Below are 72,089 nucleotides of genomic sequence, written 5' to 3' on the forward strand. Positions count from 1 at the left end.
AGTAACTGTGCATTGCTGTCCTACTATATTTTCTATATATAAGTGATTTTTAATTTTTTCTTGTCATGAGGATATATAATTTGCCACCCTGTTTGCTGTAATGTTTATACTATTTTATGTTTCTGCAAGCAATGTATGAGGGCTCTACTTTCTACACAACTTCTGTAATATTTGATTTTTGTCATTAGTTTTAATAACCATTGTAGTAAGTGTGTAGATGTGTCTAATTACATGTGTGTGTGTTTGTGTATATGTATGTTTGCATGTACCTTAATTACCAATGATGGTGAGCATCTTTTAATGGGTTTATGTCACATTTATTTCTAGTCTGTTCCCTTGCTTTATGTGTCTATCCTAATGCCAGTATCACAGCATCTTGATTATTTAGCTTTATTGGAATTTTTGAAACCTGAAAGTGTAAGTTCTTGTTTTTCTATAATTTTTCTTTTCAGGCTGGTCTACATCATTTGCATTTTTATATATAGTTTTTAATCAGTTTGTCAGTTTCCATAAAAAGTGCTGTTGGGATTTTTATAGGAATTTCATTAAATCTCTATGTTCATTTAGGGAGAACTGCCATCTTAAAATTATTAAGACTTCCAACCCATGAACATGTAGTTTTCTCCATGTATTTGCCTCTTGTTTAATATATCTAGGCAATGTGTTGTAATTTTCAATGCTGCAGGTCCCCATTTAAAAAAAAAACTGTGTAAAAATGTTTTATAATTATTGATGTTTTAAATCGAATTACTTTATTAAGTTATGGGTTGTTTCTTCTGAGGACATAGAAATTCAATTGATTATGCACATTAGTAGTGTATTCTGTAGCTCTACCAACCTTGTGTTATGAGAAAAACTTGGGACTGTAACATCCACCATCCCAAACTGGAAGGCTGCCAGGCAACCAAAAGATGACTCAGACAAGTCCAGTTTGGTGAGTTGATTAATACTTACATATGGGAGACTTCTGGGCAGCAGCCGGGCAGCTTTAAAGAGTCCTGCCGCTTTTCATCTTTAAGCTGCTTTCAAGCTACTTTTCTGGCTTTTTGCCTACTGTGCGTGTGTGAGATGGGACTGTTTTCCTTGGTAGGCTCTCAGCTACTCACTGGGATGTTTCGGTTCTCAAGGACACCTGCTTCTCGCCTGGCGTCCCTAAGAATCCAATGGCTGGTGTCCCTGAGAGCCCATGGCCTTGACTCACTGACTAGCCTTTAAGGTTCAAGCAGCAGGCCTACATCCTTAAGTAACCTAGTGGGGGACCTGTCACACTAGACCTTACTTATGAGCTCTCGGCTTTTGTTTTGCTGTGTTTTGGGAAGAAAGAGATTTGGTATATTTCTAAAGATTTCATATAACATAAGCATGTCATCTTAAATGAAATCTATTTTACTTTTTGATTTTTTCATCTTTATACATTTAGTTTATTTTTCTTGTCTCATTTACTGGCTAAAATCTGTTTTTTTTTTTTTTTTATTCTTGTAATGAGACTATTGCAGTAATTTCACTGAGAATTAATGGTGGCCTAGGTCAGGGTAAACAACGGATGTGTTGAAAAGATATGAGATAATTTTTAACGTATTTTGAATGAAGTTCCAACAAGATGTGTTAATATATTGGATATGGTAAATAGAGAAGAATGAGAAGGGTCAAAGATCAGTCTGAGCTTTAATATATAAATTAAAGCCATATAAATTTAGCCATATTAACATAATTACACTTAATATATATATTTTGTTAGTAATGCAGTAAAATATATTTGGATGTTATTGCAAAACATAAAAATTACATGTAATATGCATTTGTACAATTAATTGTACAAAAATAGTGTACTTTAATGAAAAAATTTCTAAGAACCCTAACATTTGAACAAAAGAATGGTATCATAAACAAAAAAATGGCATTTGAATTTTTCCCTCTTAACTTATTATCAAGATTAACCGAGCATTGATTGTGTGCATACACTTATAAAAGTGCTGAATGTAGAAGATGATAGAAGATGAGGATATTAGAAACGCTTCACCTAGAAACTTCTCAAGAGAATTTGCATAGGATGAGTTAATTAAATGTTTCTGTGAAGTGGAGGGGAATAAATTAATCATCTTATTAGTTTAAAATACAGTGATATATAAGTTACAGTAAAACAGAGAAGGCAAGTTTGTGACTCTGTTGGAGAAATGGATACAAATGATTTTCTTAGGCAATTGACATTGATTTGCATATGATAAAGAGATAATCCACTGGAAATGGAAATTGGCTTTGAAATATTACAAATACATTTTTTGAGACTTTCTATTTTGGGTTTCCTTAACAGAAAACAAAATATTTAACTCTGGGCACTTTATTGTGATAGTGTCTAGTTGTGCACAGACATGATTAACATTACCTTCCAGACATAAGTATTTAAAATGATTTTGTCATTATGCAAGCAGAGATAATTCATGCTGATATGTTTTCAAAGTACAAAATGTAACATTACCACTAACACCAGAATCTAAATGGAATGCTGTTTCTAGCCACAGAATTATTAGAAGTTTAAGAATACAAATTGGAAATAATTGTGCATAAGGCTCTTTAGGCCAGTTCTTAAGACTCAAAAAGACAGAACCAATTTGTAACATAAACCTTTCTCTTTTATGGTTCTACAAATATTATAATTGTGCAGTTTTATAATGTAATTTTTAATGCTTTCCCTTGATGTGCCTACATAAGAAAATATTAGGATAACATTTAATAGATTCAGTAATTCCAGCAACATCATTGTTTCTGGTGGAAGACACCCTTATAAATATCATAAAAGCTCCAGGCTTCAATTTGACAGGGATGTAAGGGAGGTTAGGACTCACTTGTTTCTCAAAGGACAGCTGAGTTAAAAAATCTTTTAAAATTCAACTGTGGCAAATGTGTAGTCTTTTCATATTGCCAGCATTGCACTGAATGTAAAGTTTTCTCTCCCCAGGTCAACAGTGTTTATGTAAATAAAGTCAAGATACTTAAGGATGAGTTATGTAACAACAATCTCACACTTCAGTTATAAATTAAACGGGCTGAAATTGCTCTAATCTATGGCTCCTTTCTGCTACTGAATTTTAACAATCTTTTCATACTCTGGGTCCTCAAAATAATGGCTTACATTATTCCCACTTTTTCAAAGCCTGCTACCTCATTGTTTCCTTACCTTAGCCCAAATGAGCATGACAAAAGCCAACTATAGCAGTAATTTTCTTTTCTTATCGTCTCCAAAGTATTAGAAATAGGGACACTTTTATTCCACCCTGAACGTCAGTTTCTCCATTGCTTCTTATTCTAAACTTTTCAGCCATCACCCACTTTTTTGCCATAGTATTCATATATGCCTTCCTTCCACTCTCAGTGTTGTTCTCAACTAAGATGCTGAGAGTGGTTCTCTACTTTTTTTTTTTATTTTCCTTTTTTGGAAAAGCTATTTTACTTCCATGTGTTCAGTTACAGGTAGAAAAATTTCAAAACACTTTTGCCATCCTGACCACACACCTAAGCTCTGTATGTCCATTACCTAATCAATATTTCTGATTTTTATCATAGCCTTTAATAGTCATCCTGCCATGACTGAACAAACCCTCACATGCACACATACTCAAATGAACACTTTTTCATGAATTCTATAGTAGACTTGAAGTCATGTTTCAAAAAGTATACCTTTTTGAAGTCATGTTTCAAAAAGTATGCCTGAAACCTAAGCCACTCCTCAAGTTACTGAAAAAGTTCTTTCTATAAACAGAGAGCCACTGATTCAGGCCAGGCAGTCTTTTAGTTGTAATATTTTTATCGAAGGAGTTTTCTAAAGAAATTTTTCATAGTAGTCTGATGCTAACACATCTTGCATGACTTGCTACTTGATAGGTACATAATGTTTAAGTTTCCAGGGGCTCCCTTTGATTTTCTGTAAAATGAAGGTATCATTCGCCTATTTTGTATTTGTTGCCTATGCTTTTGAAGTCCTAGCCACAAAATCTTTGCATAGACCAATATCCTGTAGTATGTCCTCTATGTTTTCTTCTAGTAGTTTTATAGTTTTGTATATTATATTTAGGTCTTTAATTCACTTTGAGTTGATTTTTGTATTATATATAATGCAAGATATACATCTGCATATGGATATCCAGTTTTCCCAGTAACATTTATTAAAAAGGGTGTCTGTTTGCCAGTGGATGTTCTCAGCATCTTTTAAAAAAATCAAGTAGATATAAAAAAGTGGATTTACTTTTGGGTTCTTTATTCTGTTCTATTAGTCTGTATTAAAGTAAAGAGCTTCTGTACAGCAAAGGAAACAACAGAGTGAAGTGATAATCTGTTGAATGGAAAAAAATTGCAAACTATTCCTCTGACAAGGGACTAATATTCAAAATATATACGGAACTCAATAGCAAATAACTAACAATGTCATTAAAAAGTAGGCAAAAGACATGAGTAGATACTTCTCAAAAGAAGAAATATAAATGGCCAACAAGTACATTTGAAAATTCTCAACATCACTAATCATCAGATAAATGCCTATCCAAACCAAAATGAGATGTAATCCTACCCCAGTTAAAATGATTATTATTAAAAAGACATTAAAAAAAATGCTAGTGAGGAAGCAGAGAAAAGGAAACTCTCATACACTGTTGTTGGGAATGTAAATTAATATAGCCATTATGAAAAACAGTATGGAGATATCTTAAGAAAACTAAAAATAGAACTACCCTATGATTCAGCAATCCCACTACTGGGTATTTATTAAAAGGAAAGAAAAACAGTGTATCAAAGGTATTCCTGCACCCCTCTGTTGCTGCACTATTCACAACAGCAAAGCTATGGAATTATCCTAAGTGTCCATCAATAGATGAATGGATAAATAAAATATGGTATACATACACAATTAAATACTTGTTGGCCAAAATAATGAATAAAATCCTGTCAATTGCGGCAACATGGTTGAAACTGAAGTTTATTATGTTAAGTGAAATAAGCCAGGCACAAAAAGACAAATATTGCATATTCTCACTCATATGTGGGAGCTAAAAAAGTTGATCTCATCAAGGTAGAAAGTAGAATAATAGTTATCAGAAACTGAGAAGGGGGTGTGTGTGTGTGTGCGCGCGTGCGTGTGCGTGCGCTGGGGGAAGTGTGATGAAGAGAGCTGGATTAATGGGTACAAATATAGTTAATAGGAGGAATAAGTTCCAATATTCAATAGCAGAGTAGAGTGACTATAATAACAACGTAATATATATTTCAAAATAGCTAGAAGAGAGGACTTGAAACATTCCCAACACATAGAAATGATAAATATTCTGGGTGAGGAATACCCTAAGTACCCTGACTTGATCATTACATATTCTGTGCATGCACCAAAATAACACATGTACCCCATAAAAATGTACAAATTTTATATATTTAAAAAATTGTTTAATGAAGGTATCAATACTGTAAATCATATAGCTGTTCTAGTGAATCAGTGATAATATTATAGTATAAATTATTTAGAATGATAAAGCATACAGTAAACTCGAAATAGTTGCAATAATAATACTTATTATTATCATAATAACACATTAAGATAGAAATTTTATCATTTTAGTAATTTAGTTACTATTGGCTGACATTTGCCTCCCACTGCAGATAGCTTGGAGAATCCTAGGTGTTTGTATGAATATTAAGTACACTGATGGGAAATCAATGGGGAAAAGAATCCTTTACAGCAGCTTAAGGCATAATTTAATTCATATTTATTTATAATATGTGGGTTATTTAAATAACCTTTTATATTTTATATTTAAAGAAAATTTGCAAAGATAGGAAAGAACATTCTCATATGCCACATACCTAGTTTCCCCATTAACCTCTTCAGCCAGTATAGTTACATTTATCACAACTAATCAACAAATACTGATACATTATTATTTACTAAGATCCACATCTTATTAAAATTTTCCTAGTTTTTGCTTATGTTCTTTGTCTGTTCCAGGATTCCATCCAGGATACAGCATTAAATATAATCATTATGTCACCTTTTCTAGAATGTCTCATAATTTGTTGGATGCATATAGCGGTCTTTCAGACTTGCTTCTTTCACCTTACCAATATATATTTAATGTCTATCCATGTCTTTGAATGATTTGATAGCTTATTATTTTTATTAGTGGATAACTTTCTATTGTATGAATTCACCATAATTGTCTATCCACTAATCTATTAAAGAACATATTTGATTCTTCTAGTTTTGACAATTTTGAATAAAGATTCTACAAACATTCACATGCAGGTTTTTGTGTGAATATATGTTTTAAAATTAGTTACATAAATATCTAGGAATTCAGTTGTCTGATCATATGGTGAGATTGTGTAGTTTCATAAGAAACTCCACAATCTCTTCTCCAAAGGAGCTGTACAATATTGTATTCCTAGCAAGACTGAATGGGAATTCCTATTGTTCAGCATCCTTGCCAACATTCGGTGTTGTCAGTTTTTCAAATTTTAGCCATCCTAATAGGTATGTATACTAGTATTAAATTGTTGTTTTAATTTGCAATTCTAAGATGGCAAATGATATTGTAATCTATTTACATGTCTAGACATCATCTGTATATCTTTTTTGTGGTTGTGCTTATTCAGATCCTTTGCCCATTTTTAAATTGTTTTGTTTGTTTTCTTATTTTTCAATGTAAAAGTTCTTTGTGTATTTCAGATGCAAATTCTTTATCAAATATGTATCTTGCAAATATTTTCCACTATTTCGTGGTGTTTCACTTTTTTGACATTGTCCTTTGTAAAGCAAAACTTTTTAAATTGAATGAAGTCCAACTTAATTTTTTCCCTCATTGATAGTGCTTTTAGTGTTGTATCTAAAAACTTATCAAAAAACTGAAATACAGATCTTCTACAATATTTTCTCCCAGAAGTGGTTTATATTTTTATTTCTATATTTAGGTCTTTAAATCATTTTTAGTTAATATTTGTAAAATGTGTAAATTCTGTGTCTCTGTGTGAGACAGATTTTACGTACTTGTCAACAACTTTTCCAGCACAATTTGTTGAAAAGACTATTCTTTCACCATGGTATTGCCTTTGAACTTTTGTTAACAATCAATTGATTACACATTTTGGAGATTCTCCCTTGTTGCTCTTTATCCTGTTCAATTAATTTATGTGATTACTGTAGCTTTACAGTAAGTCTTCAAGTGGAGTATAGCGAGTCCTCCAACTTTTTTCTTTAGTATTGTTTTGGTTATTCTAGGAGTTTTGCTTTTCCACATAATCTTTAAAATAAGTTTGTCAATGTTAACACATTAGCTTGCTGGGATTTTGGTTGGGATTGCATTGAATCTATAGATTAAGATAATAAAAATCAATATCTTAAATATATTGAGTCTTTTAGTTCTTGAATACTGTACTGGAAATCCTACATAAAATGATAAGGAAAAAAACAAATAAAAAGCATTCTGATTGGAAAAGAAAAAAAAAAACTAAAGCTGCCTGTACTTGCAGATGATATGATTTTCTATGTAGAAAATTCCAAAGAATTAACAAAAATGTGAAAATTTATTTTTTTTTTAAAAACTTGGAAATAAAACAGGAGTACTGTACATTGTTGAATGAGAGTGCTGTGAGAGGACATTCTTGCTTTGTTCTCAATTTTAGAGAAAACATATCAGGTTCTCACTATAATGTATAACATTAGTTCCGGAATTTTTATAGATGCTTTATCAAGTTGATAAAGTCCTCTTTATTCTTAGTTTGCTATGGCTTTTATCATAAATGGGTGTTGGATTTTATCAAATGCTTTTCTGCTTCTATTCATAGGATTATATGATTTATCTTCTTTAGCTTAATGATGAAGTAGATATTACATTCATTCATTTGTGATTGTTGAGCTACCAGCTTTGTATGTCTGAAAAAATCCCAGTTGATCAGGGTAAATAAATTATCTTATAAATTTGGTATTCAAATTGATAGTATTTTGTTAAAAACTTTTGTGCCTGTGTGCATAAGATATTGGTCTATGTGTTTCATTCTTGTAATGTCTTTATCTGATTTAGGTATTAGGGTACTGCTGACCTAATTAAGTGAATTAGAAAATGTTCCCTCTGCTTCCGTTTTCTGGAAGAGATTGTAAAAAAAATAGGTATAATTTATCCCTTAAATGTTTGGTATACTTCAGCAATAAATCCACCTAGAATTTTATGATTTCTTTTTTGTTAGGTTATAAATTATTTATTCAATTAAAAAATAGATCTAGGGCTATTCTTACTTCTTTCATGATTTTGTTAGCTTGTGAATTTCAAGGAATTGATCTATTTAAGTTATAAAATTTGGAGTAGTAAAGTTGTTTATAATATTGCATTATTTTCCTTTCAATGTCTGTAGATGTCTGTAGAATAAGACATTTGTTTTCCTGCTGTTTATGTATTGATTTCTACTCTAATTTTTACTATTTTCTGTTTCTTAAATTGCTTTTATTTATCTAGTTCCCTAAGGTGAAATCTTAGAGTATTGGTCTTGCTTCTCTTCAAATATACGCATTCAATTGATACATTTTCATCTAAGCATGTCTTATGCTACATTCAACAAATTTTGATAATTTTTAATTATATTTTATTAGTTCAAAATATTTTGGAATTATCTGGAAATGTCTTTTTTTTTTTTTTTGATAAATGTGTTATTTAGAAAAATGTTGTTTACAGCTACTTGGGAGGCCGAGGCAGGAGAATGGCGTGAATCTGGGCGGCAGAGCTTGCAGTGAGCCAAGGTCGTGCCACTGCACTCCAGCCTGGGTGACAGAGCGAGACTCCATCTCAAAAAAAAAGAAAAAAGAGAGAAAGAAATATGTTGTTTAATCTTCCAATATTTTTGTAATTTTCTAGCTATCTAGCTGCTAATAATTTCTACCTTATTTCCTTTGAGGTCTAAAAGCATACATTGAATTATTTATATTATTTTAATGTATTACAATGCATTTGATGGCCCTGAGTGTAGTCTATCTGGTGAATGTTCCATATGAACTTGTAAGAAAGACATTATTCTGCTGATATTGAATAAAGTAGCCTACAAATATCAATAAGATCAAGTTGATTAATGATGCTGTTTAGATTATTAATATCCTTACTAATCTATCAATTATTGAGAGAGATGTCAAAATCTTCAGTTATCATATTGGACTTGACTATTTTGTTCCACTGTTCTAGCAGGTTCTGTGTCATGTATATTAATATTCTCTTGGAGATGCATAAACATTTACGGACATTATGCCTACTTGGAGAATTGACACCTTTATCCCCTTTTATCCTTGGTAATTTTCCTAATCCTAAAATCTGCTTTTCTATAATCAGTACAGTTACTCCAGCATTCTTTTGAGTAGAATTAGTATGGTATATGTGCATTCACTTATTTCTTCTTTTTAAAATTGAGGTAAAATTCACATTAACATAAAATTTGCCATATTAAAGCATTCAATTTAGTATTTTCACAATGTTGTGCAACTACACATTTCTTTGGATGCTATTGTAAATGAACTTAACTTTTTTGGATTATTTATGCTAGTTTATAAAAACACAACTTATCTGTGTGAGTTGATTTTGTATCACATAACTCTGATGAATTTGTTTTTTAGCTCCAATTTTTGTGAATTCTTTGGAATGTTTGGAATTTTTTTGAATAGATATATTCATGTCATCTGTGAATAAGTTAGCTATACGTCTTTTCTTCTATTTCCCAAAATGTATTTTTACTTTTTTTCTTGTCTAATTTCTCTAGTTATAACTACCAACACAATGTTGAATAAAAGTAGTAAAATCAGGCATCATTGTGTTGTTCCTGATTTAAAAGAAAGACTTTTAGTTTTTAGACCATTGAATATAATGTTAGCCATGGATTTTTCCTAAATCCCTTTATTAGGTTTAGAAAGTTAACTCCTATTCTTAGTTTGTCAAGTGTTTTGTTGTTGTTGTTGTTGTTTTCTAATAATGATAGAATGCTGGTTTTCTCAAATGATTTTTCTGCATCAACTGAAACGATCAAGTGGTTTATATTATTCCATTAATGTGGTATGTTACATTTATTAATCTTGTATGTTGAGTTCTCCAACTTTATTGCTTGTGCTTTTGTGATTTTGCAATGAATTCTTAGATATAACATCAAAAGAACAAGCGCCAAAGTTGGAGGCCTCAACATTAAAAAAAAAAAAAGTCTTGCATATTTGGAATAAATCCCACTTGGTCATGGTGTTTAATGATTTGAATATGTTACTGCATTTGGTTTGCTAATATTTTGTTGAGGATTTATGAGTCCGTACTCATAAGCAATATTGTTCTGCAGTTTTCTTTTTTGAAATGCCTTTATCTTTTGTATCAAAGTAATGCTAGCCTTATAAAATTAGATAGTAACATTCCCTTATCGTCTACTTTTTGGAAAGCTGGAGAAGAATTTGTATTAATTATCCATTAAATCATTGGTAAAATTTATGAGTAAAATTTATGTTCCTTGGCTTTTATCTGTTGAAAGGCTTTTAATGATTAGTTCAATCTGTTTGCTTAAGGAAACTACCATCAGAGTGAACAGGCAACCTACACAATGGGAGAAAATTTTCGCAACCTACTCATCTGACAAAGGGCTAATATCCAGAATCTACAATGAACTCCAACAAATTTACATGAAAAAATCAAACAACCCCATCAAAAAGTGGGCGAAGGACATGAACAGACACTTCTCAAAAGAAGACATTTATGCAGCCAAAAAACGCATGAAAAAATGCTCACCATCACTGGCCATCAGAGAAATGCAAATCAAAACCACAATGAGATACCATCTCACACCAGTTAGAATGGCAATCATTAAAAAGTCAGGAAACAACAGGTGCTGGAGAGGATGTGGAGAAATAGGAACACTTTTACACTGTTGCTGGGACTGTAAACTAGTTCAACCCTTGTGGAAGTCAGTGTGGCGATTCCTCAGGGATCTAGAATTAGAAATTCCATTTGACCCAGCCATCCCATTACTGGGTATATACCCAAAGGACTATAAGTCATGCTGCTATAAAGACACATGCACACGTATGTTTATTGCGGCATTATTCACAATAGCAAAGACTTGGAACCAACCCAAATGTCCAACAATGATAGACTGGATTAAGAAAATGTGGCACATATATACCATGGAATACTATGCAACCATAAAAAATGATGAGTTCATGTCCTTTGTAGGGACATGGATGAAATTGGAAATCATCATTCTCAGTAAACTATCGTAAGAACAAAAAACCAAACACCGCATATTCTCACTCATAGGTGGGAATTGAACAATGAGAACACATGGACACAGGAAGGGGAACATCACACTTCGGGGACTGTTGTGGGGTTGGGGGAGGGGGGAGGGATAGCATTGGGAGATATACCTAATGCCAGATGACGAGTTAGTGGGTGCAGCGCACCAGCATGTCACATGTATACATATGTAACTTACCTGCACATTGCGCACATGTACCATAAAACCTAAAGTATAATAATAATAATAATTTTTAAAAAAAGAAAAAAAAAATCTGTTTGCTTGTTATAGGTATGTTCAGGTTTTTAATTTTCTCGAGTTCATTTAGAACTTTTGTATATTTTAAAGATTAATCCATTTCGTGTTATCTAACTTATTCCTGTAGAATTGTTTATAGCATTATCTTTCTGTCATTTTTTTATTTTTAAAAAGTCAGTTACCTCATTTTCATACATAATTTTAATAATTTTCTTCTCTCCTTCATTAGTCAGCCTACCTCGTTTTGTCATTTTAATGATCTTTTCAAATAATTAATTTTAGATTTTGTTGATTCTCTCTATTGTTTTTCTTTTCTTTATCTCATTTAATTCTAAACTAATCTTTATTACTTTAGTTCTTCAAATAATTTTATAGTTTGTTCTTTTTCTAATTATTTAAATTGTAAAGGTAAGTATCAATTTAAAATTCTTTTTTATTTTTTAATATAAGCCTTTATAGCTATGCATGTCCTTCTTATCACTGCTTTAACTGCAGTTAAATATAAATTTTGGTAGGTTGTATTCTCATTTTTATTCATCTCAAAGTATTTTTTTCATTTCCCAGTGATTTATTTTTTGAATTATTGGTTGTTTAAATGTGTGTGTTTTAAAATCTACCTATTTGTGAATTTTCTAGTTTTCTTTATTTTATTAATATCTATTTTTATCCCATTTGAGCTAAAGAAGATATTTTGTAAGATTTCAAACTTTTTAATTTATGGAGTAATGTTTTGTGGACTAATACATAATCTGTCTTGGAAAATATTCCATGTGCAATTGAAAATATGTATTCTGTTTTTGCATGGTACCGTGCCATATGTCTTTTAGGTCTACTTGTTTTTTACTGTTGCTGAAATCCTCTATTCCTTATTAATTTTTCTCTTTAGTCCTATTCATTATTAAAAGTGGAGTATTAAAGTTTCCAATTATTACCATAGAACAATTTATCCCATCAACTCTCTCAATGCATGTTTCATATGTATCGAGAGTCTGTTTTTTGGAGCATATATGTTCATAATTTTTATATCTTCAAGATGGAGTTGAATTTTATTATTATATAATGTTGTTTTGTCACCTGTAAAAAAATTAACTTAAGGTCTATTTTGTTCTGATTTTAGTTTAGCCATCCTAGCTCTTAATTGGTTACCATTTGCATTGAATATGTTTTCTCATTCTTTTTCTCTCAACTTATCTGTTTAATTGGATCTAAAGTGAGTCTTTTGTAGATAATATGTAGTGGTTTCATATATTTTTTAAAATTTATCTGCCGACCTCTGCCTTTAAATTAAAAAGTTTAGTTCATTTACCTTTAAGGTATATAAACCCTAATGATATATATTTTATTTAATTAGTCTTTAGTTATGCCCACAATGTTTTATAGATTTGAACATACAGGCCTTGCACTTGTTTTTTTCAGATTTATTTTCATGTATTATTTTTGGTCCTATTATAAGTAGTGTTGTTTTAAAATATGACCCCCAGTAAATGTTGCTAATATTTTGAAGCAAAATCAATTTTATGGTTCTTTACACTTAAAAGTTTTTAAAATTAGGTGTTTAGCTCTAGTAGCACTTTAACAGTCATCTAATTTTCAAAATAGACAATCATGTTGTCTGCATATAAAAACAGCTTTATTTCTTTTTAAAACAAATCTGAATCCTCTTTGATTTCTTAACTCCCTTATTGCGCTGGCTAGAACATCCAGTTCAATGCTAAGGACATGCGAGACCATATGTTGATATGTTAAATATTTTTTATGAATCAGGACTTAAAATTCTGACTAGAGCACCTGGAATTCATTGGAATACACTCTAGGAATAATTACTTAAAATGTAATATATGGCAATGTCCTGCAGTAAATGCCAGAATTTTCTTGCCTAAGTGATGAAAAAGCAATCGAAAGACTCACAGAGGTGAAAATAATAGAATGAATTTATAATAACACACGGAACCATTTTCTTAAAAAGCTCATGAGTAGCTCTCCTCTTTAGGCCAATGTTGATAATAGAGCATGGTACCATGGAACTTAGCTTCTTAGTAATCAGGAATCTAAGAATTATAGAATTCCATATTAGTAGATTCTAAGTAGCAGAATTCACTCCTTGAGACAAATGATAAAAGTTATTCTAATGGACAGCAAGATTGAAATAGAAGCCCAGGTGCCTTCAACTACAGAAATCTGTGATACTCACTATTATAGTGGTTCTGAAACTTTAAAAATCATATAAATTATATGAGAGTATTTTTGAAAATATAGATTATAATTCAAGATATCTGGTTTGAGACCTGAGATTCTGAAGTTCTAACAAGTTCTCATATGATGCTACTGCTGCTGATATATCACACTTTCATTAGCAGAGGAATAATTAATAGAACATAGTGTTTCTAGGGGATGGATGAATGTGCAGTTAACTAGAGGTTAACCTGACATGTTTAAACACCACATCTCTCTATCTCTCTTTCTCTATAGATAGATATAGATAGATATTATATATAATATCTATATGTATTATATACATATTATATGTATATATATCACATATATATGTAAAACCATAAACCATAATGAGATAATGAGGGGTATGAAGAATAAAGCTGTGTCAGATCTCAAATAAGGAATTGAAATTCCTCACTTATTTCTAGGACAATTATCAGATCCAGAGGATACTGCTTAAAGTAGAAGCAAGATTTCCTTGAGAATTAATACAAAACATAAATGCTAAAAAATAAGCATTTATCTAAAACTATGCCAAAAAATGATTTGCAGACATTTATAACATTTATGCTATGAAAGAGAGATACCTAAACTCTAGAAGGCTGTGGAATACAAGATACGATCAAGCACAAATAAATCAGAGGGGCTGAAATACCATTATGACTAAAATTATTAAAACAATCTTGATCGAAGTCCATTTCACAGCAGGTCCAATATGTTTCAATCTTTGATGCTGTAGTTACATTCAAATCACCAAATTCAAAATTGGATATTTAAACTTGGCACCTGTCAGACTCCTCACATTATGCCTGATCTGTAAAGTAAGAATAATTTTAATAGAAGCATTCAAGTGAAAATTAATCCACCCACCTTCCAGCCATTGTATTAAAATAGAAGAAATATTTTATCCCTTGTAGAATGTATGAAAGTAGTGACATATTCAAAGAATAAAATATAAAAAAAGATGGTTCTCTATTATGTAATTATTCAATTCAGTTATATATCTTTCTCAAAAAAAGATAGATCATGATGGATTATTTTAGACTACCATAGTCTTCACTAAATTCTATCCAACCTTTAACTATATGTTCCTATTATGGCATTTTTACTGGTACAGATGAGTTTTGTCTCTGGGACTTGATAAAAAATAGTATTTATCAAGTCAATGTGTTCTCAATCCTTATCCATAAAGAAAATCTAAACCAGTTTGTGTTTCTTAGAAGAGAATATTAACTGTTTTGCTCTTAGACCATATTAATTCTCCTTCATATTATCCAAAGAGAAATTGATCATTTCAAAATTCTGCAGAACATGATTCTGGTACACTGTTTGTTGACATTAAGCAAGTACACCTGGTGAGCAGAAAAAATTGATCATTTCAAAATTCTGCAGAATATGATTCTGGTACACTGTTTGTTGACATTAAGCAAGTACACCTGGTGAGCAGAAAGTTGCATCTTCTCTGGATGCTTAAGATCCTCATAGACAGATAATAACACTTTGATGAAATTTTGTGGGTTCACTGAGTTGAGAGTACTAGGATGTATTGTCTGTAGTAAGAACAAGACTTCGAACCTCTTAACTTATAACTACTAAAAAATAGATATGTTGCATGGTTGGCTTCTTTGCATACTGGAAGCAGTATGTTGCACACTTAAAAATGCTTCACTGCCACATTTCTAAAGCTGCCAGTTTTGAATAGGGTCTAGAAAAATAGAAGACTTTATAGTAAGCTCAAGCTGTGGTACAAGCAACCCTTCCACTTGGACCATCTCATAAAGTAGGTATAATAATGCTATGAGTATCTCTGGGGGTGGGGGGTTATGAAGGAAAATCTGTGAAATGTATGAAAATTCCTACAGAAAATAATTTTAGCTACTTAGTACATGTCTGAGGCAAGAGTCCTTTATAGTAGAGAACAACTCACTATTAAGAATGAACTTAGCTTGTTACGAGGCCCAGAGAGGTACCAATTACATTTATTCGATGTTAAGTAATTATGTGCTCAAAGTTGTCAATCAGGATCTAAGTATTATCAGAAGCACACACTCATAAGGTCAGGTAAACTTAGCAGAAATTATATAATGGAGTCAGTACATCTAGTGCTGGTCCTGAGAATGTTCAGAGGCTAATGAGTAAGTTGTATTAACAGATACTCCAGACTCCGTCACCAATCTCTGTTGCTCCAACATCTTGCTCACATCTACTTACTCTTGGCAAGTTTCATATGAACAACCAACAGAGGAAGAAGAATCTTGGACCTGGTGCATACATTTGTTGACTCCATAGGCTTGTGCTGCTAAAAATGGACTACCCCACACAGCAAGCACACTCAGCTTTAACCTGAAGGAGAGAAAGGAAGGGAACATCTCCCATAGGTCTGCAAGTACTGCTCTTAGCAAATTAATTTATATGGAGAGAGAATTTCCCTGAAATTCAGAGGTAGATGGACTCAAGGGAAGTAGTGAATGGATTGACTGGCTTGTTGGGAGCTGAAAGGGTAAAAATTTGATATCAGGGCAAGAATGTATGGGAAAGAGATATGCAGAGGACCCTATTTAATTGACGGAAAACAAGCACATCTCATAAGGTATACAGAAGAACCACTCAATAACCGGGTAGACAGAGAGATCTGTGAAATCTATGGAAATCCCTACAAAAAATAATTAGATATTTAATGCATGTAACTAGGCCAGTGGTTATGAACTAGTCCTTTTTTTAATTACACAACCCAATAGTTGTGTAATAGTCCTATAAACAGAGTTGACACAGTGATAGAAGTTATACACAGACTTTACTGGATGCTGACCTTCTCACAAATGCTGGTTGTGCTACTGCCACTGCTGATTGTCCAAACTGTCAGCAGTTAAACAACTCAGTCCACTCAATATGGTGCTACTCCTTAATGAAACAAGCCAACATTCAGTCTCAGGTTAATTATAGTAGAACCTATCCATCCTGTAAAAGACAGAGATTCATACTTCTGGGAGTTATTATAAATTCCAGAAATTGCTTGTCTTATTTGTACAAAGTACCACTGCCATCATCCCTATTGCAATTATAAGGAATGTCTAATTACTGGTATAAGATTTTATGTAATAGCCCTCAGAAATAAGGAACAAATTTATAGCAAAGAGGTACTACAATGGACAAAAGGTGAGGAGATGAGAACAGCACTGTTTTCTATATGTGCATATATATACACACAAATGAAATTTTATGGGTTCAGTGAGCTGGGGGTACTAGCATGTATTGTCTGTAGTAAAGGACAAGCCTTTGAACCTCTTACCTTGTGACTACTAAAAATGGATGATACATTGCATAGTTGGCTTCTTTGCATACTGGAAGCAGTATATTCCACACTTAAAAATGCTTCTCTGTTGCATTTCTAAAGCTGCACATATGTATGTGTATATATATGCATGCATGTGTGTATACATATATGTGAATGTATATGTGTGTATATTTATGCATGTATATATTACAGATGTAGATATATACATATATTAATAAATTGGATTTTATATAGGAAATGGGTATATCTAAAGGACAACAGAAGTAAACTAAGATGTAGGAAATTAACAAATATCTCATATTTTCTTAGCCTTCATTTTGTTCCAGCCATTGCTTTGGCAATAGATTTCAATTTGGTGTAGTCTGGAAGCAGCATCTTTTCTCAACTGCAACAGATATCTGTAGTTTTCTGTCTTAAAAGTATTTTCCCAGTGCGTAAATAAACTTTTTGCATTAGTCTCCACAGGAACTTTTGTCAAACCTAAAAATGCAAGGGTATGAAAACCCTGGGAATAACTATTGATCAATGGGAAAAGGAGTCAGTGACAAATACTCTCTTCTATATGTCAGGTAGACAATTCTGAGATCCATTTTTGGTTCCTCAGATAGTCCTAAAGGATGTTGAATTCCAATTGTCCCTAGATTAACAAAACAATTAAGATTTGCTTTCATTTAATCTATTTTCCCTTTTCCAAGTCTCCTAATCATGTTCTTTGGAATAATTTTCTTAAAAAAGTATTTTAATGTAAGCTGTCACCTTAAATTCTGTGATTAGAGAAACATAAACTCATAAACTCTTGAAACCAATAATTGATATATTAAAAACTCAACTTAGAACTAGTGGAAAAAGTATGTTTTAGCCATGGGTCAAAGAGAGATGCTGTTAATCAAGTCATAAAATAGAAATACAACTGTAAGATGGAATACTTAGAAAATAACTTTTTCACAAGTACAACACAATAAACTGTCAAGATGATCAATCATATTTTGCTGCATGAATAAAGACAAATTTGAAAGAAATCTAAATTTAAAAAATTAGCTAAATATAGAAGAGCCATAAAATACAGGCTTTTCTCACAGGGAGTTTGGATAGGTGGTAAACTCTACCAAGTAATAATTTAAAGCCAAGATCAACAAAAAGTGGATTAAGAACCCTATGGTGGAAGATAAAACAATTAAGCAATGTGAAATCAAGAGCTTTTTGTACAAAACTGCATGTACTATAGAATAGAAATGATCACATTCTCTGCTATTAGCTATGTGCTAAATGATCTGTATTTATACTTTCATTCACGCTCAAAAAATGGAAGAAATAGTGGATAATTATCTAATCAAAATATTTAGTATAATTGTCCTAGCATGATAATTTTATTTTCAAAATATTCTTTTGGCAGGGAGTATGTTTTTATATTCTTTTTAGTCTCCTATGAAAGCTCTTTTAGTCTTTCAGGAGATACACAAACATACATATCCATACACACATATACATACGTATATATAATGTATACATGCTTATAATACATATAGGCACATATAATATAAACATGTACATACATTTTGATATACTCTATATGAATATGTTTGTGTATGTGTACATATTGCATTCACAGATATATCATTATTAATTCTTACCTCATTTTCTAGAAATTCCTTGTTTTTTTTTGAGACAGAGCCTCGCTCTGTCACCCAGGCTGGAGTGCAGTGGCAGGATCTTACTGACTGCAAGCTCCGCTTCCCGGGTTCATGCCATTCTCCTGCCTCAGCCTCCCGACTAGCTGGGACTACAGGCACCCGCCACCATGCCTGGCTAATTTTTTTTTTTTTTTTTTTTGTATTTTTAGTAGAGGCGGGGTTTCACCGTGTTAGCCAGGATGGTCTCCATCCCCTGACCTTGTGATCCGCCTGCCTCAGCCTCCCAAAGTGCTGAGATTACAGGCGTGAACCACCGCACCTGGCCTGAAATTTCTTAAAACACTTTTTATGTCCTTCAAACAAACCATACCAAGATATACATGTGCATTTTAAATGTAACATAGTAAATCCAAATTTGTAGCCTGTGTGGTCCTATGCATGTGTGGTCCTATGAGACAAATCAAAGACAGAATAATATGCATCAAATATAAGACCACCCTAGCTAATTAGGCTACAATGACTATGAAGAGTGAAGAGGTTAGACATGTTCATTAATAATAGCCATATTCATCTAAGATTTCTTCTTCTCAAAATAATATTTGAAATAATACGTATGTTTTCCTTGAATCTCTAATTTTGCTATATTTTGTCTCAATAAAAATTAGTTGACTTTTTTTTCTTTCTCAAACCCATTTTTGATTTTTAGCCTGAGTCTGTTTGTCACATGTAACCTCTTTTACATTGACCTCTGGTAAGATCAAGATCCTTCTTGGGGCCCAGCAGGAAACCAGTTCTGTGCCACTAACATCAAGACAGTAGGTGGCATATATTATTTTGCCTCTAGATACTCCTGTAGACATATAAAGGCTGGGACAAAAATATCTACGCAACACACAAAGTTATATATAATGGTACAATTTGACAATAAATATTTCAAAAAGTTATATACAGTTAAAATATATATTAAATTTAACATTTTGTTGATGTACTTCTCATTTGGATGACATTAACACCTTGATACAGAATATCACTATGCTAATATCTTTCTCAGAGTAAATTGAAAACATACCACAGGAATACTCTCATTTTCCTACAAACGAATAATCAAATTCACCTAATCCCTACCCTTCCATCTACCCTAAGGATAGCCTCTTTAAGGTCACACATGTACCTCAAGCAATCCACGTAAGTCCCCTTCTCTCACACTCCTACTTCCATCCTGCTTATTGCATACATCTCATCAATTTGAATCCCAAATCAATACTCCATCAAAACTGCTGTTTCTCAACTTGCTAACAAATTTCTTACTGCTAAGTCCAAAGGTTAATTTGACACCTACCCTGTCTGTCTTCTTAGCAGTTTCTGAAAACTCTGTTATACAAAAATACATTTAAAAAATAATAGATATAAAAGTAACACAATACTTGAGATTTATCCTAAGTCTGTGATAGATGTCTTTGCATTTCCAAAAACTGCTTTTGTATGTATTAATGTAGTATTTTTTATTTTTATTTTCTCAAAAACTCTCATTATATTTAGATTTATATTTCCATAAAAGATGATGTATAGGAATTCTTTAAAGCCTACAACATTTTGTTCTTTAGTTTGAATATTTAGTTCATTCTCATTAACTGCAAAACCTGATATATTGTGTTTAAATATTACATCTTATTATTCCCTTCCTTTGAGTATAAATTGTCTCACATTTTTATATTAAAAAAATTAATCTGGCTAATTTTTAACTTATAATTGATTTTTTAAATGGCTCTTCATTCATTCTATAACATTTTTGGTATATTCATTTATTACTTTTTTGAGTGATTGCCATTGGCTTTTAAAGTCTAATATGTATTGTTACTTTTACAACTTTCTAAAGGATGCAAGGACTTTTGGACACTTTCAATCCATGCAACTTTCCACATTTCATATGCTACCTGTGTTTTTACTCTCTGTAGTATTTAAAACCAGTAAGGTGTTATTTTTAATCCAGTCAGTACTTTCATGACAACATATTTACCCTTTATGAATTTCTGAGTATCCATTTGGTTCAGTCTGCATGTAATGTATTTCCTCTGATTTTGATTGGCAAAAAAAAAAATACGTGTTGCATTTAATTAATCCAGTGTCCTTTTATTGGATATATCATGCTTATTTTCTTCTAACACATTCAAATTGCCATTTCTTTTTTTTGGCATCTACTTTTTCTATCGAGAATGTTGTCAGTATATTTTCTAGTCATGTGAACATAATACGTATTTTTGTCCTGTGGCTTCTTTTAAAATTTTGTATTTGATTTGATATTCACTTATTTTACTATATTTTGAGGAGTTACTTTCTTTGATTTGCTGCTGCTTGTAGTGGCTACTTGATATCTTTTTTTTTATCAGTTTGGGTAAAATGTTGGCCTTTATTCCTTCAAACATTTTATTTTCCGGTATTTTGTCTCTTTTCTTTTCCTAGAATTCCAATTATATGTATGCTTGACCTTTTCATATGTTTTGGACTGAGTTTTGTTTTCCTCTCTCTAATTGGTATGTTAAGCCTTAAACCCAATGTGACTGTATTTGGAGACAGTGCCTTTAAAGGGGTAATTAAGGCTTAATGAGATCATAAGGGTGAAAGTAGCAACTCAGCAAGAGAGGTCTCAGGAGAAACCAAACCTGCCAGCCCCTATTTATATGCATTTTACATCATTTAGTCCCTCTATGCTTTATTCCCTTTTTTTGCTTCACAAGATTTTCCTTATTTGTATTAAATCTACTGTTAGATTAAATCATTAATAATTAAATCAAGTCATTGAATTCTGAATTTTTTGTCTGTTTTGTTTTATTTGGCTTGTTCTTTTTTTGTTTCCAGTTTTCTGAGAAATGATTTTTCTTGGCTATAATCTATTGAAACATATTAAGCATAGTTGTATTAATATTATTTTTGTCATATTTCCATTATCAAGAACCTCTAGGTAACTATTTTCATTTTAGTTCTTTTCTTTGTTTACTCATATCTTAGAAAGCCTCGCTATCTTAAACTGAGTTTTGGATATTGTATGAGAAAGGAGTAGAGATTATTGCAGATGTTGGATAATAGCTTCATACAGAGATAATTTATGTTTGCTGGAGTCTAAATGCAATAACAACACCAGATGATTCTAGTTTATCGTGGAGGTTAAAATAATTGAAGCTTGAGTTTAGTTTCCTTAAAACCAGGCAATCTCTACTTCATTCCATGGTTGTATCCTTTGGGTTCCATTTAAAAATATGTAAAGGGAAGCATTAGTTTCAACACATTTGGTGGACTATGAAATTAAAAAATGTATCTCCCTCAACCAAAAGGAGAGTTAAAAGCACTGCCAAGATTCTTGGCCACCACTTTACTATTGCAGATTTTAATTTTCTTCTTTTTCTACTATTTTAAATTTTTATTAAGTGTTGGCAAATATATATAGGTGTGTAGTTCATTAGATTATTTTGTATTGGTGGGTTTTTTTTTAACTATACTTTAAGTTCTGGGGAATGTGTGCATAGTGTGCAAGTTTGTTACATAGGTATACACCTGCCATGGTGGTTTGTTGCACCCATCAACTATTGCAGATTTTTCTAAGAGAAAAGTTTCCCCAGATTATGGCCTCAATTTATTTTAAGCAAAATATATATATTTGAATCTAGTATTTCATCCTTGTTTTTCAAAAAGTTGTTAGATTTCTGATGATTTCAGTAAGATGTTTTAAAGATTTAATTAAATGTCCTCATTGTTTTTTGCCAGCTAGTTAGTCTAAGTGAACTAGGCTTCCATTTTTGGAAAGAAATCCATTCTGTAATAGACTTAAGGTGAAGAAAAGTGTCTTTTCAATTATATTTATTTTTATTAGAGACAGGTAAAAATAAATACTCAACATACTTATGGAAACTCAATATAGTAAGGCTATTTTAGATTCCTATTGTTAGAGTATATATTATTTTCTTTCACACTGTTGACCATGATAGAGTATATATTCTTTCTTTAAAATCTCATTGCACTATGTAGACTCTTTGAAAAAGAAATACATTGGCAGAATATGGTAACATATAATATGGATATATCAATATGTTTTAACTCACATCACAGGCTCCACGTGTACCCTCATTAATGGACTTTTAAGACCGGATGGCACATATAGATATTGACATTATGAAAAATTAAACATTCAGGAAATGACTAATGAGAAATATTTCCTTTTGAAAAAAATTGTTGAGAACGTCTTTCTTTAATTTTTTATTTCACATTTATGCTCCAGCAAATTATCTTTGTGATTTTCAATAACAGTAAGACATTGGACTACATAGTTTATTGCTATTCTTTTGATAAGACTGTCCTTTCTACCTTACCTGGCTTTTTCCTTTATCTTCATTTCATTCAGCTAATGCCAACTCACTTTTAATGCTTATGTCATGTATAGTCCTCCTCAGGAAAACTGTACTTACCCCTATAACCATTACTCTAATCACCAGCTGTATTGTGTCTGACTCACTGTTCTATTAGTACGGGATACTTATCTCTATCATGGGAGTAATGATGCCAATTTAGAATACATTTATTCCTCTACATTCCAATTGAGAGAAGGAAATGTTTACTAATCCTAAAATTAATTTTTGTTGACTAAACAATAGGTGAATTAATGAAAAAATGCTGATAATATTATGGAATCTGAGAGAAAATATTTCAAAAGGTAATTTTTTTTTTAGAAAAAGATAGTGTAAAGGATGATAAGAAATATGTAGAGTCGATAAATCAGATTTTTCTTTGGATTTGGGAATATCAATGACATGCAACATGAGTAACTGAGGGGTGCACAAATAGACAACTTTTTTGAGAAGCCCATTTGTGAACCAAAGTCCTCTCAACCATCTCAACCATGACAAAGGCAGAGGTCAGTTGACAGTTAAGAGGCTCCATCAAAAGACAAAAGGAGAATATTATGGGTGAAAATACTGCAGGAAAATATTGCTTACTGTAGCATCATTTATAGATATAACAAAAATAGAATAATATTAAATAATTTTGAAAAGTTCTTTAATTAATTTCAATAAAGAGCATGACCATTTTGGTCCACTTAATGTAGAAGACAATGTATATAGAGAGGAGATGATAAAATCAGGTGGATTTATAATAAAAGAATAAAAAACTTAGATCACTAAAACAAAATGTACTCTACTAAATGTGTAGATATACTACAAAAAGTTAGCCCTGAGCACCTCTGAGTTCATTTTGGACATTTACATCACAGTGGTTGTACATTACTAGACAAAATAATGTCTTTTCCATGTGTTTATTTATACAGGTAGCTACCATTGGTTTAGAAAAATTTATCTGAGAGAAATAATAGAGCATATTTAGAAAATGATTCTTTTGTATATATATATATTCAGTGTACTTTTATAGGTTCTCTTCTGCTTGGCTTTTTAAACTTTCTATTGGTTTACCATTTGATTTTATTTTCATTTTTACTTTTTTTTGCTTCATTTGGTCATAAAGGTAAATACCATTGCATTTTAGAGCAGCATATTTTCAGGCCACCAATTGTGTGCTGCTCTCTTTCCAGAAAGTCCTATGAAGTAGTAAAGAAGAGTGATAATTTGTGCTTCAAAAACACTTTGAAAATATTCAATCTATTTTATTTTAAATGTATTGTAAGAAAATTTTGTTTCACATTATGTAAGTGGTGAATATGGTTATTTGATAAAAGTATATGCTTTTCTATTGGCTGTAATTTTGTTGTTTAGAATGTAAATTGCTCTTTCATATAAGAACAATATAAGTTTTCCTTCTGTACAATAGCACATTTTTCTTTTACTTAGTGCTAAATTCAATCTGCCTTGCAAAATACTCAATTGTTTAAATATCTTATTCACCTTTATAAACCCTTCAGCAACTGGCAGTCTTGCACATATTTAGAAATTTGAAAAATGCTTATTTGAATAAAGTGAAAGGCTAAAAAACAGTGAAAACTCTGTCAATTATAATCATTGTCTATGAAATACAGAACTTTTTTCATAGAGAGTTGACATTTTTAGCATTAGATTTTAAGTGCATTTAAATTGAGAAAAATCCTTGTTCTATTCGAATTTGTAATTTACTGTAAGTATATTTTGCTTGCATCTGATTCTCCACTAAGCCCCTGGCTCATATACACACACTCTTTAAAAAATGTTTAATGCAGCCCTCTATTGAAAAAAGGGAATGGCCTATTTCTTGACTCCCTCCACACCTTGGCATTTCATACGCAATATTACCCTTCTTACTGAGCTTCTGATCTGGTCAGACTCCACTTTAAACTTGTTCATGCATAGATTCAACTGTTGATTTTACTTGGCACTAGTAAGAAGGATACACTATTAAAAGTAAATATTCATAGTCCAATTCATATTTAGTTCAAATATTTTTTCACTTTCATTATTTCAAGTATATGTTTAGGTGATATTTTATTTAAAGCTTGACAATGAAATAATTATTTTTAATTAGGTCTAACATCAAAGTAAGGATATGTGATAATTTTTAATATATGTTATATATTTTTTCTTTTTAATTTCTTTTTTATTTTAAGCTCCAGGGTACATGTGCAGGATGTGTAGGTTTGGTACTTAGGTAAACGTGTGCCATAGTGGTTTGCTTCACCTACCAACCCAATTCCTAGGTATTAAGCCTGGCATGCATTAGTTATTTTTCCTTATGCTCTCCGCCGACTTGCCCTCCCACAACAGTCACCAGTGTGTGTCTTTCCCCGCCCTGTGTCCATGTGCTCTCATTGTTCGGCTCCCACTTATAAGTGAGAACATGCAGTGTTTGGTTTTCTGTTTCTGTGTTGATTTACTGAGGATAATGGCTTCCAGCTCCATCCATGTCCCAAACTATTACCATGGTTACATAGTATTCCAGTAACACTACTACATTAAAAATATCATGACTGCATAGTATTCCATAATATTTCTAATATAGTAGTGTTATTGGAGTTGAAAACTATGAAAAACAAAAGCCACTAGCCTAAGAAACCTTAAAATGTAGGACAAAACTCACAGCTTTATGTGTGATCTTATTAAATTTCAAGATCTAACTTATTTTACTTTGAATTAAATTGCATTTTGTAATGTTAGTTGTAATTAGTATTTGTAATATTAGTTCAATATTTTATAGCATTGAATACCTACTTGGTTCGATGTATTGTTTTTCATAACACAGTTTTCATATACAATTTGCTTAATAAAAAACTTTAAATTTGAGCTATTACTACAGATATGTAACACATTAACAAATTAATATAAAATGTGCTATATATTATTTAATATAAAGTAACTTCAAGTCTTTGATATATTAACTTATATGACTGATGCCCACATATAACTATTTTAAGATTTATAAAAAATAATTGATTTTAAAATGTTTTACAAAAACCACTAAGCTAAATAAAACCATGTTCTAAAATCTATTTTCCAAAACACACTCAATACTCATAAATACAATGTGTATAACTTTTATACAAAACAAATATCTTGTTTTAAATGAAGCTGTATACCTATTAAATGTATTGCATTTCAAAAATTAAAATAGTTTTTACATGTTTTACTTTTATGTATTAGACTTTGTAGATGAGCTTAAACTTATACATTCTTACAAACAAGCAGACATTACATTAAAATAGCAGACATTACATTTTCTTTAATAGTGAAAATCTAGTTCAGAAAATTTGATGTTTACTTTTTCTTTAAATAAAAACATCACTTTTTGAAAACATGATACATTGAATACAGTTTAAAATATACAAATTTTATAATATATTGTTAACTAATGCCAAGTGTTGAAAGGAGGGATCAACCAAGATGTTGGGAGGCAATTCCCCATGGGATTCATTGTGTACCTGCATATTCTAGGCTTTTGGAATTTGAATATTCAAATAATAAAAGTGGCTTAGAAGCTGGACATAGTGTATATTTCGGGAAAAATTTGGAGATACCCCAAAATAATAAAGACAATTCTCTCTGTAACACATCAAAAAGAAGTCTGATCTTTATTCAAGCTCCTTGAAAGTAATTCAGGAGGTAAACCCTCTGAATTTCCTGAGTGACAGGAGTATCTTTGTTGTTTACAGTAGACCCCTGGGACCACACCTGATAGTTTGTGCTAACCTGATGGTCTGGTGGGACCAGGCAGGCACATCCAGTAGTCTTGGGGTGGAATATGGCCACAGTAGAAAGACCAACCATGTGACTAGGAAGTTGAAGCTTTGGGTCACATGATATTGCCTCACCTCTGGAGAGAGGGACCTGGAGATTTTATTCAATCACACTGACAATGAATCAATCAATCGTGTTTGTATAGGGAAGCCTCAATAAAACTCTAGACACTAAAGCTTTGGTGAGAGTTGCAGGTTGGCAATACCTCTAGTGCATTGTCATATGTAATGTCAGAAGGGTAACATGTTCTGAGGATGTGGAAAATTCCCATTCAGAACCCTCCCAGACTCTTCCCTATATGTTTTTTTTTCCTTGAGTGCTTTTAATGCATAATTTCTGTATAATAAACATAAATCTGAGTATAATAAGCTTCTGTGACTTCTGTATGTCTGTTTTAGCAAATTATCAAACCTGAGGGGGTTGTTGGAAACCTTATGAACTTAAACAGTTGATAACAGAATTCTTGGGTAGACAAGAATTGGGTTGTGCAATTAAAAAATTTAAAGAGTGTTGATTTTATGTTAAATGTTCTTATCACAAAAAAGTAAAACAAACCACAAAAGGGCATGTGGACACATTCAAAGATGATGGATATATTTACTCCCTTAATTGTGGTGATGGTTTAACGGGTGAATGCATATATGTTCGAACTCATCAAATCGTGTACATTAAGCCTATACAGCATTCTGTATATCAATTATATCTCAATAAAGCTGTTAATCAAAAAAGTACTCTTTAGTTTGAGTAAGAATAATACCAAAATACATGAAGATAAATGGTCTGTTTATTGACCTGGGTGCTGATTCCAAAGATGTGCTGGTTTGTGAGGATCCATAGAGGAAGGAGCTTGTAGAGGGGGTATTTTTTATACATGTATATTTTAATAGATTATATGAATATTTGTGGGTATGCAAAAAACTGCTAATTTTTTATGATGATACAAGTAAAGATAGGCAGATTTAGAGAATTTTATTTTGTCATAATTGAGTAGGAACAATTAACTATGAAGAACAATACTTTGTTTGCTATTGTTTCCTGGATCCTGAAACCTCTCCTGGAGTCTGATCTAGGTCTTACTTGGGGAATCTATACCTATGGTTCATCCTGGACTTCACTGACAGTCTTGGTTTCACTATGTTCTTTTATGATATTGCAGTGTCCCAATTGCATAAGGTAATTTGTTCTGCAATACAAACACATAAAAATAAATGAAAACCTTACAATAAATTATTCATGTGAATGTCTTCTTATCACAAACAAGTTGTTCTACAAATACTGATAACATCTATCCATATTCATTTGCCCCAATAATACAAAAATTATGAGTAAAACAGGAGGAAAGCTGACCTCATAAAATATCTTCTTTCTAGTTTCAAATTATTATTTGCGGAAAAATGTAAATCATGTTGTTTAAAATGGCTAGAAGCTTTCAAAATTGCCTTTAGTAGACACTCTCACCATACATTTATTTAGAATTTTGAACTTGGTACTTTACTGAAAATCATAATCTCTTTCTGTATTTTGATAAGAAATTAATGGAATGTAATGGGAAAGTGAATTTTAATGTGAGGGGGATTAATTTGGGACTACTATTAATTGTTTACGATAGAATTTTAAAATTTATTTTCTTAAAATGATAGAAATGTGTTTAGAACCCACTAGTTAACAACAAAATGTGTTTCAAATTTTGCTTGCTCAAGAAATATTTAGATTTAACAATATGATTTACTCATGATTTCATTCTTGTAGTTCATGTTTTTATTATGCTATAAGAAGAATAAATACATGAATATGAAGTATACATTTCCTAGATGGCTTTGGCTCAATTTATTCATTTAAAAAGGCAAATTTTATAGGTATATGAGCTAAAGATTAAACTTAAATTGGACACAAAAGCAGCCTCTTTCTTGAGGTTTAATATTAATAAAATTCTATAACAGATATTTACAGGAATTTTAAAATATAGTTCATCTTATTTGTGAGCTGGTACTTGGTTGCCATTTCCTTGAATCACTTCCTGATGTGGCAGAAAAAAATAAATAAGTAAACGAGTTGATTTTCAATCATGCATGGAAAATTTATACTATGAAAATCTAGATCAAAATATTGTCCTTTTTACATGAGCTTTTCAAAGGTACCTTACATCTTATATATGCTTGGTTTAATATCTATAGTTATAGATTAACTTGTCATAAAATTTCTAAAGATTGATGATAGTACAAAAATTTAAATAATTTTACTGTTCTCTTTTTGTGTTTCATTGGATTTTAACAACATTTTTTAAAGATGGGAATAAAAAATATATCTTAAGCAAGTTAGGGTTGAAATAGAATGAAAATGTTGAAGAAAAAAGCACATAGGGCCAGATTTTCTTTATAAATAATACATAGGCAGGGGATTATTTAGCACTTTGTGGAACTTGTGTGAACTTATTCTATCCACTGAGAAAACTGTTCTCTGAGTACAACAAAATAGTAAGGTAAGACTAAAGGATAAAAAGAAACTTCTAAAAATAATTTTCTCACTTTCAGAAAGCAGTTTATCCAATGAGAATTTCCTAACATGTGTAATAATCTTTTTACCTTTTAGAATGTTTTCTTGGTAAAGTTAAAGCATTGAAGACACAAAGTGGTCAAAGAATTCAACTTTTTTTGAACAAACAAACCAAAAAACTCCAACAGTAATTGAATGAATTATTTTTTCTAACCTTTAGATAAAATTATGGCTTACAGAGGCTAAGGCTACACTAAAAACTGAAAAGACCCTAAAACATGCCACAACAAATTCTGGATTATCTTTATGAAACTACATGCAAGGTACTAGCTCTGATTCTAACAGAGCAATAATTTATTACATGGGTTGGTAGTAAAAAGTATGTAACTCAAGGACAGTATTATAAACATGGCTTCCATTTTCAGGCAGCGAGCAACTTCATCTTTTTTCATACTTTCAGTGAATAATTATGTAAAATTACATGGATAGACATGAAGGTGTGCTGCCCATTTTCACTTCCAATGAATGACTGACTTTTCAGCTCCAAGAAGTTAAGTGATGTCCTTCCTGGGTAGCCCACACCCTGTGACTGAGTAAGGTGAATGTATGAAGGCCTGATCATTCAGCCTGACAACACAGAATATTTGAATGGGAATATTCACTTCAGAGCCTTCTATTGGAATGGTCAGCATTTCTCTGTCATGCAGTGCTGTTCACCTTATTTCATCCCAGTCCTGTTCCTCCCTCCTTTTCACTGGTATAAATTCTAAAAAAAAAAAAAAAAAAAAAAAAAAAATACTTTATCCCAACTATATCTCAGTGTCTCATTCCAGAGAAGCCAGTCCGTAACAAACTGCCTAGGCTATCAGTCAAATTCAAACAAACTCATATTCCATTGTTCACTACTGTCAAAAACAGGGGATTTATCTAGAAAGTATGAAGTATTCACAAATACTGTTTAACTATTAAAACATTATAAAATATAAAAAGTATAAAAATGATATTTCTATATATTAACAATAACAATCCAAAAATTAAAATTAAGAAACTAATTTCATTTACAATAATATTGAAAAGAATAACACCCTTTGGATTTTTTTTCAGAGACAGAGTCTTGCTCTGTTGGCTAGGCTACAGTGCAGTAACATGATCATAGCTCACTGCAGCCTCAGACTCCTGGGCTCAAGGGATCCTCTGACCTTAGTCTCCTGAGTAGCTGGGACTTCAGGTGTGTGCCACCACACCCAGATAATTTATTTTTATTTTTCTAGAGATGGGGAGGTCTCACTAGTTGCCCAGGCTATTCTCCAACTCCTTGTTTCAAGCTGTCCTCCCACCTCAGCCTCACAAGTAGGTAGGATCATATATGCAAGCCACCGTGGCCTGGCCTGAAATAAATTTAATGAAAGAAGTATAAACTTTGTACACTGACTATTACACAACAATGCTGGAAAAAAATAAGATCTAATTAAATGAAATGACATTCCCTCTTCATTCAAAACGCTGTCGTATAAAAAATAGCAATTCTATGCAAATGGCAATCTAGAGTCAAGGTAATCCGTATCAAAATACCAGCATATGTTTTTAGGTAAATTGGCAAGTCCTTGCTAACAATTTATAGTAAATGCAAAGAACACAGAGTAGACAAAATCTTCAAAAAAGAATACAGTGTTTATAGACTCTCTTCCTGATCTCAAAATTTACTATGGTGCTAAGTAATGAAGTGTGGTACTGGCATAAGGATACACGTATAAATTAATGGAACTGAAGTAATAACTTAGAAATAAACTCTTACATTTATAGACAATTGATTTTCGACAAAGGTGGCATAGCAATTTAATGGAGAAAGTATAGCTTTTACAACAAATAATAATTATAAAATTGCTCTTCATATATGAAGGGTGAATTAAGACCTGTACCGCATACCATGCAAAGCAATCATCTTCAAATAAATCATAAACATAAATGTAAAAACAAAAACTATTAAACTTTTAAAGATAATGTAATAGAAAATCTTCATGGACTTGCTTAGGCAAATATTTCCTATATAGAAAATCAACAGCACAATCCACGAAAAAAAAAGGTAAATTAGACTTCATCAAATTTAAAAATATCTACACTACAACAGGCACCATTAAAATAAATGATAAGATAATCCACAAAATGGAGAAATATATTCACGAATCCTATATCTGTGGAAACTCTTGTCTTCAGAATTTGCAAAGAACGTGTACAATTTATTAATAAAAGGACAATTAAATTTAAAAATGGACAAAATATTTGAATAGACATTTTATCCAAGAATATAATTGTCAAGCACATCAAAACATGTGCAACATCATTGGTCCTTAGGGAAAAATCAATTAAAACCATAGTTTAATCTCATTCATTAGAATGGCTATAATCAAATTAGCAAGTATATTTAGTGTTGACAAGGACGTAAAGAAACTGGTACACTTATACATTGTTTATGAGACTGTACTGCAGCTCCTGTGGAAAACATATTGAAGTTTTGTGAAAACTTAAATATTAATCTAATTCCTCTTCTAGATATCTGACCAAGAGCAATGAAAACATTTTCACGTAGATTTGTACACAAATTTTTACAATGTTGTTATTCATAATGGCCAAAATAACCCAGATAACCATCATTAGTTATAAAACTGTAATATGCCTAGACAATGGAGTACTATACAGCAATAAAAAGTAATAAAATATTCCTACATGCACCAACATAAATGAAACTCAAAAAATTATGGTAAGTGCAAAAAATCTAAATTAGTATCCAATTGATTTTTTTTAAATGTCAAGAGATTAAGCTAGATGTTGGATTATGAAAAGCTTGGGAATGCAGGAACAAATTATGAGCCTCATTTTCTAATGGGGATCCTGGGACCAGATGTATTTTAGGTTAATTCAACTTATCTTTGCTAAAGAGGTGTCTTAGTATTTTGGGAGGAGGTTAGGAAGGAGGGAAGGGATTCAATCTGTACCTGGAAATCTTGGCTATAACATATAATTACGAAAATAAGCAATTTATATAGTTTCTTAGAAACTTAGTTTTATCAGGAGAAAAAATGTGAATAAGACCATCTGATTTATTTTATCATTTGCGAGTAGGATAAAATATAAAAACATGTAAGGATACCTTTAGGAAAGTTTAGAAATTGTATAATGATAGCTACTCATTTTTATGTCATGTCTTTTTCAATTACACAAAATTCGAATGTTCTATCTCAAATTTATGATGAGTAGTGTTTAAATATAAACATAAATAAAGTCATAATGGATTAGGTATATTTTTTAACTTTAGATTTATATCTGATGAATTGTACTTATATATAGTGTTACACTTTTTATATTTAGTTGTGACTTAATTTAACGTGTTATTTCAGTAAACATTTAATAAGCACCTGCTATGCATTCTGATGGGTACTTGTAATAAATTAGTCAATATAAAATAGAAATAAATCCTATATCCATTAACTTTCTGGACATGAAGTTTGAAAATAAAGTGATTACAATATAATGTGAGTACTACTAGAATGAAATTTTGATGAGAACACATGAAAACAATTGATAAATGCTCTTTACCCAGCTTTGGTAAACAATGTGAAGACAAGCATGAGTTCTGTCACATATGAAGCATGAGGGAGATTCTAAAACAAATGAGCCAAAATTATGAAATGAGTACAAATACAGTCTATAGAAAATTGAAAATATTATGTTTGCAGTGTAAAATAAAATAGTAATAGTCAATCGGGAAGAAAACTGTCATAATATCATGAATAATCTTTTAATGCCATGATAAATATTTAGGTATATGTGCATGTTAGAAATATCACTAAATTTAGCAATCATCCAGTAGACTAATACTGCCCATAAATTATTAAACTAATATTCAGATATGTTAATTGAGACATTCATTTTACTAAAACTGTAACTTATATTTCTTTTCTGTATTTCCTGATCCTGCACCAACATTCAAGTATTTATGATACAATTTTTTGTTCTATAAAAGTACATGTGTGTGGTCTTCATTATTTGGTATGGTTTCCCTCTGTCTTCCTGCCCAAATCTCACCTCGAATTATAATCCTCATAATCCCTATGTGTCAAGAGTGGGACCAGGTGGAGGTAATTGGATCATGGGGGCAATTTCCTTCGTGCTGTTCCCAAGATAGTGAGTGAGTTCTCAAGAGATCTGATGGTTTTATAAGTGTGTGGTATTTCCCCTGCTTGCACTAGCTCTGTTCTGCTGCCCTGGAAAGAAGGCGCCTGCTTTTCCTTTGCCTTCTGCTATGATTGTAAGTTTCCTGAGGCCTCCCCAGCAATGTGGCACCGTAAGTCAATTAAACCTCGGTTCTTTATAAATTACACAGTCTCAGGTATTTCTTCGTAGCGGTGTGAGAACGGACTAACACATTATTATTATTTATTTAATTTATGTTGAGATTTCAGTTAGTCATTGATGTATGTCTATATGAAAGCCTAATATAAACTCTTAGGTTTTCTGTGAAGTATCCAAACATTTAAAATATAATTTTTTTCACTAAAACATCATTTTATATCTATGTAATTTTAAAAAAAAATTGCAAACCTAGTAGAAAATTAAAATATTTGTGTGGTCTAACGTTTAAGTCTTTAATCCATCTTGAATTAATTTTTGTATAAGGTGTAAGGAAGGGGTCCAGTTTCAGCTTTCTACATATGGCTAGCCAGTTTTCCCAGCACCATTTATTAAATAGGGAATCCTTTCCCCATTGCTTGTTTTTCTCAGATTTGTCAAAGATCAGATAGTTGTGGATATGCGGCCTTATTTCTGAGGGCTCTGTTCTGTTCCGTTGATCTATATCTCTGTTTTGGTACCAGTACCATGCTGTTTTGGTTACTATAGCCTTGTAATATACCATAAAAACCCTAGAAGAAAACCTAGGCATTACCGTTCAGGACATAGGCATGGGCAAGGACTTCATGTCTAAAACACCAAAAGCAATGGCAACAAAAGCCAAAATTGACAGATGGGATCTAATTAAACTAAAGAGCTTCCACACAACAAAAGAAACTACCATCAGAGTGAACAGGCAACCTACACAATGGGAGAAAATTTTCACAACCTACTCATCTGACAAAGGGCTAATATCCAGAATCTATAAGGAACTCAAATTTACAAGAAAAAAACAAACAACCCCATCAAAAAGTGGGCGAAGGACATGAACAGACACTTCTCAAAAGAAGACATTTATGCGGCCAAAAAACACATAAAAAAATGCTCACCATCACTGGCCATCAGAGAAATGCAAATCAAAACCACAATGAGATACCATCTCACACCAGTTAGAATGGCAATCATTAAAAAGTCAGGAAACAACAGGCGCTGGAGAGGATGTGGAGAAATAGGAACACTTTTACACTGTTGGTGGGACTGTAAACTAGTTCAACCATTGTGGAAATCAGTGTGGCGATTCCTCAGGGATCTAGAACTAGAAATATCATTTGACCCAGCCATCCCATTACTGGGTATATACCCAAAGGATTATAAATCATGCTGCTATAAAGACACATGCACATGTATGTTTACTGTGGCACTATTCACAATAGCAAAGACTTGGAACCAACCCAAATGTCCAACAATGACAGACTGGATTAAGAAAATGTGGCACATATACACCATGGATTACTATGCAGCCATAAAAAATGATGAGTTCATGTCCTTTGTAGGGACATGGATGAAATTGGAAATCATCATTCTCAGTAAACTATCGCAAGAACAAAAAACCAAACACCACATATTCTCACTCATAGGTGGGAACTGAACAATGAGAACACATGGACACAGGAAGGGGAACATCACACTCTGGGGACTGTTGTGGGATGGGGGGAGGGGGAGGGATAGCATTAGGAGATATACCTAATGCTAAATGACGAGTTAATGGGTGCAGCACACCAGCATGGCACATGTATACATATGTAACTAACCTGCACATTGTGCACATGTACCCCAAAACTTAAAGTATAATAATAATAAAATAAAATAAAATATAAAGGTCTCTGCAGCTTACAAAAAAAAAAAACATATTTGTGTGAAAATATATGATTATTTGTTTCTGCATTAATAGTGAATAAAAAAATTACTTTTTATGACCTAAGAATGACATTAAGAATTTATCACCATGCAAATTCTCTTGACATTTTCTACAGATAACTTGCACAGTATTAACTCATCAATGAATGACATTCAGTGAATCATAAAGCACTTAACTTGAACACAGCCAATAGAGTGCTCATAAAGTTCCTCTTTTTAATCAAATAATATGTGTTCATATTTTTCAAATTTAAGTCAATACTAAATTAGTGATAGAGAAAAATTATGTTAGCTTTATTCAGAAATGCATTTTGTGGCTCTGAATTTGAGTATGTAGTTAATATCTGCCTATTGTCCTTTGATTTTTAGAGTTGATTGTAATTCTAAAAATATATTATTCTTATGGTTCTGCACTTATTAAAGCTGGAAGGTATATTATAACAAGTTAGTATATTGATTTAAGTAGTAAATATTAACTTTATATGTCTTTCTCTGTTAATTATGTTAGCAGAAAATAGTTGCTGTTTTGATACACATAATACTAGTTCTTTACAGCTGTTTATATGTAACAACAGTTTGACTTGTAAAATCTGCCTTGAATATTTACTGGCACTGCATTGATTGTTTGGCATGTCTTTATCAAAATGATCCATGTGATGGTTTATGAAACTCAATTTGCATCTAATCAATATTTTATTTTTAATCATGAAATCACAATTTTTTGTCAGCTAATTCTGTTTTCTTAGGAGCTGTTAATACCAATCAAAAGTGATACTAAGGACAAAATTATATTTAATCTAATGTATACATTTTAAATCCCACCCATGTTTCCCAGCCTTTCCACTCATCCTTTGAATGAATAACCTTTCCATCCACAATCCCTTCTTGTAAATAATCAGAATAGATATCTGAAGTGTTTAAGATAGAGATGGGGATGGAATTATGGCTTATATTCACTTGTGCACAAGAAGAGTTGCTCTCATTTTATGGTGGTGTGTACCTGGATATTTACGTCAGCAGATAAAGACTAGGAGAAAAATGAAGTGTCACCCTCTCCACTTTAAATCAAACAAGGGTATTTTGTAAGGATTTAAAGTGAATGTTTCACAAATTTTTTTAAATTTGTTTTTTGACTTTTAATTTTTATGGGTACATAGTAAGCATTTATATTTATGGGGTACATGAGATATTTTGATACAGGCATGCAATGTATAATAATCACATCACAGAAGATGAAGTATTCATCCCCTCAATCATTTATACTTTGTGTAATGAGCAATCCAATTGTATTCTTTTAGTTATTTTTAAAAGTACAATTAAATTTTTGTTGATTATAGTCACCCTGTTGTGTCACCAAATACTGGGCCTTATTCATTCATTCAAACTACTTTTTGTACCCATTAACCATCCCTATCTCCCCCTCATTCCTCACTGCACTTCCTAACCTCTGGTAACCATGCTTCTACTCTATCTCCATGAGTTCAATTCTTTTGATTTAATATCCCAGAAATAAAAGAATATGCAATGCTTGTCTTTTTGTGCCTGGCTTATTTCACTTAACATAAGGATCTTCAGTTTCATCCATGTTGTTGCAAATGACTGAATCTCATTCTTTTTCATAGCTGAATAGTATTCCATTATGTATAAGTACCACATTTTCTTTATCGATTCATCTGTTGATGGACACTTAGGTTCCTCACAAATCTTGGCTATGGTGAACAGAGCTGCAATAAACATGGAAGTGCAGATATCTCTTCAATATATTCTTTTTTTTTCTTTTCTGCATACACCCATCAGTAGAAATACTGGATTATATGGTAGCTCTATTTTTAGTTTTTTGAGGAACCTCCAAACTGTTCTCCATAGTTGTTGTACTAACTTACATTCCCACCAACAGTCTACCAGAGTTCTTTAGTCTCCATATCCTCACCAGCATTTGTTATTGCGTGTCTTTTTTATATAAGCCATTTTAACTGGGGTGAGATGATATCTCACTGTGTTTTGATTTGCATATCTCTGGTGATAAATGATGTTGAGCACCTTTTTATAAGCCTGGTTTTCATTTGTATGCCTCTTGTGAGAAATACCTTTTCAAATATTTTGCTCATTTTATGATTGGATTATTAGATTTTTTTTCCCATAGAGTTGTTTGAGCTCCTTCTATATTCTGATTATTGATCCTGTGTCAGGTGAGTAGTTTGTAAATATCTTCTCCCATTCTGTCGGTTGTATTTTCACTTTGTTAACTGCTTCTTTTTCTGTGAAGAAGCTTGTTAGCTTGACATAATTCCATTTGTCCACTTTTACTTTGGTTGCCTGTGCTTGTGGGGTATTGCTCAAGAAATCTTTGCCCAGACTAATGTCCTAGAGAGTTTAATCAATGCTTTCTTGAGTAGTTTCATAGCCTGAGGTCTCAAATTTAAGACTATCACTCATTTTGATTTTATTTTTGTATATTGTAGGAGATGGGGGTCTACTTTCATTCACTCCCTTGCTACCACCTATGTTCACTCAAAGCCCTGGAGCTTTGTAATCTACAAGTGGAAAAGCCAGCCAGGCCTATGCCATTCCCTTCAAGACAGTGAGTTTCCCCAGGTCCCAGGCAGGTCCAGAAAAACTGTCCAAGAGCAAGGGGCTAGAGTCAAAAACCTTAGAAGTCCAGCTGGTGTTCTATTGTACTGTGGCTGAGCTGACACTCAAACCATAAGATGTAGTCCTTCTCACTCTTCCCTCACCTTTCTAAAGACAGAGGAGCATCACCCTGTGGCCACCTCCACCTGAGGTTCAAGAGGAGACTATCATTGATGTTCCCCTAAGGCCCTAGGGCTCTCAAGTCAACTTGTTGTGAAAGCTACCTGACCTAGGTCTCACCTTTCAGGGAAGGGGTCTCCCCTTTGGCCCAGGGCAGGTCCAAAAATGCTGTAAAAGAGTCACGTCCTGGAATCGGGGACTTTAAGAGCCCACTTGGTGCTCTACCCACCTGTGGCCAAGCTGGTACCAAAGGTGCAATAAAAACACTTCTTTACTTTTCCTCTGCTTTCTCAAGCAGTATTCTTGCCCCATAGCCACCACAGCTTGGAATGTGCTGAAGCTCACCTGAGGCCAGCAAGTCTCAGCATCTCTCCCACGGCTCTCAATGTAGTACCTGGGTATTGTTACTGGTTATTCAGGGCCCAGGGGCTGTTCGGCTAAGAGGTAATGAAGCCTCCCAGGACCAGGTCTTTCTCTTCAAGGCAGCAAAGTTCCTTTCTGGGCCAGGGTGTGTCTAGGAATGTCATTTGAGAGCCAGGGTATGGAACAGGCCTCACAACTCTGACTGGTGTCCTATCCTACTGTGGTTAAGCTGGTATTCAAGATGCAAGACATAGGCTTCCCCACTCTTCTGTCTACTCTCCTCAAGTGCAAGAAAGTGGCCTTTATTGGAGCTGCAAGCTGAGCAGCCTAGGTTTAGGGGAGGGATGATGCCAACATTCCCTTACCCGCCCTGGCTGGTGTTTCAATAGGTCATGTGCCCCCAGCCCTGCAACCCCAACCCCCCGCCACCCAATCCACTGTCTCTGGGCTCAGCTCAGCCCTGGGACTCATCTAGATATAGGCCTTTCAGGTTTATTTGGAGCTCCGGATCCCATTAGCCCATGGTGGCAAGGCTTAGGGGAAATCAAGTTTCCATTGCTGGGATTGATGATTACTCTCTGGGTAGGGCTGGTTTAAATGCACCCTCCATGGGCAGGTGTCAGCTAAGTTTAGTCCCATTTTGCTTTCTTCTGTAACAAAGACAGCACTGCGTTCAATGCCTCACAATTGCTGGCTTTCCCTCTCCCTAGGGCACACCATGCTGCTGTTGCCAGGGCATGAGGGAGGGGTGGCATCAGCAATTCAAGACTTTTCCCACCTCTTCAGTGCCTTCTTCAGTGACATGAATTAAAACATTGTGCTGTGAGTTCTCACCCAATCTTTGGTTCTTACAAAGGTGTTTTTTGTGTGTGTGTGTAGATAGTTGTTAAATTTGTGTTCTTGCAGGGGGACAATCAGCAGAGCCTTCTATTCTGCCATCTTGCTCCTCTTTCTCACAAGTAACTATTAATTCACTCAGGTCATCCGTTTTCCAATTAGTAAAACCTTCAACTCTAGTTCTTGTTTATATGTTCACAATTCATGTCAGTCTATCCAAAACTCCTCACCATCTTATGTGTTTTCACAGAAAGTGCTAAAATTGAAATACTGACATTCTTAATTTAAGTGACTTGCTTAATATAATTTTATTTCTCATCTAGGTTCCAAGAAGTAGAATTTCCTAAGACATATACACGTTAATGCAATTTAATAAGAAATAAGAAATCAATAATTATCTCTATCAGCGTATTGTTTTTCTTCCCATGTTCTGTATTTTAGTTGGCAATAACCTCCAAACTAGAGCTCTGTGATTTGTATTTCACTGCTATATCCTATGGATTCAGTATTTTTATATACTTTTTTTTTCATTTTTATGGTCAACATTTTTCTCATCATTGCCATTTGAAATAGCCACCCCATCATCTTCTGCTTATTTTTCTCTCCTCTTCAAATGATATGTTTTGTATTCTACTCATCGCCTTTTACAAATCTGATCACCAATCATTTAATCTCCTACCACTGTGTGTTTTTCTAGGTCACTCTGCCAAACTACATATATACAACCCAGCTCTCCTCTGCCCTGATCCACTTCTGCTTCCCCTCTCTTCTTTACCTTCCTCACTGCTCATTCACAGTATTCATTTTTTTAACCCAGTGTGCCTGAGGAATGATCTACCAGTTTATATGGAAAATCACCAATCATCACCCATGCCCAATACAAAAATGCTATCTTTAATGAAATGTTTGAGTTTCAAAAAATAATTATTATTCATTGTTTTCCAATCACTATTACTTATATTATAATAAAACTATTATCTTTTTATAGTTAATTTTTGTATCTTTTCCATGTTTTTCTAAGTTTATTTCCAGCAAGGTTTATTTTCTAATCATGTGGGGTTTTTGTTTGTTTTTGTTTTTTGTTTTTTTTTTGAGATGGAGTCTCGCTCTGTCACCCAGGCTGGAGTGCAGTGGCATGATCTCGGCTCACTGCAAGCTCTGCCTCCCAGGTTCAAGCAATTCTTCTGCTTTAGCCCCCCAAGTAGCTGGGACTACAGGCAAGCGCCACCATGCCCAGCTAATTTTTTTATTTTTAGGAGAGACGGGTTTTCACCATATTGGCCAGGATGGCCTCGAACTCCTGACCTCGTGATCTGCCTACCTCGGCCTCCCAAAGTGCTGGGATTACAGGTGTGAGCTACCCCGCCCAGTTCTAACTGTTTTTTAAAATCCCTAGTGCCCAGTATAGAGTCTTTAATGTACTAAAAAATGAATATTCATTAAAAATAATTGAATGTGAATCATTTCTGTAACTTGCACTCTAAAAGTGGTTTACCTTTTAAGAATATTACCAGAATAATATGAAAGTATACTTGGATCATTATTTTTTAATCATAGATGATTGTTTTGATATTGTGTTTTTTTCAGTATGATAGAATAATTTTAAACATACTAAGTTCTCCACATACGGGGTTTGAGTTAGTTTTAGTAATTAATTCATTGACAGTTATTGTGTTCACATGTGTGTATATACATATATATAATTTGAGAAGAGGAGACTTCTTTTTTGAAAGCTGCTTTTGTCATTAGCTAGTAATGAAATACTTTAATATAGGCAAGTGGTATAATAAAACCATGAATATATTAGCTATTCACAACATAGATGAAAAATGTTTGTTATACTATAATGTCTAATAATCAGCATTATTAAAAAGGCTTTCAATATATTGTCTAAAAATGCTGATTATTAGACATTATGTTATAATGTCTAATAATATATGTATTATATATAATGTCTAATAATATATTTTAAAATGTCTAATATACTATAATGTCTAATAATCAGCATTATTGGACATTCTTTCAATATATTGATATTATTAAATCAGTTTTTTTAAGGATTATTAAATCAGTATTTTTAAGGATACTGAAATTCTGTGACAAAATACTGTGTTAGGTTTTTGGAGCCCATACTTTTACTGTATCATGAAGGTAAACTTATCTCTGTTGCCTACCTCACAAAATTATTTTGAGAATTATATGATGTATTGACAAGGTCAAGGTAAACTGAATTTTATTATTTTGGACATTATAAAACCATCTATAATAATCATATTTCAGTGTGTGTGTGTGTGTGTGTGTGTATGTATTTGTATATAATAGTGAAATTTATTAAAATTTACACAAATTATTTAAAGATGGATTTGTACCAGGTAATGTTTCAAAACACATATACTACATAGCTCTTATCTTAGTCCATCTTCTCTTGCTTGTAAGAGAATACCTGAAATGGGGCGATGCACATAGTAAAGGATTTATTTCTTACATTTATAGAGGCAGAGAAATCTAAGGTTGGGGAGCCACATCTGGTGAGGGCATTCTGGCTGTTGGAGACTCTTTAAAGTCTCAAATCTGGGCAGGGCATCATATGGCAAATAGGTTACATACTAGGTAAGGTCTATATTCCTCGTTTTACAAAGCTACCACTCTCACCCCCATGTTAACCCTTTAATCTACTAACTCATTAATCTATCAATTCGTGATTGAGCCTTTATGACCTAGTCACCTCTTCCAAGCCCTGCCATTCAATACTGCCAGATTGAGGATTGCATTTTAACATGAGGTTTTGGACATTACCTTTCAATCCATAGCACCTCTGTATTTTAAATTAAAATTTATCATTAAAAAATAATTTTGAAAATAGAAAGTCTATATATTTGTATTATAAATAAATTATATAATTTAGAATGCTTGCCTTAAGTAAAGAGATATAATGGTGTATATGAATGGTGGAGTTTTGTATTTTCTTTAATTTTTTATACTTCTTTTTAAGTTTTTATTTTACACTGAGTTTTTTCTTCTTTTTCTTTTTCTTTTTTTTTTTTTTTTCCTTTTGAGACGGAGTCTCCTACTACTGTCCAGGCTGGAGTGCAGTGGTACAATCTCGGCTCACTGCAACCTCTGCCTCCCGGGTTCAAGCAATTCTCCTGCCTCAGCCTCCCGAGTAGCTGAGATCACAGGCACCCGCCACCATGTCCAGCTAATGTTTGTATTTTTAGCAGAGACGGGGTTTTGCCATGTTGGTCAGGCTGCTCTCAAACAACTGACCTTGTGATCCTCCCACCTCAGCCTCCCAAAGTGCTGGGATTACAGGCATGAGCCATCCGGCCTGACCTGAGTTTATAATAATAAAAAAATCTTATATTATGGTTAGTACTAAATACGTATTTGTTACGCTGTTGTTTGATGTTATTATATGCCCTAGACAAGTTTTGGATGATTTGGGGGAAGCCAACTCCCAAGTGCCGTAAACCTGGGGAGATATTTTAATTTGCAGGGATTTGCATAAGTGTGATTAGAAGCCCTGGCATACCTCTCTATTTGCAGGTGGCCAAGAATCTTCCGGAAGAGAGCTTATTAAACACAGGCCACAAATGGGATTCAGATAGAGATAGATTTATCCGAGGGACTAAGGTTAACAAATGGGGTCATAACTTATGGAAGAAAAATATAGATAATGAAATAAAGTCACATAAATGAGGGAGTATTCTAGCATTTAGATAAGCCCTAACTTTAGGACCTGTATATTGTAAGCGCAAAAACAGGTGGGCAGTAGGACCACTTGAGTAAAGAATGCCAAGAACATTAGATGGATATCAATGTGTTGCATCTCTGATCATGCAGGGGCAGAATGCCTCTCCACAAGTAATTACTGAAGTTTATAAATTATTTGGAAGATGAGTCTGAGGAAAGTATAGAATTATTTATAATTTACTGGCAATCTAATATTTTGGAATATTGTATTAACATGACAAAATTATTTTCAACAGAAAGTCACCATAAGTATGCAACAGTTATGAGATCATATGAATTATTTATAATAAATGTATGTTTGTATTTTATGTAATTATTTAGAAAAACTACCAATGTGATATAATCAAAATACAATTAGCAAGTAAATGAAAATAGAAATTTGTTGCTTTGAATATTGTATAGAAACACATTTACAACATTTTGCCAAAAGTTACTTCCCTGGAGTGTTACATAAAATGCTGTCTAAGACTAGCTAACAACAACACTGATGTTATTTTGTTTTTTTTTTAAGAATTTTTATTAGGTTTTTATTGCTGTGTAGCACATTACCAGAATCTTAGCATTTTAAATCAAATAACATTTATTATCTCAGAGTCTTTGTGGGTCAAAAAGTCTGGATACAACTCATCTTGCTCCTCTGAGAAGGTATATTCAACATGTTGACTGACTAGGGCAGGGTTCTCATCTGGAAGCTCAACTGGAGGTAAATCCTTCTGTAAGTGCACTCAGGGTGTTTGCAGAACTCTCCTTACAGTTGAAGGGCTGAGGTCCCAAGTTATTGCTGGCTGTTTTCCGGGGCCTGCTATCAGCTCCTAGAAATCTCCAGCAGTTTATTGGCTTGTGGTTCTCTCCATAGACTCTTTCACTAAATGGCAGCTTTATTCTTTAAAGCTAGGGGGATAATAAGGCCCATTTTCACTAGCAAAATGGAATCTTATAAAGTATGACATCACAGGAGCAATCTTTCCTAATGTTTGTCAAATTCTATTTAGACAAAAGTCACAGCTTCTGTTCACACACAAGAGGAAGAGATTATAAAAAGACATGAACACCTGAAGTCAGGAATCATTTTTGAGTCATTTTAGGGTCTGTCTATCACAATTGTGAACTATCAAGTGACAAAACTTGATCGTTTTCTTACTTCACTTAGAGAAGATATCATGGTTAATCTTAATTGCTAATGAAATCAATTTGTGTATTTTAGTTAAAGTGAAAATCCATATATGAAGCATCATCAGCCATTTACAATAAAAAAAGTTCTAGGAAAATACAAGTGTACTTTAGACCACTCAAATAGGAAACATTTTCTAAATAAAAATCAAATCACTATTCTTACCCCAGTTGTACTGCTAACACAGAATACCTAAGACTGGGTAATTTATACAGAACAGAGATTTATTTCTTACAGTTCCAGAGGCTGGGAAGTCCAGGGTCAAGGGGTCCACATCCAGCAAGGACCTTCTTACTTTGTCATCTCATGGCGGAAGGCAGAGGGGCAAGAGCAGATGAGAGTGTATGAGAGAGAGGAAATTCTTTTTCCTCCTTTTTTGTTTTCTCCAGGCTCCCTGCCAATTGGTGGTGTCCACACACATTAAGGGCAGAGGCCAATCTCCTCTGGAAACATCCTCATAGACACACCAAGAATACCAGCTAAGTATTCTTTAATCCAGTCAGTTGACACCAAAATTAACCATCACACCAATGTTGTTCTAAAAAAAATAATAGAATAGACATGATTTTCTGAGTAACAACTTATTTTAACAAGGTTAAACAAACATAAACAAGGCACCTGGTCCAAAAAACCACCTAAAGTATTTTTTCTTACAATTGTCTATTGCTGGATGTTATGGGTATAATCTCTTGGCGGTGGCCACTGGAATGTATGTTGGTATTTTCTTAGGAAAGTATCTGTGTTGGACTACATGCAAACAAAATAATCTTCCAGGAGAACAGTCTGTGAAGAAAGGAAAAGAAACGAAAGAAATAAGGACTGTGAGAGACAAACAGGAACAAAGAAAGCATGCATATTCTGAGAAAGGAGAAACTGACCTCAACAACTACAATTTTCTAGGTTCTCTTCATCTGAAGCATGGATAAACATTGGCTTGAAATCCTGATAGGTTTTCTTTCATGTTTTTACACTATTCCTCTACTCCTTTATTTGAGCTAGCTAAATAAATCACTATACCTGACAAACAAAGCTCTTTGAAGTAGTTTGATATTGAAAGGACAAAACTCTAATAGCACATTTATCTTAATATTTCCCTGGAATAAAAAATACTTGGAAAAGTTTCATCAAACTCTAATGTGAATCTGATTTTGTCTGCGCCAAAATATTACTTCTTCATAAATGCCTCTTCTAATCATTCTTTTAATTTATACTCCTATTTTTTCTCTCATAATTCATATTTTCTCCATCTGTATTACACCTTATAATAGCAATTACTCTTATTTAAAAATGTTTAAATAATCATTTGTGTGTGTGTGTGAGACTCACTTCTCAGGGAACTAGTTAAGGACCTTGTAAAAATTAGACAAAAAGTACACAAATATGTAAGCAACTTAATGTGAAATAATGATGATTAGTATGAAAGAAACTATAACAGTATAAGAAACCAATGTTTTAGATGGGGTTGCTTCTGGGAATAGGTTTTCTATGTGCCATTTTTGCTATTGTAGAGTTTGTTTAATTCTTTAATACTTGAAAACTTGTTGGTATTTGCATGTGTGCATATGTGTGTGTATGCAGATATCTGAAATCTGCTTATATAACATTGTATCCTGACTTATTATTCCTTTATAATTCTGCATATATCTGACATCTTTCAGAAAATTACTGTCTTATCTAAACCAGGTTAACCATAACACTATATTCCCCAAAACTTCTGCTTTACAGCTGTAGTAGAATTTATCACTTTATATGATATTTGTTTATATGATAGTTGTTTCTTTACGTATTTTCTCCATTAAACTAAGTTCTTGGTAGGCAGAGATAATAATTACATTGGTTTTGTACATATAAAAATAGTCAGAAGATCATTATTTCAGTGTTTGGGTATTTTAACTACTACAAAGGCACTAATTGTTCCTATTCATAATTAACTATATCACAGAACATTTTAATAGAATGTGTTTAAAACTCACTGAAACACTATTTGAGGCAAGTACCTTAGGAAGCCAGCAGGAAGCATGCCCATCTGTGCCCTTGGAGACAGGCCTGCAGACTGCACACCCTAAAGAACCCTTGTAAGTTGGTCCCAGTACCTTTTAGCCACAGTCTTGGGCCAGTCTTGACCAACCACAGACCTACCAAAGGGCATGGTGAGAGCCTCACCTATCCATGCACCTGGTGTTAGAACCCCCCACCTGTTCACCAACTGCAGACTTTGAAGCAGGCCCTTGTCCCAGTACTAGCCCTACTGAACAAGGTCTTGGAGGCAGCCAGCCTGTCAAGGTCCAGACAGGATCCACAGCTGCCCTAGTACCTGGTAACAGGTTTGCCAGACAAAGAACTAACTGCAGACCCACCAAAAGCTGCATCAACCAGCTTTGACCACACTTTATTATGATTATAGAGGCAATTGCATCATCCCAGGAACCCGAAAGGAGAAGGCATTTTCCTGCTGAAAGAAGTTTGTAAACACTGGAAGAGGTGTTTCCTCCTTCCAAGGCATAGACATCAATGTAAGGCTAGATGAATCATGATAAATCAGACACACATGAAACTACTAAAGGAAACTAATAAAGCCCCAGTAGTAATCAACACCAAAGATATGGAGCTTTACAGATTGCCTGACAAATAATTCAAAATATTCATCTTTAAGAAGTCCAATGTGATCCAAAAGAACATAGCTAGATGACTAAATAATGTTCAGGAAAACAATACATGAACAAAATTAGAAGTTTAATGAAAAAAATAGGAACCATGAAAAGGAACCACACAGAAATTCTGGAGCTGAAGAATACAATGGCATAAGTGAAAAAAACAATCAATGCAGATCTTCAGCAGCAGAATCAATCATACAGAATAATCAGGAAACTGGGGGATAGATGAGGCCAGGAGGGGGTAGGATTATCTCAAGTGGTAATTAAAAAAAAAAAAAAAAAAGCAAGCAAACAAACAAAAGCCTGTCAACCAACAAAACTATATCTGGCAAAGCTGTTCTCAGAAATGAAGGAGAGGTAAAGACATTTTTAGAGAAATAAAAGCCCCTTTTTTTGGTGACTTCTAGGGAGTTCATCACCACTAGTCCTGCCTTACAAGAAATGCTAAAGAGAGTTCTTCAAATTGAAACTAAAGGACACTAAGTAACAACATGAAAACACATGAAAGTATAAAAGTCACTAGTAGAGGTAAACCTATAATCAATTTCAGAATATTCTCATATTGTAATAATGGTGCATAAGTTATGTTTACAGAATATAAACTTTCAGTTATATGGTTAATAAGTTCTGGAATTCTAGCATGTAGTATAGTCACTGTAGTTAATAATATATACTTCAAATTTGTTAAGATCATTGATTTTTCCATGGCTAACATTGTTTTATTTATTTTATTTATTTTTTACTCATTTTTAACAAAATCCCATACATTTCATTAGCAAATTGTTCAGTATGTATCTCTAAAAGATAAAGACTCTTTAAAGAATTATAATATAGCACTCTTTAACCTATAAAACTATATAGTCAGTATTCACAATTTCCCTATTGTTGAAATGTGATTTTTGAAATAGATTATTCTTCACCTAAGTGCCATACACTGTAATCGGCTAATATGTTTTTTACTCTCTAAATTTATATGTGCTTCCTCAATTTATTATTGTTTTAAAATATCTACCTGCAGTTTGTTGAACACATCAATTTTTAATTGATATGTGCTATTTACATATTTAAAATATTTTGTTACATGCATAGAATGTGTAATGATCAAGTCAGAATATTTACTTCTTCTTGAGTAATTAGCATTTTTATGTGTTGGGAACATTTCAAGCCCTGTCTACTAACTATTTTGAAATATACAATACATTGTTTTTACTGATAGTCACCCTATTCTGCTAACAATGAAACTTTTTTCTTCTACCTAACTGTACATTTGTACCATTAACCAGACTCCAGAGAGTAGGTCTTAAGGGTTTACAATAGCAACAACATAGGACAACTATGTGAGATGATGGATGTGTTAATTAACTTGATTGTGGTAATTATTTTACAACGTATATAAAACATCATGTTTTGCATTTCAAACATATACAATTTTCATTTGTCAATTGTACCTCAGTAAAGCTGGAAAAATACTCTGAGAAGTGTCCCATCTATTCTCTAATTATATAACATTGTCACTGACTTGATATAGATTTGCATGGTTGTACCTTCACTATTTAAAAACTGATATGCTGGGTGCGGTGGCTCACACCTGTGATACCAGCACTTTGGGAGGCCAAGGCTGGTGGAACACCTGAGGTCGGGAGTTTGAGACCAGCCTGACCAACATGGAGAAACCTCTTCTCTACTAAAAATACAAAATTATCCAGACGTGGTGGCACACGCCTGTAGTCCCAGCTACTCGGGATGCTGAGGCAGGAGAATTGCTTGAACCTGGGAAGCAGAGGTTTGCGGTGAGCCGAGATTGCAGCAGTGTACTCCAGCCTGGGCAACAAGAGTGAAACTCCATCTCAAAAAAACAACAACAACAACAACAACAAAAAAAAGATAGCTAATGTAATAAATTGTTTAATATTTTTAAAGACCTTACATTATTTTATGCCATATATTTCTTTGTTGTAATGGTTTTTAGTCTCATTTATATTTCTATAAAATGTAAACATTAGTCATATATATTTTACTTCCTTACACGTGAGTTTTCCCTTTGAACACCATTTTTAATATCTCTAAAACTTATAAAAATTTCACATAGTTTTTTCTCATAGTTATGTTATTTATAGATATGTGATTTGATAAAAAATACAGATCTTAGGTTGTCCCAATTCAAACAACTTGCCTGGATTTTACAACTATTTAATATATATGCATGTGCGTGTCTGTGTGTGTGTGAGTGTGTGTGTGTATGTGTGTGTGTGTTTATCACCCCTTAGATCTTTTTACTCCTGGCTTGTTCTCACCTTTGGTTTCTACATACATGGCATAAATATACCTTTTACAAAGAGACTTTCTGTTTTCTCTAAGGGATTTGTCTTTGATTGTTTTCATCAAAGAACCCAATTTATTTCTTTCATGAAACTAATGATGATTTTTATTTATTTAAATAATGTATTGATTTAAATGCTTTAAGTAATTGTTTTCTTTTTTTCCTCACTATAGCATGTGCTTAACGGAGAACAAGGACACTGTCTGTCATGTTCTCTCTTGCACCCTTCAATTAGCACAGTATGTGGTACATCTGTACATTGGTACAATAAATATTGGGTGATGTATTGATTAATGAGAAGAAAAGTACCTGAAGTATATTGAAATTAAGGCTCTGAGAATGGGGAAATTGTGCCCTTTTGCTTCCATATCCACAATCAACCTGTCTGAAGTTTTAGATGGCTTTAGAAGATTCGTTCCTGTAATATATGGGGAAAAAAAGTGTGTGTGTGTCTGTGTGTGTGTGTGTGTGTGTGTATGCATGTAAAAGGAGAAAAGAAATAGAATAGGTATATTTAAATAATTATGAGACAGTCTAAATTGCCTTTCTAAATATTCCTAGTTCACCAAACATTACTTCTGGGGTTTCTGAAGGGAATGTGAGCCTCCCGAGCTGTAAGAGAATAAATAAACGAAGTTTTTGCCTTTGACCCCATAAATACAGACAAAAACAATACTTTCAGAGATACCATGATTTCATGGATTCAAATGTAATGCTGTTTAAGGCCTGATATATCTTTGGTGCTCAAAAATTTTGGCAAATCTTTTCTAAATGGAGATGTATTATATGAAAATATCATTGGAAGAATCTCTTCTCCTGATGGATTTCTCTGAATTGTACTTCTTTTTTCCTTGTAAAACTCTCCCTCCTTTTGTAGGCAGGCTTTATTTTTTTTCTTTTATTTTTGTAAGAATTCTGCACCATTTTGTACTCAAATATAAATTTTATTTTAAAGTTGATTTAAGTAACAACAAAAGTAAATAAGTAAATACAAAATTTAAAAACTTGATAATGTAGAGCAGTTTCTTCCTATTCAGTTGACTTCTCAAAGAATGGAGAATAATTTCCTTAAGAACAAATTCATGTATCAGTTCCTTCATTTGTGTGCATCCTTTAGTGCATCCTTTGTATCAATGCTATATGGTGTATTATATGGTGAAATAGACAAAGATAATTATTGACCTTTAACAAAAGTTAAGACTGTAGTGAGGAATTTAACATTGTTTTGTGTGTGTGAGAGAGAATTAGAGACACCTGAAACTGACATATATAAAAAGCACTATTTTAGAGCACTTGAAAAAAAATTAGTAATTCTGATCTTGTCTTTATTAAAAATATTGGTATTTGGTTCATTGTTTTTAAAAGATATCTCATAATGTTACTTATTCTGAATATTAGTTGTATGTGTGTCTATTTCCTTAAATATTGTGATGCAGTTGCCTCATTCATGTTACATTAGTCCAAAGAAGAAAGGAAATGAAGGAATAAGAGAGAAAGGGAGAAAAGAAGAAGAAAAAAGTTCAGATGAAATAAATATATAAATAGTTGTTATAGTGGGTTCAATCATGGCCCCTAAAAGATACATCCAAATCATCCTATAATCTGTAAATATGACCTTATTTGGAAAAAGAGTCTTTGAAGACATAATTAATTGAGGATCATGAGATGAGGTAATCATGGATTAGCTGCATCAGATCTAAACCCAATGACAAGTGTTGTTATACGACACACGCAGAAAAGACACATACAAGGACAGGAGGGGGAGGCTACGTGAAGATGGAAACAGAGTATGGGACACTAGAAACCCTGAGAATTTAGATGCAGTGTGGAAGCACTCTTCCCTAGGGCCTTGGAGGGAATGTGAGACTCCGGAAATATAAAAGAATACATTCCTTTTGTTTTTAAGGCACCAAGTTTTTGGTAATTTGTTAAAGCAGCTAGAGGAAACTAATACAGTAGTAAAGATGCATTAAGTACCATGTGACATAGCATATAAAGCAACCAATTTTGCTGAAGAGTTGAGATATGCATAGTAGTTATGAAAAAAAGAGGCCACCAAGATGGATCTTCAAGGATCATTTTAAGCGGCGATGTTGGCTTAGCTCACAATGTGGCAAAATTCTAAGGTTTGAGAATTGGTCAGATTTTGGATATATTTGGGGAATAGAGGTGTAAGTAGTAGATGGCAGACTAATGTGACATATAATGTTGTCTTAGTCCATTTGTCTTGCTACAAAATACCTGAGACCAGGTAATTTATAAATAATATAAATTTATTTCTCACAGTTAGGGAATATGGAAAGTGCATGATCAAGATGCCTACATTTAATCGGGTAAGGACCTTCTTGCTGTGTCCTTACATGGCAGAAGGCAGAAGGGCAAGCTAGCCAAATAATGTGTGAAGCCCATCTTACAAGGGCCTTAGTTCTATTCACAAGCGAGGAATCCTCACAGCCCAATCACCTTTTAAAGGCCCTATGTCTTAACACTATCAAAATGACAACATCTGAATTTTAAAGGGAACATAGTCAAGCCACAGCAGAGGTGAAAATTTTAACAAGAATGATCACAACTACCTGGGTTTACACACTGCAGAAAGTTGCAATTGCAGAGAAATAGAAACTTGTATTAGAAGTTAAGTTTTGGACTAAGTTTAAAAAGTTTAGTTGACACCCAAGTAATGTTGAAATAGGTAGTTGGGTATGAATCTAATAATCAGGGAGGAAAATTTGGGTATTAATGTCAGGTATTAATATTTTATGACTAAAATAAATCCATATTTATACTTATAAAAATACTGAAATCACCAAGATGGCATAATGCATTAATCAATTGCATATTGTAGCAAACATTCATTGGTGCAAAAGGTTAGATATGAACAAATTGTGTCAATATAAATAATGTTGACCCGACAATACTAGAACAACTTATTTTTTAAATTTCTATTAGTAATTACATTGAATTTCTCTTGTAAAATTTAATTTAAAAATAAATAAAAAAGCTAGCATTTCTTAATGTAGGCTAAAAAATATTTTATCTGTTTAAAAATAATTGTTACACATAGAAATTAATAATGAAATTCTCATAATTATAAATTTTATAATTTTACTGCAGTCACATATTTACAATATTAATAACAGTTATATAACGAAACACATTAGACTCATAGATTGTGATGCAGACTCCTTATAGAATTATACATTCTGCCATGTCATATTGTGGAAATCAGTAATTATAGTGCATGATTCCTAATGTGTTTATTTTACCATTTTGCCAAATAAATAAAAATTCAAATTGAATATTCATTTCAGGTATTTTTTTCAATATAATGGAATTAGCTTTATGTTATGGTGATGTGTTATTTTATTGCAACTGTAACTTTTTAGGAAATGTTGTAAGTTTATGTATACATTAAGTCCATACTTTGGTATGTTTTCTATTTTTAATTATAGTTCTGTTTTAATTATATTATTTAAATTGCATCAAAATATTAAATCAAATTATGATAATATAAATTTTAATAATTGTTGAATTTAACAAAATATGTGCAAATGTAAGGTTCTCACTATTAGAGCAACGTTTCAGAGTCAGGATGGATTCATAGCCAAAATTTGGTTTAGATATTGAGACTTGCTACACACACATACACACACACACACACACACACACACACACACACCCCAAGAGGAGTTAAAAAGTTTAATGACCAATATTTTGAAGCTTTGTGGAGAGAATAATGCAGGTTTCCCAAGCTGGTGCAAAAGTGCACCTTAGAGGAGAGACTAGGAAAAGATGATTGGATGATTGGGTTATTGTTTTTATGGAGCTGTGTGAAGTTAGGTGCTTACGTGGTTAGACCTTCCCACTAGTGGCAAAGGAGTGAGCACCCGGGCTTTTGTATTAGCTTGCCTTGAGGTGGGGCAGAACCAGAAGAAGAGGTGCAACTTAAATGATGACAGGCAAATATGCCTAAAAACATAAAGTCAGAACTATTATTACATTTACTCTAAAGAAGAATGGGTACTAAAATAGATTTTAGAATGAGAATGTTTGTAGTTTTACCAGAAAATAAATAAGATTATAAGACCAAAACTGTGGACTAATCTTCTTCATTTCTTTGATAACTCTCACTAATGGTACAAGATTTCTTTAATGCAATTAATTATAAAATTGATAATTTTAAACACAGAGGGGTAGCATACATATTTCTAAGTAACAAAACACTATTTTATATCTATATCTGTCTACATCTGCCTGCAAATACATTTATCTAGATAGAAATTGAGATCTAGGATACAGATATAGATAACTCCCCTCCTTTTACTTTATCTTTACAAAATCTTATTTTTAGCCTATTCTTTTAGTTATTTTGCATCTTTTCAAACATAAATTCTGTGTAGTTTACTCACATACACACACACACACACACACAAAGTACTTTTAATATTAATGCAATTCAATGGTAATTTATAGGTTAAATGTTGCCTCTCACTGAATTCTGCAAGTCTCAGGAACCTATATAAAATATAACATAGCTAAAAAAATCAGTGGCATATTTAAACTCATGATGGATAGGAATTTAGCTCTTGCTTTCATGTAACAGAGTGTTTTTCATCTGTCACCAAATCCTATGAAATTCATTAGATAATGGCACTATGTGTGTATATCTATATTTGATATCTTTGGTTGGAAATTTCACACTGGAGAAAGTTTGACAATGGTAGAACATGTCTACAAAAACCAATTTGCTTACTGATAATTGGGTACACTCCCCTTGCATTATTGAAGTTGTGTGCTCGAATAAAAGCCTTTTTTCCCCTACATTTAAGCCTTTCTTTGATGATTTCTTGCTGAGAAAATGACACTAATGCAATTAATTTAGTGTTATGAGTAAAGCACTTGGAAGGCATTCAAATGCAAGTTGATAGAAGCATCTTTTAAAAAAATATTTTATTATATTTCATTGTAGAATTATAAATCCTGTGTCCATCAAAATTGATTATGTGACAATGACATGCTATGTGCAATATTGTTAACCATAATTTAAGAAAGGCAATGTTTAAAACTTTATCAATTAACTTATCAATCACCTTTATTCCAAGGTTATACTTAGAAGCTGATCATTAAGTTGTAATACTAAAAGTATGTATGAATTAAGTTAAAGCATGTTACTAACTAACATAAATTTCATGTATTTTACATTGCCTCTAAACCTTTTGAATTATTTGGAGTATCTTTTGTTTGTTTTCTCACTATGTAAAGGTCTACGTTTGTGTCTAATAAGTAAGTGGCCTGCTTTATTTTCAAAACTTCTAATTTTATTTAGAATTAGGTATTTATAGGAGGCGGAGGCGGTTGGATCACCTGAGGTCAGGAGTTCGAGACCAGCCTGGTCAACATGATGACACCTTGTGTCTACCAAAAATACAAAAATTAGCCGGTGTGATGTTGGGCACCTGTAGTCCCAGCTACTTGGGAGGCTCAGGCAGAAGAAATGCTTGAACCCAGGAGGCCAGGGTTGCTTGAGCCAAGATCTTGCCACTGTACTTCCAGCCTGGGCTACAGAGGGAGCTTCCATCTCAAGAAGAAAAAAAAAAGAGGTATTTAGGATGGTAATATCACCAGTGCTCTCTCCTCTTTAGTTATGAAGTATTTGGAACTTTTCAGAATTTCAGAGGTCTAGTACATCCTTTTATCTTTGGCATTTAAGCCTACAGAGATTCAGTAATTGTTTGCTTTTTAGTACAGCACTCCTAACATAAGCCTTTTGACCTAACAAAACGGTATTCTTTTCTCCTATGCAACTTTGAAATGGGAAGAGATTGGAGTAGATGCTTGCTTAGTGTGATTTAAAAGGTTCTGAAAGTTTCCATTTACCAATAATACCATCTCCCTTCTAGCCTGGGGAGTAAACTTGAGAATAGAAAACTCTCAAAATGGACAAAAAAACTAAAGAGTAACTTGTTATTATATATTATCATGTATCTATACCTAAGAGTATTAATTAGTGAAATAGATAATCAGAGTATATTAATATGTTAATAGTTTACTAGGCTTTCAAACATGTTTTAAATAAATGAACATATAAGTAATTGTCAATTACTTTCCTAACTGTTCTTTTCTCATAATGGGAAATCATTCAGAAAGCTGTGCTTTTATATTAATAGTAATCAACATTTTGCACTTACCTAGATGCTGTTTTATTTATTTCTGCAATATCTTCAAAAATAAGAAAATACTTGATCTTCTTCATAGAGCTCCACAATTTCCTGGAATGCTTCAAAAGAGTTTTGAAAATAAAAATATTTAGCTATATAAAATGTGCAGTGATTAATAGATTATCAGTATACATGCAAATATATAGGCGCTCATGAAATAAATTATATCAGTATATGAAAAATAAAAGATTTACTAATACCTGCAATGTAGGAAAAGGAAAAGCAAACTCCCCTTTGAAAATAGCCTTATTTAAATTGCAGCTCTTTGCTTGGACATATGCTACAAATTACTTTAAATAATTATGTTGGTACAGGCCATTGCCTACAAGACAAGTAAAATTTTCTTGTTATTGAAATGAGTAAAGTGAAGATCAAGAAAAACTACTTGTGCATTAAGGATGGAAGAAGCAGAACTGGCCTTTTACCCCAGTCCCCATGCAATTTCTTGATAGAATATTGTGATGTAAGATCTGAAGTTTGGAATGGTCGAAAGAAAAAGAGTCTTAAAATGGAGAAGTAAACACTGGCAAGATCATGCAGGATCTTTGATGTACACACATTTTGAAGCACTGCATTCTTCATAATTCACAAAATGAATGCCTGGTATAACGAATAAATATACTTGATAGGTAGATTAGAGGAAGTAGAAGCCAATTGATGGTTTTAGCAGTGGAGTAACATAATCATATTTGCTAAGTAAAATGCTAACTTTGGAAAATGAACAAGACAAGACTATTCAGTATTTAGTTTGAGAAGAGATTATTCTAATTTAAATCAGACCTGATGAATGTCTATTTAGAAATGTAGATAGGAATTTCACTGATGCAATTCATATCTATTTTTATGGTCTTACTTTACATCATTTAGCAATTTTCAACATTTTCCAGTTTTTATATTTCTTCTCTAATTTACTAAAGCTCAGGTTCCTTCTGTGTCTGTGCTGCATTCACATGCTCTGAGTATGCAATCTATCTCCCAAAACTCTACACCTCCTTAAAGGCCTCAACAGGATACAAGCTTGCTTGGTTATCTTAGTCATTTAAATGAATATTGAAGCATTAGCTGTATCCAGAAATATTACAATATAAATTAGTAACACTGTAACATCATATGACATCTAGAAGGCTCACAAAAGATTAATCAGATTAATTGAGTCTTTTAAATTGCAGATAAGGTACCATAAAATGACCTCAAGAAATAGATGATAATTGAAAATCAAAGGAGTTACAATACATGATCTGGGACCAAAGGCCTGGAAGAATGAGTGGCCCCCATTGCCACTTCAATTGGAGAACTTTGTGGATGATTTTTGCAGAACACTTTTCTTAAGTGTTTTTTTAGGGGGTTCAGAAAAAAATTTTTAAATAGTTATATTTAATAGCGATGGATATGTGTTCAGCTCTTCTGGAAATATATTACGATATAGAGAAAATCTACTTCTGATGAAGTTTTCCAGTGAAATCTAAAATTGTAAAATAAATACAGTAATATTTTATTTTTAGAGTTATTTTAGACTTTTATTTTATTATCTATAAATAATATATCTTGTATTCTAACATAGTTGAGTTCATTTTATGAGAAAATACATGAAAATAATGTTTTATTCCCTTGACATGTTTGAATGGGCTAAAAGAAAGCAAATGGTATCTTTAGTAAGATGGGTAATTGGATTTTCCTAAGCCTGAAAAGAGTACTAATTTAGTATTAACCATACAGCTCTTTCCCCTTGGCATCATTCTTTCTAGTCCTTCTTTCTTGTTTTAATAAACATGTTTTAAAAAGTCTTCTATTTCAAAATGTCACTCCTATAAGTATGTCAAGTACATTTAAGCAATACAAAAATAGTCAATAAGAAAATGCAAATAAAAATGACAGCAATACATCATAATCACCAGGAAGTGTGGGCGGCAAGCCACCCAGGTGCCAAGGTAAGAGACCAAGGGCACAAGCTGTTCCGGTATAATAAAGAAAATATACAGAATAAGAATAGTTATACTAGAAATATAATATAGATAAGTTTATATATGAATATTATTTATCATTAGTTTGTAGCATTACTCTTTATTCCAATATTATAATAATCTCTGTTCTACAATTATAACCTAGGAAGAACCAGGCCATACAGAGATAGGAGCTGAAGGGACACAGTGAGAAGTGACCCGAAGACAAGAGTGTGAGCCCTCTGTCACGCCTGGACAGGGCCACTAGAGGGGCCCCTCGGTCTAGCGGTAGTGCCAGTGCCTGGGAAGGCACCCATTACTTAGCAGACCCGAAAAGGGAGTTTCCTTTTCCCCCCGGAGTTAGAAAAGACTCTGCTCCACCACCTCTTGTGGAAGGCCTGACATCAGTCAAGCCCACCCACAGCCATCCGAAGTCCTAAACGTCTGCCTGTGATGCTGTGCTTCAGCGGTCATGCTCCTGGTCCACTTTCATGTTCCACCCTGTACACCTGGCTCTGCCTTCTAGATAGCAGTAGCAGAATTAGTGAGAATATTAAAATCTTTGATCTTTCTGAGAAGAGATAGAAGAAGTAATGACGTAAGCTGTCTCTCTCTCTCTCCTCTCTCTCCGCCTTGACTACCCAAAAGGGAAAGGCCCCCGTCCGGTGGACACGTGACTCGCGTGACCTTATCAATCACTGGAGATGACTCACTCCTTACCCTGCCCCTTTTGCCTTGTATACAATAAATAGCAGCGCGGTCAGGCATTCGGGGCCACTACCCGTCTCAGCCTCTTGGTGGTAGTTGTCCCCAGGGCCCAGCTGTCTTTTCTTCTGTCTCTTTGTCTTGTGTCTTTACTTCTACGATCTCTCATCTCCGCACACTAGAAGAAAAATCCCACAGAACCAGTAGGTCTGGACCCTACAGGGATGTGTATAATTAAAAAAAGAGACAGGCTCTGGAGACAATGTGGAGTAATTGGAACCCTCATGCGCTGATGGTAGGATTATAAAATGTTGAGCCATTTGGGAAAAGAATTTGCCAGTTATCAACATGTTAAAAAATCTCTTCCTAGGTATATATTCAAGAGAAAGAAAAGCATATATGCACCCAAAAAAAAAAACACTTTTACATGGATGTTCATATATGATTCATAGTAGCCAAAAATAGAAGCCACCCGAATATCCATCAACTGATAAATGGATTTGCCAAATGTCATACATTCATAAATGGAATATTATTCCAAAAGAAGAAGAACAGAGTATTAATACAAGATGCATCATGGATGAACCCTGAAAACATTATGCTAAATAAAAGAAGCCAGTCATAAAAGTCATAAAAGATTTGATTTACATAAAATCTCCAGAATAAGCAAATCTATATATGTAGAGAGAAAGTAGATTAATGATTGCCTATGATTTCAGGCAATTGATTAGTAATTGATTACTATAGGCAATGGTTGTCTATGACCATACAAGTAGTTGCATGTGGTAAGGAAAGGGCAGTGATAAAGAGTTACTGCTAATGAGTATGTAGTTTTTTTTTTTTTTTGGAGTGTTGAAAATGTTCTAGAATTAGAATGTGGGGATGATATTACAACTCTGTGAAAGTATTTTTAAAAACATTGACATGTACACTTTAAATAGGTAAATTATATGCTATATGAATTCTTTATCAATAAATAGGTTTAAAAAGTTCCTAATGGGAAAATATAATATTCATTCAAATATTTATAGCCACATACAAAATACATTACCTGGATTTACTTTTAAAAGTCTTCAATTACAATTTATTTCCTTAATAATTTAGCATATTTCCTTCTTTTATTTTGTTTGCCCTTTAAAAACTCTAAGTTTTTCTTTCTTAGATTGTTTTGGCTAAAGATTGTTTTATTATTTAATATTTCATTTTTAGATTTCAAATATTGGACTGGAATTTTTTCTCTTAAGTTTGTCTTTCATTATTTGTTTTTCACTTCTTCTCTCTGATTCTTTTTCCACTGTTTCTTCTTTCTTGCCTTTCTGTGAGTTACTTAATAGGTTTTTTTGTGTTTCTCATTATATTTCTTTGTATATTTTCTTTTTACTGGTCACCCTGTGTATGATTTACATATATGATTAATTACAGTTTGATGCTTTCGAAATTTTACCACTTTCAATAAAGTGTCACTTCCATTTAAGTTCAATTACTGACCCCACTTTTAAATATCATTGTTATGGGTATCGTCTAATATTATAATTTAATTATTATTATCAAATACAATTTATAAAACTCATGAGAAGAGGCTACTAATTTTATGCAGACATATTTCTGCTCTGTTGCCTTTTTTTCTTCCAGATGTTTCAAAATTATTTTTATTATTATTGCATTTCTATTTTGAAAACTTTCTTTTAGGTATATGCTAGTGACAAAACAATCTAATTTTCCTTTGTCTGAGAATGTCTTTATTTACTTTTTATTTCTGAAAGATAGTTTTGATGGTTATGGAATTCACAGTTGAAAAGTTATTTTAACGCTTGAAAAATGTTGTACTGCTTTCTTCTGGCGTCTATGGCTTCAGATGAAGAAACTACTCTTACTAGAATTGGTACTGTCTTACGGGTAATACATCACTTCTCTCTCACAGCATTCAGATTTTTTCTTTCATTTTTTGTCTTAAAAATTGTATTAAAAATACAATTAAACATCTCTTGGCATTATTTGGGGGTTAACTGTGTGGGATATGTTCAGATTTTTAACTCTGTAGGTTTGTGTTTTTCATCAAATTAGAAAATGCTTAACCAGGCCAGGTGCAATGGCTCAAGCCTGTAATCCCAGCAATTTGGGAAGCTGAGGCGGGTGAATCGCTTGAGCTTAAGAGTTCAAGACCAGCCTGGCCAACATGGCAAAACTCCATTTCTACAAAAAACAAATACAAAAACTTAGCTGAGAACGGTGGCGTGTGCCTGTAGGCCCAACTACTCGGGAGGCTGAGGCAGGAGAAGAAGAAGCTTGAAACCTGGAGGCAAGGGTTGCAGTGAGCCATGATCCTACCACTGCACTCCAGCCTGGGCAGAGCGAGACTCCGTCTCAAAAAAAAAGAAAAGAAAAGAAAAGAAAATGTTTAACCATTACAGTATTCCTATTAATACTCGTTTAGCCCTACTAACTTTCTCTCTTCTGAAACTTAAATAATATGAATATTGAATCTTTGGTTGTTATTTTTCACATGTCCCTGTCTTTTTTTTTTTTTTTTTCCAGTCTGTTTTTGGTCGGTCAGATGGATGGATGCTGTTCACCTGTCCTCAAGTTCCCTGATTCTGTTCTCTGTCAACTCTACTCTGCTCTTGAGTTCATCTAGAAAATTGTTGTATCTGGTATTTAATTTTTAGTCTTATAATTTTTATTTAGTTATTTTTATAACTTCAAAATATTTACTCAGAATTTCTGATTTTTTTGTTTCAAGAAAATCAATTACCAAAATTGATTGTTGAAGCATTTTTATAACGACTGCTTTAACATGCTTGTCAGAAAAATTCAACAACTATTTAATTTCTGTGTTCATGTCAGTTAATTGTCCTTTCTTAATTCATTTGAGATTTTCTTGGTTCTTGGTATGATGAAGAATTTTCAAGTATATCCTGGGCATTTACATATTATATTAGGAAGCGTTTGGCACTATATAAATCTTTTATTATATTCGACAGGTATCCTATTTAGGTTAGCATGCATGTTTGGCCTGCTTATTTGAACTGTTTTCAATGACAATTTAAAGTTCCAAACATTTGCCGTGCTATTTTTGTCTGCTTGGTTTAAGTGGTTCTGACTGTGGCTCTCACTGGTCAGTCCCAATTTGTCCTATTTGTCCTTAGGGATCAGACTGGGTTATCCCACAGGGTATCTCTCAATGGGCAAGGGAATCTCAGAGTTATAAGGATGCAGAGGCTTCCAAGGCTGAACATGTGCGGGCTGTATCTGCTGCGGCTGTGTTGGACAGAGACTGCTTGCTGAGATGGGTACTTTTTGTGGCAGCCCCCCTCACCACTACTGCCTGGAGTCTATTGATTTCAAAATTTTATGTAATTGCCTAGTATTTCAGTTAATCATATAAAGTAACAATTTTCATGACATATTAATTAGTGATTATCTATGGGAATGTTTTATTTTGTCTAGATTTGTAATTGGGGTCTTTAATTCAGAAGTTTTGACACTGCTATATGAATTAATTTGCCTACAATTTAAAATATTTAACCTGCTCTCAAGAAAAACCTCTCTCAAATTTATTAAAATTCGTAGAGCTAATTAATGGTCTTTCAGCTATACAGCTATTAAAGATGAAGTTTTTATTTTTTTCTATGAACCTAACTTGTGATTGGACACGCTGATAGCATAAGCTTCACGTGGAAAAACAAGGTAACAAGGTAGACACAATAGCCTGGTAGGACCACATATCCATTTATATCCAAGTATTCTAGATAATGCAGTCTGGAGGGGAAGAGTCATTTTGTTTGGCTCAGGGAGACGTGGGCCTGAATATTGACTGTCCAATCTTCTAATTATATAAACTTCATTAATTTATAGAATCTCTCTAGATCTCCTTATCACTGAATAATGAATAATAGTATGTGCCTCTAGGTAGGCATAAGTTTTAAGTAATTAAATGTAGAAGACTTTCATCAATTCTCACTTAGTACTGTTAGAATGCAGTGACATGATCTCGGCTCACTAGGAGCTCAGCCTCCCGGGTTCACGCCATTCTCCTGCCTCAGCCTCCCGACTAGCTTGGACTACAATATTTCCTTTTCTTTTAAAGGCTGAATAATATTCCATTGTATGTATATGCTATATTCATTATCATTATTATTATTTCAACACAGTCTTGCTGTGAGACTGGAATAGAGTGACATGATCATAATTTACTGCAGTCTCAACTTTCCAGGCTCAAGCAATCCTTCTGCCTCAGACTCCCAAGTAGCTGGGACTACAGGCATGCACCACCATACCCAGCTAATATATATATTTTTTTATTTTTTGTAGAGATGGAGTCAAACTATGTTGCCCAGGCTGGTTTCAAACTCCTGGGCTCAAGTAATCATCCCACTTCGAACTCCCGAAGTGCTAGGATTACAGGCATGAACCACTATTCCCAGCAGTACATACAATATTTTTTAATCCATTCATCCGTTGATAAACATTTGAATTGTTTTCATATCTTGACTACTGTGAATAATGCTGCAGTTAACATGGAAGTGCAGGTATCTCTTCAAAATCTTGATTTCAATTTTTTTGGAATACGTACTAGGAAGTAATATATGGTACACACACAAGGAGATATTGTTACATATTATAAGAAATATATAATATATAATATAATATGTATTAAACCTATATATAACATATATTTTATATATATTATATATACCTAGATATATATATACACATATATACACATGCATACATATATATGTGTGTATATATATAGAGAGAGAGAGACACAGAGATAACAATTGTTGATGAGGATGTAAGGAAATTGGAATCACTATACATTGTTGATGAGGATAAAGTATGGTGCAGCCACTATGGAAAATGGTATGAAGTTTAACAAAAACACTAAAAATAGAATGACATATGATCTATATATGCATTTTAAAATTATGAACAATTTAAGATTTTTAAGTTAAATTGAATATTTTAATACATAGTACATTTTAGAGGAACGTAGTATAACATTCTGAGATAAATAAAATATTTTATACTTTGATTAGGATGACATTGTCAAAGATTATTAAACTCTGTACATTAGATGTGTGCATTTTACTGTATGGAAGTGTTATATTGACTAGAAAAATGTTAATGTATGGAATTGGTAGAAAAAATTCTAAGAAAGGAAGGAAGCTGTCAGTAGCTTAAAGAGTGAGAGAAAAGCGTTTGTGCAGAACCCTTAAAAAGACCATGTTTAAGTGACAGGACAAAGTTTAATAGCCCACAAAGGAGATGTTGCAAAATTATTACGCACAAAGGTGTGAGAACAAGAAGCATGTTGAGTCATGGAATTCAGGGAGTAGAGCTGCAAGAATAAATGGTAACATTTTGAAATCTGGCAGTGATGTACATTTAAAAACCAAAGCTATACTTGCTGATTTTATATGACACCATTGAAGTTGCAGCTGCCATTAATGAGCATTGTTCCAGAGACACAACAGAGATACATACAAAAACTGGAAGTGAGGCAATAGAGAGTGCATTTAGGGTATGCTCTTTAGGGATAAAGTGGGGAGTGATAATACTTAGTAAAGTATCAAGATATAAAGGAGTGATGATACTTGAATATGTGCATTAGTTAAGGATATAGAGAGAATGAGAAAAACAATATAAAGAAACTAGGTAAATGACTGAGGAACAAAGTCCAGAAAGAGGAGGTGGAAATGTTATTCAGGGTATAGGTAAATGACTTCCATCATGTAAAACTGAAGGACATCTGCTTAAAATTGGAATCAATATTCTCAGTGAAGCAGAAAGTAGGTTTTTGAAATGTAACGAAGGTAGTTAGCTAGACACAAGTTAATGAAAGAGGCAACTAACTGTGTTTGATGGGCTGTATTAATGGTTGGAAAAAAACTTGAACCGAAGTAGCTTTGTTATGATAAAATTTTGTTTTCTCAAAGAGAATGAAAATTATATTAATAATAATCACTTATAAACTGCCTGGTGTGTGTCATACACTGTTCAAAGCTCATTACATGGGTAAACAAATAGAATTCGCAAAAGATTGTAATGTGGATAGTATTAGACTAATTCTGTAGGTGGCAAAATTCAGTTGTGGTTCAAAAAGACAAAGTAACTTGCCTAAGGTATCATTGTTGATAAGTGCCGGGGTTAGGATTTGAATCTAGGCATACTTGACTTCAGAGTTTCTATATAACTAGGAAATTATACTGCTACTCTTTGGATCAAATAATAATGATAATAATATTTTTAATGTTGTTGATTAAACTGGAAAGAAGCCATACATTTAAAGATATAAGCTTTGAAGTTCAGACTGCTGCTAATAGTATGCTGATAATTTTGTTGTTTATTTGACTTCATACCTAAGACTATTTTCTGGTAACCCACAAAGTTTATTTGTTGAATAATGGCTGAAAAGATATTGAGATTTATTTAGAATTATATATCTTAAGAATGTGGTATAGGAATGCTAAAATTGTATTCTTCTCTGGATATAGTGTGGCAATTTGTATTAAAAATAATAAAAATTATATCAATAATTTTGGAAAATTGGTTTTCATTGATTTGGTTATTAGAGAGACAGCTAAAATACAAAAATATTATATGCCTTTTAGGAATTATATTTTATCAAGCTAATTATAAATTTTGGAAAAGCAATGGTTGAGTTTTCTTTGAGGTTAATCTTCATATTTCTAAATATCTAAAATAAAAACATATTGGTTGTTTTGTGTATATTTTACATCTATTTCTTACATTTATTTCAAAGTTTTCTTTCTATTTTGTACCACCAAAATAACATCCCTAGAGACATGTATTTGTCAAGCTCTGCAGGACCTATTGAACAAATCTGCCTTATAATAGATTGCTTCCTATAGAGCATGAACTTGAGGAAACAAAAAGTAATAAAAATGTATTTTAAAGTTGTCCCAAAAGTGAACATCTAAGTAAGAAAAGCTCATCTCTATGCATCCAGCCAAATTTGTCACAAAATATAAAGTGCTTTAATAAATGGCATGATAAATTGCCAAAGTAACAACTTGCTATTTTATTTAAAGAACAGTAAGAGACCACCACATCAACTTTCTTTGCTCAACATAAGGGGAATGCAGAGGATGTGTTGGTTAAAACTATTTTTACTCTCTGGATTCCTTCTTTATGTCTAAATGTGCTGCATAATATACTGATCAACACAAGCAAGTGAGCTCGCCACTTCTTCTCTAAAGGCTTCTATTTTACATTTGAACTTCTTATGTATACCATTTTTCATTGTGATGTTCAACTTTTATCCCCTGCACTCCAAATGCAGGGAAATGAGTTGATTATATGTTACAGAAGCTCAGAATCACTTTTTTCCTCCGTATGACCGGAGTCTGGAAATTCCAGATTATCCAAGAGAAACAAGAGGCTATGGTTTGAGCATTTGTCCTCTTCAAAACTCATGCTGAAATTTAATTTTCAATGTGGCAATATTGAAGGGTTAGGGTCTTTAAGAGGTGATTAGGTCACAAGCGTTCTGTCTGCATGGATGGATTAATCCATTCATGGATTGGTGGGTTAATGGCTTAATGGATTAATAAGCTGACATGAGAGTGGGATGTGGCTTTATAAGAAGAGGTGTAGATGCCTGAGCTAGCACACTCATCCTCCTCACCATGTGATGCTCTGCACTGCTTTGGGACTCTGCAGAGTCCTACTAGAAAAGAGTCCCTCAGCAGGTGTGGCTCTTTGACCTTGGACTTCTCAGCCTCCATGACTATATGAAATAAATTCATTTAAAAAATTACTCAGTTTCAGATATATTCTGTAAGCAGCAGAAAACAAAGACACACTTTCCTAGCTGGTTATTCTTTTTTGGTACATGCACCATGAATATATGAAAGTCTCAGGAGCTCCACATTCTTCTACATATTTATGCTGCTATTTTTTTTAATTTCAGCCATTATAGTCTTTTAAGTATGATCTTTTAAATTTCAGCCATTTTCCCTAAAATTGATATGGCTGAGCACTTTTTCAAGGCCTTATTGAACAATCTTATTTATTTTTTGGTGAATTCTGGGTCCTATATCTTTCCTCACTGTCACTATTTTCATTAATTTCTTTTTGTTAATTGATTTCATGCAAATAAAATATACTCTAATTTTCAATATTTTATCAGATATATGCATTGAAAATATTTTCTCTGTCTGTGAATTATCAGTTTTCTTAAGAGTGTCTTTTAATGACAAAAATTGTTGATTTTAATGATGTCTAATTTTCTGATATTTTTAAATTTTATTTTCACTGTGTTTTCTCTGCTATTTACAATATTATTCTACCTCATAGTTATAAATATTTTCTCTTTATTAAAAGAAAATATATAAATATAGATACATGTCACTTTAATATTTGTGCATAATGTGAGGTAGTGATTAGTATTCTTTTTTCTAGTGTGTCTACAGTTTTATCAGCCCTTATTTTTTTTAAAGTACATATTAATCATTGCTTCATTCAACTTTAGCAAAATTAATTAACTGAATTATATGTAGGTATATTTCTTGATTATCTATTATTATCTTTTTGCATATCCACATGCCAATACTTTACTACTTTATTTTGATTATTGTGGTTTATACTAAGTCTTGTAACCAGGAACTTTGAGATATTCAATTTTATTCTTCTTTTTCTATTTGTTTTGATTATTCCAAGTCCTTTTCAATTAAAGGTAAATTATAGAATCTATGTTAGTGCCTTTTTAATAGCTGGCATAGAAAATCTTATTGGTATCTTGTTGAACCTATAGATCGATTTATAGAGAATTGATAACTTAACAATATTGCATTTTAGCAACAATGAGTATGATCTATCTCTCCACTTGTTTACATCTTCCTCGCTCCATTCAGCAATGTTTACAATTTCTCAGTCCCACAGAATTCCCACCTGTGTTTCTCTGCTACTCACCACCAAGGTATCCGCTTTCCTGACTTCTAACGCTGTAGCCTGTTTCTGAAATTTATAAAAGTGGAGTCATACAACAGGTTCTCTCTTGTACCTGGAATCTTTACTTTAACAATATGATTACAAGAATTATCCATTCTTATTGTTGTACTGTGCTTCGTGGTATAAATATACCATGATTTATGTATTTATTCTACTGGTTTTGTACATCTGTGCAAAATTTATTGATAGCACAGTAGAGACACATTTAAAAGTTTACAAAGTAGGATGTTAAAGAGTTCCCTGAAATTATGACACCTGATCTGAGATTTATGGTGTTTAATTTGGAGATAATTAGCTGAGCTATACAATAATTAGGTAAGTGCAGGGTGATAATCAAGGTGAGAAAGAGGGTAGCTTAAACAAAAGCATGCTATATTAAAATGGCACTAAAGTATTAAAAATCTTTATACCTTAAGGTATAGCAGAGGTCAGGGAAGTAGTCAGAGAGCCATGATATAGCTGATTGCTTGATGTCTTTAAATTTCATGTTATAAGGTATGGATTTTTTTCTTATAGGCAATGGAAAATTATTAAATAATCATTGAAATAAATGTATGGGTGCAATCCATGCATTAGAAGGATGTTCAGTGAGAAAATATATGTATTTCTCTTTTCTCCTATTTTCTGAACTCCTGTGAATGCTTTGGATAGATACCACTTTAAAGACATACAGGGAAACACACACACACACACACACACACACACACACACACACAAACCTGTGTGATTCTGTCCACAGAACTAGTATCCTGGGCTACGACGCAGGTCAGAGATGGTGCTGAGAAGAGGTTGGGGGACAACTGAAGAACAGCCTATATGATCATCAGCTCAAGCCACTCCCTGTGAGGAGCTGGGGAACTGAAGGAAGCTTTGCTCATCAAATGTTTATCTGCCTGATGCATCATTAATAAACTATATACTTACAGTTTACCATAAGAAAACAAAACTTCTATAGGACTTTGCCAAGTCTCAATGTAGTCCTCTCTGTAGCCCTCAATACAGGGTTTTGGCACCTTGTTTAAGTGGAGGAAAGATGAAAATGAACATAGTATTTCCCATGATTTAGTGCAGACCATCATTAGTATATGACATAATGTTGCTCAGAGACTGAGGACCTAGTTGAGGCTATCCTAGTAGTGAGACCAGGAATGTTCGTTGGATGACCCAGAGAAGCTACCTTTTTGATCAACAGAATTATCTTGGATTAGAGACACTGGGGAGAGAACTAAGAAGAATAAGAAATAGCTCAAAAAGCTATGGCAGGAAACCCACACATGTTCTGGGACAAATACAGGCAATTTGTAATTCATGGGTAAACATTAAAGAAATTCATTATTCAGGCTTTCAGGGAAACAGCAAGTGCCATTCATGAAGTAAACCCTAACACTTCCCAGAAAGAAGTCTTGGTGGATAAATGGAAATTAAAATCTGGTTGTGAAAGGAATTTAAGGGTTATTAAAAATCCTGCTTGTGTCTTCCCATCTGGAATGGAAGCTGCTGCTTCTTTTTGTCTTCTGATGTGGGGGTTCAATATCCTCTGCCACTCTACCTTTACTCTTTTCCTCTACAAGCAAAATTCCTTTACTACTGTAGCCTCTGATGTTGCCTTTACTATCACTATCACCACTGGTGATTAGTCCTTAACCGTCAGTGCCAAGTATACCTGAACTGCTCTACCACACAGACCCAGTATCCCCTCAACTGTGAAAGAACAATGAGTTAGCAGCCAACCCACCTGGCAGCAGCTAACAGAGTGCCCGTGCTCTCATGTCAACCTGCCAGCACCAGAGAACTTGAAAAATCAGTTCTACACAACACTCTAGCCCCAGCTCAGCCTGTCCTGCCTACTACTGTCCTGACATATTTGCTGTTCCGCTCAAAAGGATTAACCTTCCTGTGGTGGCTGCGTGTGCCTAGTGACTCATTATTAAAGGGTCCTGATAGAAATTGCAGGGAGAAGAAAAGTCAAAAGAGAGTAATGGTATTCTGCGAGAAGACAGCAAGTGTAACAACAGTAACAACAAAACACTCCTTTCTGTTTACAATGCCTTCAGTCATAATCAGTCAGAATTCTAGGGAGCAGCTGGAGCAAGCCTTGTTAGATTGGTTTTGGGAGAATTGAGGGAAATTACTTTGCAGAAAAATGATATCATATGTCCTCATTTTTTCCCTTCAAGTCATGAATAGAAAACAATACATTTTGTATAGCAAACTTACATAATTATGGGATTATAGTTATCCAAAAATAACTTGTCCAGAGAGACTCTGGCCAACCCAGACCCTAGCTGTAACTCCTGGGATACCAAAGAATCAATAATAACATCAGGCTGCAAGCTAAAGACAATGTACTACAGGTTCTGAAGATACATCATCGTCAAAATATCAACCTGAAGAAATCTAGAATTCAGCCAAGAAATGTAGTCCCTAGGTATATCATTTGTTAGAACTGTTAAAATAAAATACCACAGACTAGGTGGCTTTAACAACAGAAATTTATTTTCTCATAGTTATAGAGGCTAGGAGTGCAAGATCTAAGTGTAGGCAGGGCTGTTTCGGCGGAAGCTTCTCTCCTTGGCTTTTGATAATTGTCTTCCTCCAGCATCTTCTCATGGTCATTATTGTTTGTGAGTATTTGTCCTAAGCCTCTGTCCTTATAAGGACAGTAGTCGCATTGCATTAGGACCTACTATATGACCTCATTTCACCTAAATTACTTTCCCAAAGCCCTATCACAAAGTTCAATCACATTCTGAGATACTTGGGGTTAAGAATTCAACATATAAATTTTGTGAGGACACAAGTCCATAACACTAGGTCTAATAAGAGATACAATTTAATTAATGATGTGATTTCACAAGCAATAGGACTCTTACAAATGACCACGTCTATCTAAGGTTACAGTACCTTTGGTTTCCTGTTTATAAGTTGAGTCACTAGATATATCATCAAGGCTCTGCTTTCCTGAAAAACAAAATACCTAGAAAAATATCCACTGATGTGAAGGTCAAAATATCTGCCCCATGGTTTATTTCCAGTTTCCTTTTGTGAGATCAAAAGCTATGTAGAGAAATAGAAAAAATCTTTTCAGCATGTTAAAATTAAAGTGAATGACTTGAATATCTTATAGATAGAACAGTTACTCATTCCTTTTGTGATATTTGCCACTATATTTTTCTCACACAGCCAGGAAATAAGCCAATTAAATATAACCAATTGCTTATCTTAGGTAAAGTTCTGTGTTTTTGCGGGTGAAATCTATATGCTGCCAGTAGCCACTAACCGAGGAAGAAACCGCTTTTGTAGTGGTAATTGCAACATATAGCAATGAGGTTAGCCCCCACCATATCCCTAATCAAGTTCATTTCTCTGGGGTACCTGAATGACATAATATTGTCAGCTACTCCATATTGGATCTTTGCTATGTTTTGTTATTATTGTTGTGGGGTGTAGGTGTGTGTTTGCCATATTCAGTATTGTAAATGGAGCAATAGCATCCAATACAGTACCCTTATCAATCACACTGTTCTCAGAAGTAAACATTTCAGAAATGTTGCCAGTAGCCAAGAGAGTAATTTTATAATCAAATATTCCTAGAATTGTGATTTTTAAAAAGAGAAGAGGAAAAAAATCACCTTAAATTTACATCTCCCTTACCACTCTCATCTCAGGATGCTGGCGTAAGCAAGAAGTAGATAAAATATATATATTTTTTATATTAGAAATTTAAAAACAAACAGACTACTAAAATTTCCAGAGTGCTGGATACTAGTAAACTACTTTTGATATCAATGGAAGAGCCACAGCAGTAATTCAGTCACAATATAGACAGGTTCAATTTATCTCAACATTACATCTAATTACAAATTAGCCATAAATTATTTTTCTTCCTGGAGAATTTGGAAAGCTCATATTTGTTTCTGGATTGACAGGCCAAGAGATTATAACCATATAGGGTATCAGCACCCCAAATATACAGAAAATATTAAGTTATTATTAAATGACTAGAGGAATAACATATTTGGATGTGAAATCTTCTACATTACCTTATTTGGGTTATGGATGATACACTACTGCAGCCCAGAGCTTGGTAGCAGTTATAGCCATGGATCCTGGAGATATGAAAGGATCAGCAAAGTTAAGTAATTATATGTACTTTGAGTATTGTGGCAGCCATTTACTACAAAGGTCCTCAATAATATCCACTGCCTCTTATTCACAACCTTGTATAATAATGTCTCCCCTTGAGTATAAGTTAGCCTAGTGAGTTGCTTCTAACCAACAGAATACAGCAAAGGTGATGGATGGATGGAAAAGCTATTCTCATGATTAGGCTGCATAAGTATGTAACTTCTGTTTTGACTCTTCCCTTTGCTGAGTTCAGTAAAGCAAACTGTATGTTGGAGAGGCCCAAATGGCAAGAAACTATAGGTAATCACAGTCAAAGCAAGAAAAAGAGGTCCTCAATCAAACCTCCTGTGAATACTTTTCCATGGAAGTCAATCCCTCCTTAGTTGAGCCTTCAGATGAAACACAGGCCTGGCTGACACATTGATCACAATCTTGTGAAAGAACCTGAAGCAGAAGATCCATCCATGACATACACTGAGGTATGACCCTCAAAAACTATGTGATGATAAACATGGGTTCCTTTGCCACCCAGTCTGTGGTAATTTGTTACGCAATGACAAATAATTAATGCAGGGCCAAACACAAACTGATGGGGTTTGGAGACAGAAGGGAGGGAGGGACTTGTGATTTCAGTAAAGGATGTAGAGAGCTAGAAAGGACATCACACCCACTCTTACAATGAAAAGTTCAAGTCAGGCTTCAAGTTGATGACTTATGTTGAATGCATCAGAGAGCTCTATTTAAGGAGGGGTGAATGCCTGTAAGGGGACATAAATGTGGGACAGCTTTAGCTAGGCTAGAGGCAACAGGACACAAGAAA

This window comes from Pongo pygmaeus, chromosome 7, assembly GCF_028885625.2.
Source record: "Pongo pygmaeus isolate AG05252 chromosome 7, NHGRI_mPonPyg2-v2.0_pri, whole genome shotgun sequence".
NCBI classification, from domain to species: domain Eukaryota; kingdom Metazoa; phylum Chordata; class Mammalia; order Primates; family Hominidae; genus Pongo; species Pongo pygmaeus.